The sequence below is a fragment of the Peromyscus maniculatus genome, chromosome 5 (genome assembly GCF_049852395.1).
Source record: "Peromyscus maniculatus bairdii isolate BWxNUB_F1_BW_parent chromosome 5, HU_Pman_BW_mat_3.1, whole genome shotgun sequence".
Taxonomy (NCBI): Eukaryota; Metazoa; Chordata; class Mammalia; order Rodentia; family Cricetidae; genus Peromyscus; species Peromyscus maniculatus.
This window is the reverse complement of record NC_134856.1, coordinates 142,282,206-142,354,294: the sequence shown is the minus strand read 5'-3', so window position 1 is coordinate 142,354,294 and position 72,089 is coordinate 142,282,206. Positions and strand designations below refer to the sequence as shown.

The 72,089-nt window shown below is 40.1% G+C and overlaps 2 protein-coding genes and 1 pseudogene across 5 annotated transcripts in view; 1 reads left to right on the top strand and 2 right to left on the bottom strand.

Annotated features, from left to right (window-relative positions):
- Nucleotides 1-13,648: 13,648 nt before the first annotated feature.
- Nucleotides 13,649-15,007, top strand: LOC102922583 (protein CTLA-2-beta-like; annotated as a pseudogene). The gene is made up of 4 exons (XR_013051706.1): nt 13,649-13,781; nt 14,077-14,199; nt 14,297-14,407; nt 14,710-15,007. The product of XR_013051706.1 is annotated as a protein CTLA-2-beta-like (transcript).
- A 29,301-nt stretch (nt 15,008-44,308) lies between these two features.
- On the bottom strand, nt 44,309-46,480 carry LOC102921252 (protein CTLA-2-beta-like). Of its 2 annotated transcripts, none has more exons than XM_006981710.4 (5): nt 46,322-46,479; nt 45,545-45,670; nt 45,127-45,249; nt 44,919-45,029; nt 44,309-44,537 (listed from the first exon to the last, which is right to left on the bottom strand). In XM_006981710.4, exons 1-4 carry the CDS (start codon nt 46,403-46,405, stop codon nt 44,919-44,921), a joined length of 444 nt encoding a protein of 147 aa, XP_006981772.1. In that variant the 5' UTR covers nt 46,406-46,479; the 3' UTR covers nt 44,309-44,537. The 2 variants fall into 2 exon arrangements, with proteins under 2 accessions (XP_006981772.1, XP_006981773.1); XM_006981711.4 differs by having other exon boundaries at nt 44,506-44,614; nt 46,322-46,480.
- Nucleotides 46,481-71,804: 25,324 nt separating this feature from the next.
- LOC143266730 (protein CTLA-2-beta-like) overlaps nt 71,805-72,089 on the bottom strand; it is a 2,155-nt gene continuing 1,870 nt past the window's right edge. The window contains exon 5 of one of the 2 annotated variants that reach the window (XM_006981713.4): nt 71,805-72,089. This exon is cut by the window's right edge and continues 21 nt beyond it. The gene's annotated coding sequence lies outside the window, so the exon portion shown is untranslated. The other variant, XM_042278610.2, reaches the window with a different exon arrangement.

The following is a 72,089-nucleotide window of genomic DNA, read 5'->3' as shown; positions in this document are numbered from 1 at the left end:
TTCCTCTATTGTATCCTCTATGCCAGAGATTCTCTCTTACATCTCTTACAAGAGATGTATTCTGTTGGTTATGGGTAGCACGAATCTTAACAGGTCTTATTAATAAAAACAAACCTGAAGCTAGGTATTGGGTGAGTGCTGGATGATCAGAGAAGCAGAACAAGCCACAGCTATCTCACCTCGACAGTTCCTCAGCTTAGCCTGTTTCCTCAGACTGGAAGCCTCTCAGTCTTCATCCAGAATGAATCTCAGCTGAACTGCTACTCAAAAGCCTAAAAGCTTTACCAGGCCAAAAGCTTCTAGTTTCTGGTGTTCACGCCTTATATACCTTTCTGCTTTCTGCCATCACTCCCTGGGATTAAAGGCTCACTTTCAGGGATTAAAGGCATGAGTCACCATGCTTAGCTATATCCCTGAACACACAGAGATCCAGGTAGATCTATGCCTCTGGAATGCTAGGATTAAAGGTGTGTGCTACCACTGCCTATCCTCTATGTTTAATATTGTGGCTGTTCTGTTCTCTGACCATACATAAGTTTATTAGCGTGCACAATATTTTGGGGAATACAATACCACCACAATTATGCTTGTATCTGTAGTTACTGTTTGCTTACTTAGATTTTCTATTTCCAGCATTCCCTCAGTTTGTGCCTTTTTCATTGTTTCTATTTCAATTTTCAAGTCTTGAATGGTTTTCTTCACATGTTTAATTGATTTTTATTGTTTTCTTGACTTTCTTTAAGGAATTTGTTGATTTCTTACAATTTTTTGTCTTTTCCTCCATTTCTTTAAGGGAATTTTTCATTCCCTCTTTAAAGGCTTCTATCATCTTCATAAAGTTATTTTTAAGATTACTTTCTTCTCCTTTTTCTAAGTTGTGATGTTCAGGTCTTGCTGTTGTAGAACCACTAGGTTCTGGTGATGCTATATTGCTCTTTATGTTGTTGTATGTATTTTTGCACTGGGGTCTACTCATCTCTTCCTCCAATAGGTGCAAGAGTTGTGTGTGTGTGAGCCAGCTGCTCTTGGTCCATTCTGTGCTTGCTATGTCTGTGTCTGGGGGGGGGGGCACTCTGGGCCCAATCTTAGCTCTTGGTCTATTTGGAGCTGGCTGATTCTGTGTGTCAGGGAGCTGCTCTTGGTCCTGTCAGAGCTCTTGGTCCAATGAGAGCTGGTAGATTCTGTGTCTCAGGAAGCCACTCTTGGTCCAATGAGAGCTGGTGGATTCTGTGTCTCAGGAAGCCACGGGGGTCACAGAGAAATAGGTAGGTTTGGGGTAGGTCATGGGTCTTGTAGATTTCAGGGTCCAATGGGGGTGTGGAGGAGCCTGCCCAGAGGAGTCTTCCTTGCTGGCTGGCAAATTGGGCCAGCAATGGGTGGGGGTTCCCAGAGACTGGTTGTGTCACAGGTCCTAAAGAGGCAGGACTCTCTGGGTGTGAGAAGAGTCACTCACCTGGTGGGAGTGCAAACTTGTACAGCCACTTTGGAAATGATAGCTTCTCAGAAAATTAGCAATAAATCTTCCTCAAGACCCAGCTATATCACTCTTGGGCATATACCCAAAGAATACTCAATCATACGACAAGGATACATGCTCAACTATGTTTATACCAGCACTATTGGTAATAGCCAGAACCTGGAAACAACCTAGATGCCCATCAACGGAAGAATGGATTAAGAAAATGTGGTACATATACACAATGGAGTACTACTCAGCAGAGAAAAACAATGAAAGCATGAAATTTGCAGGCAAATGGATGGAACTAGAAAAAATCATCCTGAGTGAAGTAACCCAAACCCAGAAAGACAGTTATGGTATGTACTCACTCATTGGTGGATTCTAGATATAAAATAAAGAACAATCAGACCACAACCCATAGAACCATAGAGGCTATATATATAGCATGGAGGTCCCTAGGACGACTGTGGCATATAATAAATTTCAGTTTTACTCAATTATTAAAAAAAAATAGCCAAATGAATGGAAACACATGAACTATGAACCAAAGTCTGAGGGGCCCCCAGCTGGATCAGGCCCTCTGAATAGGTGAGACAGTTGATTGGCTTGATCAGTTTGGGAGGCAACTAGGCAGTGGGACCAAGTCCTGTGCTCATGGCATGAGCTGGCTGTTTGAAACCTGGAACTTATGCAGGGACACTTGGCTCAGTCTGGGAGGAAGGGACTGGACCTCCCTGGACTGAGTCTACCAAGTTGATCACAGTCCTCGGGGGAGGACTTGTCCTGGAGGAGGTGGGAATGAAGGGTGGGCTGGGGGTAAGGGGAGAGGGTGAGAGGGGGAGAATAGGGGAACCCATGGCTGATATGTAGAACTGAATGGTATTGTAAAATAAATAAATATATATATGTATGTATATATATATATATGTATATATATATATATAAAGAAAATGTGGTACATATATAGAATGGAGTACTATTCAGCAGATAAAAAAACAGTGACATCATAAAATTTGCAAGGAAATGGATGAAACTAGAAAATATCATTCTGAGTGAGGTAACCCAGACTTAGAAGGACAAACATGATATGTACTCACTCATAAGTGGATACTAGATATAAAGCAAAGGATAACCAGAAAACAACCCACCACTTCAGAGAAGCTAGCTAGCAAGTAGGACCCAAAGAGGAATGCATGGTTCACTCTGGGAAGGGGAAATAGATGAGATCTTTATGAGTAAACTGGAGATGGGGGGGGCAGTGGGGAGTAAGTGATGGGGGATGAGATCATAAGGGAAGCTTATGGTCCAGCTGGAACATGGATGGAATGCGAGGTTAGTGAAAGTGATACCATGATAGAGGGAGACATCATGGGCATAGGGAGAAACCAGGTGCGAGGGAGTTCCCAGGAATCCACAAGGATGACCTCAGCTTAGATTACTAGCAATAGTGGAGAGGGGGGGTCTGAACTATCTTACTCCAGTAATCAGATCAGTGAATACCCTATCATCATAGAGCCTTTCTCCAATAACTGATGGAAGAAGATACAGAGATCCACAGCCAAACAAAAGGCTGAGCTCTAAAAGTCCAGTCAAAGAGAGAGAAGAGGGATTCTATGAGAAAGGGGTATCAAGATCATGATGGGGAAACTTACAGAGACAACCAAACCAAACTAATGGGTACTCATAAAATTTAGACCAAACCCTGTGGAGCCTCCACAGGACTGAACTAGGCCCTCTGCACAAGCATAAATTGTGTAGCTTGATCTGCTTAGGGGGCCCTGGCAGTAGGATCAGGATTTATCCCTGGTGCATGAGCTGGCTTTTTGGAGCCCACTACCTGTGGTGGGACACCTCACACAGCCTTGAGACAGGGGGAAGGGCTTAGACCTGCCTCTACTGAATGTACCAGCCTCTGCTGACTCCTCATGGGAGGCCTTACTTTCTTGTAGGAGGGAATGGGGTATTGTAGGGAGGAAAGGCTGGAGGGGTGAGATGAGGGAAGAGAGGTGTAGCTAGGTTTCTCTAGTTCTGCTGTTGTGCCTGTGCTGCGAGATGCCTAAGCAAGACCACCACAGAGCCAATATCCAATGCAAGTACAAAGGGGTTTATTAATAACAAGCAAGCCCGGGCTTGGTCCATGTCCAATACACTAGCTAGCCAGGTGAAGGAGGACAGCCCTGAGCTCTCAGAGTGAAGAATTTTTAAAGAGAAAAGCCGTAAGCTAGGGGATACAAGCCTTTGCATTTCAGGGTCATACTTCAGTTAACAGGAACATTTAGCCAAGAGAAGAACTACAGAAGACAGAATACATTTGGAGACTCTCCCAGTACTATTGGAGACTTTCATGGATTAATCCTTTGTTTTAGCTATTTCTTGGCCAGCAGCCTACCCACCCGGGGGAGGGGGGGTCACTTGACTTGAGTCTTAGCTGGGTATTTATGTCTCTGAAATTTGGTTCAGCTTTTATCTTAATATTGCTAGAAATGAAGTTTCCCTTAAAATGGAGTATGTCTTGCTCTCTCACTGCCCAACCCTGAGGTCCCATAGCTGTTTAGAAAATAATCACTCAGAGGATTAATATTATTTATAAACTGTATGACCTATGGTAGGCTTCTTGCTAGCTAGCTCTTATATCTCAAATTAACCCATTTCTATTAATCTATGTTTCACCATGTGGTTCATGGCTTTACTGGTCTGCTGGTATGTTGCTCCTTGTGCAGCGGGCTGGCCTCTCTCCAGACTCTGCCTTTCTCTTTCCTGTCTCTCTCCTTGGATTTCTCACCTGCTTCTAAGTTGTGTTGCCATAGGCCATAGCAGCATATTTATTAACCAATGAGAACAACATATATTTACAGTGTACAGAAAGACAGCAGACAGGGATCTGTGATTGGTATGTAAAATGAATTAAAAAAAAGTCTTAAGAAAAAAATAGAAAATAAGTTGGAAGATTAAAGCAGAAAGAATATTTGCCTGGCCAAGCAGTGGCAGCACATGCCTTTAATCCCAGCACTCGGGAGGCAGAGCCAGGCAGATCTTTTTGAGTTTGAGGCCAGCCTGGTCTACAGAGTGAGATCCAGGACAGGCACCAAAACTACACAGAGAAACCTTGTCTCAAAAAAACAAAAAACAAGCAAAAAAAAAGCCAAAAAAAAAGAAAGAAAGAAATGGTTTGCCTAACATGTGTTATAAATAAAATACATGTTTCTACATTTACAAAACAAAACACTGGGTCTGTAACTATTCCTAAAATATTGTACAGCTAAAGACCTGGGAATAGTGCATTCAATACATACTAAAGTGCTGTGCAATAAACCTGCAAATGCTTTCCTCTTTCCTGCTGCTTTGAATAAAAAAAGAGTTTCAAGTCGTTGTTAAAAAAGACAGAAAGAAAACACAAAACAAGGGAATTCTGGAAATGGAAAATCTGAGTAAATGAACAGGAACTACAGATGCCAGCATCAACAACAGAATACAAGAGATGGAAGAGAGAATCTCAGATGTTTTGAAGATATGGTGGAGGATATAGATTTATTGATCAAATAAAATGTTAAATCCAACTATTTCTTAACACAAAACATGCAGGAAATCTGGGATACCATAAAAAGACCAAACCTGAGAATAATAGGGATATAACAAGGAGAATTCCAGCTCAAAGTCACAGAAAATATATTCAAGAAAATCATAGAAGAAAACTTTCCCAACCTAAGGAAGGATATACTTATGAAGATACAAGAAGCTCACAGAACATCAAATAGACTGGGGGAAAAAAAAAAAGTCCTCTCATCACATAATAATTAAAACACTAAACATACAGTATAAATATAAGAAATTAAGAGCTGCAAAGGAAGAGGGCCAAGTACATATAAAGGCAGACCTATCAGAATTACACCTCAATTCTTGATGAGGACTATGAAAGCCAAAAGGTCCTGAAAGATGTTTTGCAGACACTGAGAAATCACAGATGCCAGCCCAGATCACTACACCCAGCAAAACTATCAATCACCATAAACAGAGAAAACAAGATATTTAATGACAAATCCAGATTTAAACAATACTTATCCACAAAATCATTGCTATGGAAAATACTAGAAGGAAACTCCAAGCCAAGAGAGTTGGCTGCACCCACGAAAACACAGGCAATAGATAATCTCACACCAGAAAATCCCAAAGAAGGCAAACATACACATAACCACAACAAACAATAAAATAAAAAATAACAGGAATTAACAATCACTGGTCATTAATATCTCTTAATATCGATGGACTCAATTCATTTATAAAGTGACACAGGCTAACAGAATGGATACAAAAACAGGATCCAGTCTTCTGCTGCATACAAGAAACATACCTTAACTTCACAGACAGACACTACCTCAGAGTCAAGGGTTGGAAAAAGATTTTCCACTGCATCATGAACTGGTGACCAGGCCCCTGGGCTGGGGCTCCCCGACAAGGACCCAGCTCTCCCCACAGCCAGACTACCCAGGCTGCCCTCCCCTAACCCGCCCTGCCTTGGGCTTTTGCTTTTACTGGATTGATTCACTGGAGCCTGCTGGGAATGTGACCTCTGATCCCTGAAGCTTTTGTGATCACGTGACCATCCTTTCTCCCAACATGTTTTCAAAACTGTGCCTGTCCCCAGCTTCTGGGGGATGGCACAGCTTCCCCTCACCAGGAACTGAGTGGGACTTGCCCCTCCCCTTTTCTCAAGAGGAGAGTGCTTGGGGCTTGGACCCCCGTACCCCATTGCTGCTGACTGAGCAGGGCCCTGTACCCCTTTATTTGCACGCCAGGGGAGCCAGCTCCCCCCTTGAATGTACCAGACTCTGGGGAGGGGGGTCACTGGGCCCTGGGTTCTGGGGGGGGTGTCACCAGCCACTCCAGGGGCAGGGACCAGGTCCTCATTTTCTGAAAGCACTTTAATGATTCCCCTCCCCCCCCCCCCAGGCCCCAGGGAATGGAGGAGGGACCCCACAGCCAAAACATTTCTCCTTTCCCACCCTCCCCCAGCCTCTCCCCTTCCCTGGAGGGAGAGAGCTCAGAGCTCCCCCTTCTACCCCCTTGCTTGCATCTGTATATAGTGTGAGCAGCAAGTAGCCCCTCTCCGTCCTGTATCCTTCCTCTATGTAGTGGCCTTGGATATCCCGTTTGTTAATAAAGACAAAAAAAAAAAAAAAAGATTTTCCAATCAAATGGACCTAAGAAACAAGCTTGTGTTGCTATCCTAATACCTAACAAAATAAACTTCAAAGTAAAATTAATCAGAAGGGATGGAGAAGGACATTACATATTCATTACAGAAAAAATCCATCAAGAAGTCTCAATTCTGAACACTTATGTCCCAAATACAAGAGCACCCACATTTGTAAAAGAATTTTACTAAAGCTTAAATCACACATCAAACCCCAAACATGATTAGTGGGAGACTGCAACACCACACTCTCACCACTGGACAGGTCTACCAGGCCTGAGATTTTTTATGACTCAAATGACCTTAACAGACATCTATAGAACATTTCACCCAAGCACAAAAGAATGTACCTTCTTCTCAGCACCACATAGAACCTTCTCTACAATGAACCACATACTCAGTCCAAAGCAAATCTCAACAGCTACAAAAAATGGAATAATCCCCTGTATCTTATCTGATCACTATGGCATAAATGAAAATGAATGCAAAACATACATGAATTTATGGGACACAAGGAAAGCAGTGCTAAGAGGAAAGTTCATAACACTAGGTGCCTACATAAAGAAGTTGGAGAAATCTCACACTAGTGACTTAACAGCACACCTGAAAACTCATAGAAGAAAAAGAAGCAAACTTACCCAGGAAGAGTAGATGGCAGGAAATAATCAAACTCAGGGTTACAATCAATAAAAATAAAAATAATAATACAAAGCACCAATGAAACAAAGAGTTGGTTCTTTGAGAAAAACAACAAGAGAGACAAACCCTAATCCAAATTAAAAAGCAGAGAGAATATCCAAATTAACAATATCACAGATGGAAATGGGGGCATAACAACAGACACTGAGGAAACCCAGAGAATCATTAGGTCATATTTGAAAACCTGTACTCCACAAAATTGGAAATTCTGAAGGAATTGGACAATTTTCTGGATAGGTACCATATACCAAAATTAAATCAAGAACAGATAAATAATTTAAATAGACTTTAAAATCCTTAGAAAATAGAAGCAGTCATTAAAAGTCCCCCAAACAAAAAAAGCCCAGGGCCATATGGTTTCAGTGCAGAATTCTACCAGAATTTCAAAGAAGAGCTAATAACATACTCCTCAAATTGTTGCACACAATAAAAACAAAAGGAACATTGTCAAACTCTTTTTATGAGGTTATAGTTACCCTGATACCCAAACCACATGAACATGCAACAAAAAAAGAGAATTACAGACCAATCTCCCTCATGAACATGGTGCAAAAATACTCTATAAAATACTGCAAACTGAATCCAAGAATACATTTTAAAAAAAAATCATCCACCATAATCAAGTAGGCTTCATTCCAGAGAAGCAGATGTGGTTCAACGTACGAAAATATGTCAATGTAATCCACCATATAAACAAACTGAAAGAAAAAATAACACATGATCATCTCATTTGATACTGGTATAGCTTTGGACAAAATCCAATACCCCTTCCTGATAAAGGTCTTAAGAGATCAGGTGAATGCATCTAAACATAATAAAGCAATATATAACAAGCCAACAGCCAACATCAAATTAAATGGAGAGACACTCAAAGTGATTCTACTAAAATCAGGAACAAGACAAGGCTGTACATTCTCTCCAAATCAATTCATCATAGTACTCAAAATTCTAGCTAGAGCAATAAGAAAACAAAAGGAGATCAAGGGGTTACAAATTGGAAAGGAAGAAGTCAAACTTTTGCTATTTGCAGATCTTATGATAGTGTATATAAGTGACCCCAAAAATTCTACCAGGGAACTCCTACAGCTGATAAATACCTTCAGTAATGTGGCAGAATACAAGATTGACCAAAAAAAAAAAAAAAAAAAACCAGTAGCCCTCCTATATACAAATGATAAACTGGCTAAGAAAAAAATCAGAGTAACAACACCTTTACAACATCCACAAAGAGTATAAAATATCTTGGGGTAACTCTAACCAAACAAGTGAAAGACTTGAATAAAAAGAACTTTAAGTCTTTGAAGAAAGAAATTGAAGAAGATATCAGAAAATGGAAGTATCTTCCATGCTCATGGATAGGTAGGATTAACATAGTTTTTAAAAATGGAAATCTTACCAAAATCAATCTACAGATTCAATGCAATCCCCGTCAAAATCCAAACACAATTCTTCACAGACCTTGAAAGAACAAGACTCAAATTCACATGGAAAAACAAAAAACATGGGATAGACAAAACAATCCTGTACAATAAAGGAACTTCTGGAGGCATCACCATCCCTGACTTCAAGTTCTATTATAGAGCTATAGTAATAAAAACAGCTTGGGGAGCTGGAGAGATGGCTCAGAGGTTAAGAGCAGTGACTGCTCTTCTGGAAGTCCTGAGTTCATTTCCCAGCAACCACATAGTGGCTCACAACCATCTGTAATGAGATCTGGTGCCCTCTTCTGGCCTGCAGTCATACATACTGTATACATAATAAATAAATAAATCTTAAAAAAAAAAAAAAAAACAGCTTGGTATTGGCATATGAATAGACACGTAGACCAAGGGAATTGAAAACAAAGTTCCTGACATAAATACAATACCTATGGGCACATGATTTTTGACAAAGAAGCTAAAACTGTACAATGGAGAAAAGAAAGCATCTTCAACAAATTGTACAGGCATAACTGGAGGTCAACATGTAGAAGAATGTGGAGGGGGCATCCCACCCACCCCCACTTTCCCCCAGAGTACTCTTAAGTAGAAGCAGCAGGAATATTCCTTAGAAGTATAGAGGGAAGATAAAAAGATAGAAAATACAGGATAGCCTCAAGAGGGCCTGGATCCTAATCCATCAGGCCAGAGCTTTATTCCAAGGGCTATTCATAGCAATGCCAAGGGGAAGGGCAAAGGACTTTCCCCTAGCCAGACTCAGCCAAGTGTAGACCCTTATAAAAACCTGATACTCAGGCCTGTGGTCCAATCAACATCTTATGCAGTCTGACTGGGTACAGTCACTAGGAAACCTAGATGGGTTCCAACAGGTTCCCCTTCTTTATATTTTAAAAGAAAAAAATTCCCCATTAAGAGCTGACAGCAATTTCCATAGCTTTCACAATTTCCAGTGAAGAAGTAGAGGATGATAATTTCCCTTTTGGAATTGGTCGAAGATGACTACAGCAGTCTTAGCTGCATCAAGACCTTTCTAAAAAAAAAAAAAAAAAAAAAACCTCTTGATGCAACCACATGAAACTTAAAGTCTCCCTTAGCTTCATCATTAGCAGGTTAACATAATTGTAACATAAATATTGCTATACATTATGGTGATATTTTATTTGTACTGAAATGTGATTTTATTTGTATGTTAATAAAGTTGCCTTGGGATAAGAGCTAATAGCAAGCCATGGCAGAAGCTGGGTGGAGGTGGTGCACGCCTTTAATCCCAGCTTGAGAGAGGCAGAGCTAGGCGGATCTAGTGTGTTCAAGGATACAGCCAGCATGGAGACACATGCCATTAATCTCAATACCAACCATAGAAGACCTGGAGGTCTGTAGAGATGGGCAGTAATGAGGAGGTCATGTGGTTGGGTTTACAACCAATGAGAAGGCAGAACAGAAGTCTATATAAAGACAAACACACAGGGAGTAGCTCTCTTGCCTTATGTCTTATTAGAAGATAATGTAACACCTCTTCTAAATGTTAAGAAAATTTTTAAAAATCTCTTCTAGGTGTTAAGATGCAAGTTTGAGAGAATTGTAGCTATGTATTGTAGAAGTAACCGTCTTATTAAATAAGAAACACAGAGCCTATGCAAAGATGAAAGCCCAAGAGGTCAGAGCTAATAGCCTTACCCTTAATTGCTGCAGTAGAAATCCGAGAGAATTTCAAAACAGCCACCTAGTGTCCTAGGTGTGAATCGAGAGAGAGAGAGAGAGAGAGAGAGAGAGAGAGAGAGAGAGAGAGAGAGAGAGACAGAGAGAGAGACAGAGAGAGACAGAGAGAGACAGAGAGAGAGACAGAGAGAGAGACAGAGAGACAGAGACAGAGAGAGACAGAGACAGAAGAGGAGAGGGAGAGGGAGAGAGAGGAGAGGGAGAGGCAGAGAGAGAGAGAGCACAAGAAGGTATAGCTACAAGTTCTGGCTAAAAGCTAAATTCAGGCACGTGTTCCCTCTTGAGCAGAGTCAAGCCTGGGCTCTGGCTTCCTTAAGCTCTGACCATGTGCCTTGGCATTACAGGTGGGGGCAGGGCAGGCCTCAGTTTGTAGCATTGGCTTTAAGCAAGTACCCTCAGCTGCAGGTAACTGCTTGGGGCTATGGTCAGTCAGGCCTGAGACCCAAGCTGACCTGGGCCCGAGCTAGGGAGCTGGGCTGCCCAGGCGGGAAACCAGACCTACCGCCAAGCCAAGCCAAGTGGTTTTTTTTTTTTTTTTTTGGTTTTTTCGAGACAGGGTTTCTTTGTGTAGCTTTGCGCCTTTCCTGGAACTCACTTGGTAGCCCAGGCTGGCCTTGAACTCACAGAGATCCTCCTGGCTCTGCCTCCCGAGTGCTGGGATTAAAGGCGTGCACCACCGCCACCTGGCTCCAAGCGGTTTTTAATGGTTTCTTGCCACGCTGGGTGCCAAATGTAGAAGTAACCGTCTTATTAAATAAGAAACACAGAGCCGATGCAAAGATGAAAGCCCAGGAGGTCATTTAGAAAATGGAAATAAAGGTAAACTGTTAGGTATCGCACTCAAAAAGGAAGAAAGAGAATGAGAAGAAAAACCTTGTCTAAGTTGGACTGGAGTTCTAAACCTGCACTAATCAGCAGGTTCCCTTGCTAGACTATTTGCCTTGAAAGCTTAATGTATTTCTAAGTGATTTCACTAACATTATAGATAGCTCTTTGCCTTCCAGCTACCATAAAAAAACACTCTACGTAGCTATTAGGCAATATAAGGCACTTTATGAAAGGAGCCTCTATCTCAGATCCTTCCCTGGTCAAAGACTGAGCAGCTCCAAGATCCAATTCTTTTTAGCTTTCCATTGGAGCTCACATTCAACAAATTCTCAGATGGTTTTCCTCCTTCTTAATCTTTTAAAATCTGTTTTTTTAGTATACTGTGAGTATTTTTTAATGATACCAATGTTTCTCTGGAATCTTAAACAGAATTCAATCTCATAAGCTTTTTTTTTTTTTTTTAATTAACCCTGTGAGGCAAGCTGTTTGCTCTCAGCTTTTTTGGAAATAAATCTAAGCTATCTAGCAATGCTTAGGAAACAAACTTCATTTCAAGCTGAAACAAACAAACAAACAAACAAACAGCTTTTCCTGGCAGTTATCAACATCTTTGGCAGAAAAACTACTTTTCCCAGAATGCATTTCTCTATACCAGCCAGCTGTTATGAGCTACCATTCAGACTCCATTTCCCATAATTCCTTTTGAGTCCGTGAGTACATTTCCTGTTCCCTTTTACTGGGTTTGATTTATTGTTGAAAATCAAGAGTAAAGGACCTTTTTCCTCACTATGGCAGATTTCTTGTCAGAAGATTTCTGTTCTCACTGAGCTCACCTTAATAGGTGTTTCTCTTTCACCCAATACTGGCCCCATATCAGAATCTCACCTACAGGTTAGCCCTCATTGAGGCAGGTATCCCTGATACTAAAATTCACTCCTTTAGTTTGAACAGCTCCAGTGCTTTTTCTAAAGCTGTGAAACACTGATGTCAGGCTGAATGACAAGTTTCTCTAACATCTCTGTTTTCCTTTTATTATTTCATCCTCTCTAAGATGCTCCTGTCTGTCACAGGCTGAGTTTCAGGCAAGGAAGTCACAGACAGAAACACCCCCCTTGATGTTTATGATGTGCTGTCTCCAGCGCCTTCACAGTTCCTAGGCTAGCATATGTTCTCCATACAGGTGTGGAATCTGAGGTAGGGCTGTGGCATGCAAAAACTATCCCCATTGAGTGCATCCTCCCACAATTCTGTTGTTTTGAAACCTCAGTTTTTCACAACAGGCCATCCCTGAGTCTTAGGATTCTCAGAAAAGCCACATTCTGTAAGACACAGCTTGGAAGTGGAGTTTTTCTCCAGAACCATGTTTCCTGCCTGGGAGCCTGACTCACTAGTCAAGCTAGCCTATGACTTTACTCTGTGGGCCAGGCTGAGGCTTCAGGGAAGAGCTAGGCACTGTTCCAGAGAGGAAAGGGTGGAGCCACAGGCTGCTCTGCTCCTGCACCACAAGCCTCCTTTGTAAATAGCCCTTAGTGGGGTCTGGACAGCACAGTTCTGGTTTCACCTTTGAGCAGAAGCTGCAGCACTCCATGAGGGAGCTGAGACAGGCAAGGTACACAGGCCCTGGATCCTTCGGAATCATGCTCCAAAAACATCCTCACAACTTTGCTCTGGCAACTTGACTTCTCTTTTTGCTCAAGGTTCTGTTTTACTTTATTTTCTTGTTTGTTTTCTTTTTTAGTTTTGTTGTTGATGTTATTGTTATTGCTTTAAGATAATAATAGAATTACATAATTGCCCCCTCCCCTCCCTGCGCATGCCCCCTCTTTCCTTTCTGACAACCTCAGAAATACCCTTCCTGACTCATTTAAAAATCTGGCCTCTTTTTTCATTGTTGCTACAATTATGAATACAAAGAAAAAGGGGGTGGTGCAGGATCTGCCCTTTCTTATTGGACAGTTCTGGCTTGGCAAGATGCAGCAGGTTGTGGGGGCTCCGGTGCAGGCCAGGGAGGAGGCCACTGGCAGTCCCAAAACTCAGAGCTGAATGGTGAAGTGGGAAGTCAGAAGTTAAGAGCTGGGACCCTTGGCAAATCCCCAGTTAGACAAGAGGAGTTACCAGGGGGAGCAGGCCCCCACTTATGCACCCACACTCTCCAAGGGTACCCTGCCTCACCCCAGCTCGGAGCTGGCTTCCCGTTGCTTCCTAGCTACCCTTTGTACCACCAGAGGGCACCCTCTCACTAATCAGTATGTATAACATTACTTCTTTGCAGGTTTTCAGGGCTGACCATTTGGTATTGAATAAGTCCTTGTTCCCTGGGTTTTTGTGACCTCATTAGTGCTTTCCTACTGCTTGAGAATGGCCTCAGCTGCTCTACCACGTGATCCCAGTTTGGATGCTGAATGGGAGGAATGGAAGATGAACTTTAAAAAAATCCTACAGCCCGGTTGGTAACATGGTCACTGTCCAGAGGGATTTCAGAAAGAATGGCCCTTGCTGTTGGGGGTCTGTAGGCATAAATGTGGCCACAGAGGCCAGCCATCACTGAAGACTTGCTTAAGACATGCACTATGAACTCAAGGTGGCCAGCTTTGCTAATCCTCTGGGTATGGAGAATGGCTGGCTGTGGTGTCCTGAGATCCCTCTCCATGGCTCCTCTTTACCTGTTGCTACACTCCATTTGGTCAGCTTGTATGTGGAGTTAATAAGAAGAAAATACTATCTATTGTGTTCATTTCCAGGATGAAGAAGGACACAGAAGAGCAGTGTGGGAAAAGAATAAGAAATTTATTGAGAATCACAATGCAAACTATGAGCAGGGAAAGACAAGTTTCACTATGGGCCTGAATGGATTTAGCGACATGGTGAGTGAGATATGGATTATTAATTCTGTGCTTGTTCAAGAAAGGTCTTTACATTTAGTCTCTTGGAGTTCAATGTTTTATTTGCTTTTCCATGAAGACACGGGAGGAATTCTTGACCATTTGCTGTGGAAGATCAAAGTCTACAAGAGATTTGCCTAAATCTAAGAATTTAGAAGAGAACAGCAATGTGGCATCTGTGATGGATTAGGTAAGACAGTGTCTCATCCCTACCCTCAGTTGCCCACAGGAAGCCAAGGAGAAAATGAAGTCCTCACTGAGGTCAGCTGTAGAACAACTGGAGTTTCACTGTTTGACTAAGTGTTCTGTTCTATGAAGTGTGGAGAGAGTTTATATTAGGCTGTTGATGACAACCCTTTCTTCTTGATTGGGGTACTGTAGTTGGGCATAAAGTATGGTGACCATGAAGGAAAAAGGCTTCAGGGAAGGTACTGTGAGAAAGCCACTGTGCTGCAATCTTTCTAATCAGTGTGATATGTGCTTTTCTTCCAGCTGGATTAGCAGGAGGGGCAGGATTGTCAACAGTAAGATAGCCTAGGAGTAAAGCAATCATTCTGTCATTGCCTCAGGAGCCTTCTGCCAAGATGGGAGCTGCATGATGCTGAAAGAATGGACTGGGGGAAGAAGGAACAGGAGTCCATCACATTGTCCAGCATGTGCTGTGTAGAATGAAACACTGAATTCATTTAATATCAACACTGTGATGTGAACTACCATGAATATTCACACTAATAGAATATTAACAATGTTTATCTCTATATCTTAAAATTAAAGCTTGATTTTAATTGTAGTATTATGCTTTCTTTCTGGTTTTGTTTCAGTAAGATTTTATTTTGTTAAAACCTTCTGCTTGAAGGTATACCTGTCTGTGGGAAGGTGTTCTAGGAGAAGGCGTGTCAGTTCTCTCATTATAGAGTCTGTTTCCCATCCTTGGTTGAGCTCTGCTTCCTGGGCTTGATCTGGAATGATCTGAAAGTAGACAAGTAATTTTCTGGGATTCCAGCTTGTTAATTCACATGGATTGACCAAGTATAAATGGTGACTGAAAATATAATTAGTAACTAGAAATCTAGTCAGGCAGAGATGGCACCCTCTCTCCCAGTGCCCTGATCCTGTACCATGGATCTCATTTTATATGATTGTATCAGTGATCTGCACTAGCTGTGCTGTGACCACATAGAAGTCATCTAAAGGATGAGGTCTGAGTGACAGGAGTGTAGTCTATGCTCAAGTGACCCTTTCATAAACCAACAGAGCCCAGTCATGCAAAAAGGTACATGGATGTCTCTTACTGCAATTACATTCAGACCAACCTCAAAAGTCATCAGTTTCAGAAGGGTTCAAATCTCCAGAAGACCTAAGGAATGTCATTACCTGTGACTACCTTTTGAAGTTAACATAACAACAGCACATTACAGACTTCCAACAGACAAATGCACAGAGTTTAAAATTCCATTCCAAAATGAATGATTGGGACATAACAAGGAATAACAAGTCCAAAACAAAAGAACCATATACTAAATTCCATGGCTGAGTGTGTCAGCCAACCACCTCAGCTATGTTTCCTGTAGGATATGTAGACTCTAAGCTCTTGGACTGGTTCTTGCCATATGTTTAGCTTTCTTTGGTGGATATCTCATGGCTCTGGTCTCACCACCTTTGGTGAACTCCCCTGCTAGTCAGTTCCATGAGGGGTCTGTCAGCGCCTGCTTGCAGATGCTCTGACCTGAAAACAAGTGCCTCTCTTCAACGTCTCTCAGAATCCATGACTCACCAAATTTAGGAATTTTCATGCTTATGGAACCAGTTGTTCACATATTACACCAAGTGGTTTTCAGACACCTTTGGGTAAAGCTTGGCACTTTGGGATGTTAAACTCATCCATTTCTCTTCACTGATTCTGGGGACTCATTTCACTGGAGAGCAATTTTCCAGAATACTTTAAAGGTTCCACAACCAATCCACCGTGACTCTCCCATTGTTACAGGCATGTTTTTAAGTCTGTATAAGAGTCTCTTTCATTTCCAGGATCTTAAGTTCCAACAATGACTTTTAAAAACACATATGGATAGTTATAAGAAAGAGCATTTATAAGATAAGAAATAGCCAGATGTTTCTAGGACCATTAGAAGGTAGTCTAAGAGTGTTCCAGTCATATCTCTTCTGCTGCCTTTCCTACATTAATCTCTGGTATCCCCATCTCACCCTGTTCCTGTTCCATATCCTGTTGCCTCATCACCAGCTAGGGGAAACCTGTGAGGTTGTGGGATGTAGTTCACATTCAAACCCCAGCAGTAGCAGCTGCACAACTGTTATAGTTCTTCTCTGTGATTGAGCATTATCAACCAGGATTGACCTCTTGAACACAGAACAGATGTTACTTATGTATTATATGTGTATAATATATAACTGAATTATATGCATAGTTGTTCATACTGACTTCCCAAAGCTGTATACAGGTCAGTCCACCCTGCTTTCCTCATGGTGCCAGTTGTATGCCAGAAAACCATGAGACAAATACATCTCCCAAAACAGAAATCAGCCCTTACACCTTTGCAGACAATATCTTGCACTATAGGCTGGACTACAGCTACTGCCCAGCTCTGTGTCCTACAGCAGGGTATTTAATAACCTATTCTCATTTTTCTATCCTTTGGTTAAATGTATTCACCATCAACAAACCCCTTTCTTGGTCTCCTAAATTTATGATGCCTTTCTTCTATTTCAGTGTCCCCCTTCTCATTTAATGACCTACCTCTGCCACTCTGCCACACACACTGAAATCCAGGTCCAACACATCACAATACCCATGCTATTTGTCTTTAATACCCTGGTTTCATTTGCTGAACATCATAATCTCCATTTCCATATGTTTTCCTACCAATTCCATGATGTAAAGAGCCCATTGGCTGAATTACTTTGTTAATTGCTCTAAGGTCTGTTACCATTCTCCATTTACCAGATTTCTTTTTAATAACAAATACAGGAGAATTCCAAGGGCTGGTTGATTCTTCAATATGCTGAGCATTTAACTGTTCTTCTACCAGCTCTTCTAAATCCTGGAGTTTTCTGTTGTTAAAGGACATTGCTCAACCCATACAGGCTTGTCTGTTAACCATTTTAAAGGTAGAGTTGTTAGTGTCTTTGGAAGATCATCAGTTGTTGTGCCCTGTTCTTATATAATATGGATGGCTGGTGACAACTCATTAGAATAATAGTTTCTAATATTTCTCTCAGAAACATGTGCTAGTTTATGATTTGTTTCTGAGATTGGAGGGATATTAATCTGAATATTTCATTGTTGCAACAGGTCTCGACCCCACAGGTTCATAGCTATGTTAGCCACATATGGTTTTAATTTTCCTCTCTGTCCTTCTGGACCGATACATTTGAGCCATCTTGCACTCTGTTTCACTTGAGATAATGTTCCAATTCCTAACAGTTGAATGTTTACCTCCTGAAGAAGCCAATTGGATGCCAAAATTCTGGTGCAATTATGGTCATGTCAGCACCTGTGTCTACCAGACCAGACAACAAAACACCATTTATTTTTATCGTTAATTTTGGTCTTTGTTCATTTATAGAAGTTTGCCAAAAAAATTTTCATGTTTTCTCCTGCATTTTTTTGTCCTCTCTGTCTCAGCTGTTTCATCACCCTATGTAGCCTGGTTTATTTGAATAGGCATTTGGTTATTTAATTGCTCTGAGTACGGGTTTCTTCTACCACTGCAGGAAAGGTCTGAACTGGATTTGTTGTGGGGGCCTGCCTGAGGCTCCTCTGAGAGTTTCCTGAAGACCAAGGCAAAGTATTACCTTGCCTGTCCCTTGTTGATCTACATTTGTTGGTCCAGTGTTTTCCCTTACCACACTTTCTGCATACTCCAGAGGGAAGGGGCATTCTGTTGCCATTGTTCCTTGAAGAAACATTGTTTCTAGGAATGCCCTGTTTACAGTCCCTTTTCAAATGTCCTTGCTTTCCACATCCAAAACATCTGACATTCCTCAAACCTCTTGAAATTGCTTCTCCTATCCACATATCATCATTACTAGTTTTAAATACTTTACATTGGATTGGATTGTTTTATATTGTACACAAATTATATATTTATATATATATATATATATTGAAATTGATATTGTTAGAAAATGCTGTATGTATATTTCTAATCTTGTTTAAGATATTGTACTTATACCATTCATTTAACAATGTAATGCAATTTGCTGATTCTACCAACTATTAGGATATACAGAAATGAAAGTTAGTAGTTAGACATTACAATAGAACTTGTAGCCATATTAGATGTGTTTTCAAGATTGAGCAGATATATTTTAGAAGACAGGTCATCTCCAAACCCTTCAGAGATCTACAGAATATGGAATTTGAAATGTTTTAATAACTTAGAAAATTTTTCTTTTTTTGTTATGACTATGAGACATGTCGTCTCCTGGCAATACCAATCTACTTCAGAGAAAATATGGGCATTGAAGAAACTACATATGGAGTTAACTTTCATTGTGGCAAAAATTAGCCACTGGACAACAAAGTATCTTTTAATCAGCTGCTGACAAACAGGACAAAATGGACAGACAGGACACGAAACAAAGGTCTGATTCTTGCCAAGACAAGTGTTGTTGTGGCTTTATCAAAAGGCATCTTCTGAGGCCAGGACAATATGGCACCATCCCTGAACTGGCCTTTGCAAGCTAGAAAAGGTACCATGCCCTTTTCTTCGAAGGTAGCTGAACAGGCAGTGGGCTGATCCTTCTGATGTGCAGTAGAACGGCAGCTGAAACAGTTATTCTTTAAGAGTAACTAAGCTCACACCTCTCAATAGTAGACTGGCATTTAATAGAGGGATATGGAGAAGAATGGGCTGCTGAGATGAAGACAGACAGACACACACACACACACACACACACACACACACACACACACACAGCCAAGAAGAATGGACAGCTGAACTCAAAAAACATGAACAATTTCCAGAATTTAAGATCCTGGATCATGGCATGACACTAGTGGAATTCAAGTGTTTCTGGTACATGGACTGCTCTCACCAATGTGAGGTCAAACTGTTGACCTTGTGTACATCCTAGTTCACATGAGTCTGTCAGATATGCTAAGCCTATAGGCTGAAGATGATGCCCCAACGCTGTGGAGAAATCTTGCATGACAATCTTGCATGACTGTCCAGGCAGCTGACTGTTTCTGTCTACTCACATTTTTTTTTTTGGAAGTTGCTTGCATGCACTTCCTGTTTTTATTTTTGCTAGGTAATATTATTTCCTTCTTGGGTCTCTGAGGGAGTTGAAGATTAGTTAGGATAGAAAGTGAAAGAAAGAACCTGGAAACAACCTAGATACCCCTCAACCAAAGAATGAATAAAGAAAATGTGGTACATTTATAAAATGTAATATTACTCAGTGGTAAAAACAAAACAAAACAAAACAAAGTAATGCCATCATGAAATTTGTAGGCAATTGGATGGAATTAGAAAAGAAAAAACATCCTGAGTGAGGTACCCCAGACCCAGAAAGACAAGCACAGTATGTACTCATAAGTGTATAGTAGATGTAAAGGAAAGGATAACCAGGCTACATTCCACGGCACTAGAAACACTAGGTAACAATGACAACACTAGGAGGGACACATGGATCACCCTGGGAAGAGGAAATGGACGAAATATCCTGGGTAAACTGGGGGTGAGGAGAGGATAGAGGGGAAGGGATGGGGAATAGGAACATGAGGGATCAGGATGGATGAGATGGGGGAGGGATGGAGAGGGAGAACAATGAAAGAAATAGCTTGATGGAGGGGTCCATTCTGGTGTTAGGAAGAAAAATGGTTGTTGTTGCTTATTATTTACTCTTTTGTGGAGCCTGTCACTCAGCTCCCAAATAAATCACACATGGAGGCTTATTCTTACTTATGAATGCCCAGCCTTAGCTTAGCTTGTTTCTTGCCAGCTTTTCTTTTTTCTTTTTCTTTCATTTTTCTTTACTAAGAAATTTTCTACTCACTCCACATACCATCCACAGATCCCCCTTCTTCCCTTCTCCCACGGCACAGCCCTCCCTGCCAAGTCACCCTGCATCCCCACATCCCCTAAATCGAGGTCTCCCATGGGGAGTCAACAGAGCCCAGTACACTGAGCCCAGGCAGGTCCAAGCCCCTTCCCACTGCACCAAGGCTGTGCAAGGTGTCACACCACAGGCACCGGACTTCAGAAGCTTGCCCATAGACCAGGTACAGATCCCGATCCCCCTGCCTGGGTGCCCCCCAAACAGTTTGAGCCAAACAACTGTCTTCCGTGTCCAGAGGGCCTAGTCCAGTCCCATGGGGGCTCCACAGCCACCAATCCACAGTCCATGGGTTTCTACTAGTGTGACCGATCATCTCTGCACATCCTCCCATCATGATCTCAACGTCCCTCACCTGCAGTATCTCTCCTCTCTCTCATCAATTGGATTCCCGGAACTCAGTCTGGTGTCTGGCCATGGATCTCCACATCTGCCTCCATCAGTCACTGGACAAAGGCTCTATAATGACAGCTAGTGTATGGGGTTTGATGTGTGATTTAAGCTTTAGCAATGTTTCTTTTATGAATGTCAGTGCCCTTGTATTTGGGGCACAGATATTCAGAATTGAGACTTCATCTTGTCGGATTTTCCCTATGATAAATACATAGGATCCTTCCCGATCTCTTTAAATTGATTTTAGTTTGAAGTCTATTTTATTAGATATTAGGATAGCTACACCAGCTTGCTTCTTAGGTCCATTTGCTTGGAAAGCCTTTTCCCAGCCCTTTACTCTGAGGTAGTGTCTGTCTTTGAAGTTAAGGTGTGTTTCTTGTATGCAGCAGAAGGATGGATCCTGTTTTCTTATCCATTCTGTTAGTCTGTGTCTTTTTATAGGTGAGTTTAGACCATTGATATTGATGGATATTAATAACCAGTGATTGTTAATTCCTGTTATTTTTTGTGGTCGTGTTGTGTTTTCCTTCTTTGGTATTTGTTGGTATGGGATTGTCTATTGCCTGAGTTTTCATGGGTGTGTTTAGCTTCTTTAGGTTGGATTTTTCCTTCTAGTGCTTTCTGTAGGGCTGGATTTGTGGATAGGTATTGTTTAAATCTGGTTTCATCATGAAATATTTTGTTTACTCTGTCTATGGTGATTGAAAGTTTTGCTGGGTATAATAGTCTGGGTTGGCATCCATGGTCTCTTAGTGTCTGCATAACATTTGTCCAGGACCTTCTGGCTTTCATAGTCTCTATTGAGAAGTCTGGTGTTATTCTGATGGGTTTGCCTTTATATGTTACTTGGTCTTTTTCCTTTGCAGCTCTTAAAAATTTTTCTTTGTTCTGTGTGTTTAGTGTTTTGATTATTATGTGGCGAGGGGACTTTTTTTTTTTTTTTTTGGATCTAGCCTATTCGGTGTTCTGTGAGGTTCTTGTATCTTTATAGGCATCTCTTTCTTCAGGTTAGGAAAGTTTTCTTCTATGATTTTGTTGAATATATTTTCTGTGCTTTTGAGTTGGTATTCTCCTTCTTCTATCCCTATTATTCTTAGGTTTGGTCTTTTCATGGTGTCTAAAATTTCTTGGACGTTTTGTGTTATAACTTTTTTGTCTTTAGTGTTTTCTTTGACTGACAAATCTATTTTCTATATTGTGTCTTCAGTGTCAGAGATTCTCTGTTCCATCTCTTGCATTTGGTTGGTTATGTTTGCTTTTGTAGTTCCTGTTTGTTTAGTCAGGATTTCTATTTCCAGCATTCCCTTGGTTTGTATTTTCTTTATTGTCTCAATTTCAATTTTCAAATCTTGAATTGTTTCCTTCATCTGTTTAATTACTTTTTCTTGGCTTTCTTTGATTTCTTCCAATTTTTTTGTTTATTTTTTCTTTCATTTCTTTAAGGGAATGTTTTATTTCCTCTTTAAGGGAGTTTTGTATTTCCTATTTAAGGGCCCCTATCATCTTCTTAAAGTCATTTTTAGGATTTATTTCTTTGGCTTCTTCTGCCTTGGCATGTTCAGGTCTTGCTGGTGTGGAATCACTAGGTTCTGATGTTGTCATATAGGTCATTATGTTGTTGCCTGTATTTTTGCACTGGCATCTACTCATCTCTTCCTCTGCTCAATGTAGGCGGTGTCTATGTCTGAAGATGCCTCTCTTGTTCTAATTGTTAGTCTTGGTCCACTAGAAATTCTTGGTTAAATTGGTGCTGTTGGGCTCTGTTTCTTCAGGAGCAGCTTAGTACCATCAGTGTTAGTGGGTTCTGTCTCAGGGAACAGTTGTTCCCAGTTGGTTCAGGGTGTGCTTATGGTTTCAGTGGTTGTTATGTTCATAGTTTTTTTTTGGGGGGGGGGTAGGAGAGCAAGGAAAGGTAGCTGTCTGGTCCCTGGGACTCTGATGGGTAGGGCCTATGGGCTAGAGACCTAATCTGCTGGTCCTGAGATCAGGGTTTACCTGTTCCCAGTCAGGGTAGTGTAGACTTATGATTCTGGTGATCTGGTTCGGTGGCTGGGCAGCACCTTCTTTTGTGTTCTCAGGTCATGTTTTGCTCATTCATCAACTCCTCAGCTGATCTTGTTTCCTCAGACTGCAGATTGTAGAATTCTGAATCCTTTCCCAAATGGATCTCAGCTGAGCAGGTTATTAAGTAGGGTAATCTCACCAACACCTCCAAGTTGTTGGCTTTCGCAGGATCAGCAGCTGGGTCATGGATTGGCCTCAGACAGAGTGTTTGGATCCATTCTGGTCACGCCCCATGGAGATGGCTCCTTCCCCGGGTGCTGGGATTAAAGGTGTCCCTGTTCCAAGCTCTTAATCTCCTTGTTTTCACTAACTCCTCAGCGTGCAATAGCTCAGTTTCTGGTCTTTATTACGACCACGTCTCTGCCACCACTCTGTCTGCCTCTGTGACCGCTCCTGAAATTCTAACTTCTTATAAGTCTGAGCTCTCTTTTTTAGCCCTGTCACCAAAAATACTCACCAGTTCCTCAGCTGATCCTGTTTCCTCAGACTAGAAGCCTCTGTGTCCTCATCCAGAATGGATCTCAGCTGAACTGTTGCTCAAAAGCCTAAAAGCTTAATCAGATATTTTATACTCTTTGTGGCTATTGTAAAGTGTGTTGTTACTCTGATATCTCTCTCAGCCATTTATCTTTTGTATATGTGAGGGGAGGGCTACTGAATTTTTGAGTTAATCTTATGTCCTGACACATTGCTGAAAGTATTTGTCAGCTGTAAAAGTTCCCTGGTAGAATTTTGGGGGTCACTTATGTATACTATCATATCATCTACAAAAAGCAAAAGTTTGACTTCTTCCTTTCCAATTTGCATCCCCTTGATCTCCTTTTTTTTTTTTATTGCTCTAGCTAGAACTTTCAATACTATATTGAATAGATATGGAGAGAGTGGACAGCCTTGTCTTGTTCTTTATTTTAGTGGAATCACTTTGAGTGTCTCTCAATTTAATTTGATCTTGGCTGTCTGCTTGTTGTATATTGCTTTTATTGTGTTTAGGTGTGTTCCTTGTACCCTTGATCTTTTCGAGACCTTTATCATGAAGGGGTATCGGATTTTGTCAAAGGCTTTTTCAGCATCTAACAAGATGATCATGGTTTTTTTTTTCTTTCAGTTTGTTTTTATGGTGGATTACATTGAAAATATTTTCATATGTTGAACCACCTCTACATCTCTGGGATAAAGCCTACTTGATCATGGTGGATGATTTGTTTCATATGTTCTTGAATTTGCTTTGCCAGAATTTATTGAGTATTTTTGCATCAATGTTCACGAGGGAGACTGGTCTGTAATTATCTTTCTTTGCTGCATCTTTGTGTGGTTTGGGTTTCAGGGTAACTATGGCCTTATAAAAAGAGTTTGACAATGTTCCTTTTGTTTTTGTTGTGTGGAACAATTTGAAGAGTGTTGATATTAGCTCTTGCTTGAAATTCTGGTAGAATTCTGCAATGAAATCATCTGGCTCTGGACTTTTTTAGGTTGGGAGACTTTTAATGACTGCTTCTATTTCCTTATGGGTTATAAGTCTATTTAAATTGTTTATCTGATCTTGATTTAATTTTTGTTGGTGGTACCTATCCTGAAAATTGTCCATTTCTTGTAAATTTTCAATTTTGTGGAGTATAGGTTTTCGAAGTATGACCTAATGAGTCTCTGGATTTCCTCAGTGTCTGTTGTTATGGCTGCCTTTTCATTTGTGATTTTGTTAATTTGGATATTCTCTCTGTGTCTTTTAGTTAGTTTGGACAACAATTTGTCTATCATGTTGATTTTCTCAAAGAACCAACTCTGTGTGTCATTGATTCTTTGTATTGTTTTCTTTGTTTCTATTCTATTGATTTCAGCCCTCAGTTTGATTATTTCCTGCTGTCTACTCCTCCTACATGTGTTTGCTTCTTTTTGTTCTAGAGTTTTCAGGTGTGCTGTTAAGTCACTAGTGTGAGATTTCCCCAAATTCTTTATGTGGGCATTTAGTGCTATGAACTTTTCTCTTAGCACTGCTTTCATAGTGTCCCTTAAGTTTCAGTACGTTTTGCATACATTTTCATTGATTTCTAGGAAGTCTTTAACTTCTTTTTTTTATTTTTTCCTTGACCCAGTGGTGATTCAGTTGAGTGTTGTTCAGTTTCCACGTGATTGTAGGCTTTCTGTAATTTGTGTTGTTGTTAAATTCTAACTTTAAACCATGGTGATCTGATAAGATACAGAGGGTTATGTGTGTATGACTGTTGAGATTTGCTTTGTGACCCAGTATGTGGACAAAATAGAGAAGGTTCCATGAGGTGGTAAGAAGAAGGTATATTCTTTTGTGTTTTAGTGAAATGTTCTATAGATGTCTGTTAATTCCATTTGAGTCATAACATCTGTTAGCTCCCCTATTTTTCTGTTAAGTTTCTGTATGACAAACCTGTCTAGTGGTGAGAGTGGGATGTTGAAGTTTCCCACTGTTAGTGTTTGGGGTTGGATGTGTGATTTAAGCTTTAGTAAGGTTCTTTTACAAATGTGTGTGCCCTTATATTTGGGGCACAAATGTTCAGAATTGAGACTTCATCTTGATGGAATTTTCCTGTGATGAATATGTAATGTCCTTCTTCATCTCTTTTGATTAATTTTACTTTGAAATTCATCTTGTTAGATATTAGGATAGCAACACAAGCTTGTTTCTTAGGTCCATTTGATTGGAAAATCTTTTTCCAACCCTTGACTCTGAGGCAGTGTCTGTCTTTGAAGTTAAGGTATGTTTCTTGTATGCAACAGAAGACTGGATCCTGTTTTTGTATCCATTCTGTTAGCCTGTGTCACTTTATAGATGGATTGAGTCCATTGATACTAAGACATATTAATGTAAAATGATTGTTAATTTCTGTTATTTTTTGGTTTTGTTGTTTGTTGTGGTTATGTGTGTATTTCCCTTCTTTGGGATTTGTTGGTGTGAGATTATCTATTGGCTGTGTTTTCATGGATGCAGCTAACTTTCTTGGATTGGAGTTTTTCTTCAAGTACTTTCCATAGGAATGGATTTGTGGATAAGTATTGTTTAAATCTGGTTTTGTCATGCTATATCTTGTTTTTTTTTTTTTTTTTCTGTCGATAGTGATTGAAAGTTTTCCTGTTTGTAGTAGTCTGGAATTGCATCTGTGATCTCTTAGTGTCTGTGAAACATCTTTTCAGGACCTTCTGGCTTTCATAGTCTCCATTGAGAAGTGAGGTGTAATTCTGATAGATCTGCCTTTATATGTTTGCTGGGGATGCTGTGAATGTGTTGCTGTGATTGATTGATAAATAAAACGCTGATTGGCCAGTAGCTGGGCAGGAAATATAGTGTAGTTGGGTTAAGGAGAGAGGAGAATTCTGGGAAGTAGATGGCTGAGTCAGTAGAAGCTGCCAGCCACCACCGCCGTGAGAAGCAAGATGTGAGGTACCAGTAAGCCACAAGCCATGTGGAAACTTATAGATTAATAGAAATGTGTTAATATAAGATATAAGAACTAGGTAGCAAGAAGCCTGAGCCAAACAGTCAAACAGTTTAAATAATATAAGCACCTGTGTATTTATTTGGGTCTGAGTGGCTACAGGTCTGAGCAAGACTGGAGAAAACTCCAACTACATATGTTACTTGGCCTTTTTCCTTTGCAGCTCTTAATATCCTACCTTTATTCTGTATGTTTTATATTTTGATTATTATGTGGTGAGGGGACTTTTTTTCTTTTTTGGTCCAGTCTATTTGGTGTTCTGTGAGCTTCTTGTATCCTCATAGGTATGTCCTTCTTTAGGTTGAGAAAGTTTTATTCTACAATATTGTTGAGTATATTTTCTGTGCCTTTGAGCTGGAATTCTCCCCCTTCTCTATCTCTATTATTCTTAGGTTTGGTTTTTTCATGGTGTACCAGACTTCCTGGATATTTTACATTAAGAATTTGTTGGATTTAACTTTTTTTTTTTTTTGGCCGATGAACCTATTTCCTCTATCATATCTTTCAAACACCTGAGATTCTCTCTTCCATCTCTTGTATTCTGTTGATTATTCTTGCATCTGTAGTTCCTCTTCATTCACTCAGATTTTCCATTTCCAGAATTCCCTCAGTCTATGTTTTCTTTATTGCCTCTATTTCAATTTTCAAGTTTTGGACTGTTTCTTTAACCTGGTTGATTATTTTTCTTGGCTTTCTTTAATGGATTTACCGATTTCCAATTTTTTGTCTGCCTTTTCCTCCATTTCTTTAAGGGAATTTTTTATTTCCTCTTTAAAGGCCTCTATCATCTTCATAACGTTATTTTTAAGGTTGTTTTCTTCTGCTTCATCTGTGTTGGAATATTCAGGTCTTGCTGTTGTAGCATCATTAGGGTCTGGTGATGCCATATTGCTCTTTATGTTGTTTGATGTATTCTTACACTGCCTTTTACCCATCTGGTTTTGGGATAATTATAGGAACAGGTGTTGATTCTTGTGGTATCTTTGTTAGGTAGGTCTTTTGTTCTTTTATTGTCTCTCTCCTTTTGCTGCAAGCTACAATAATATGAAATAGGATTTCAGCTGATTATGACAAGCTAATACCTGGAAGAAACAAAGGACCTTCCAGAGGTCAAGCTGAGGCTCAAGGCATCTGGTGATAGTAGGTCTTGAATATTAGCCATTTTCCTTCAGTGAAATTTCTTGCATGCTATTGTAGCTTTTTAATTCAATTCCTTTTCTAAGAACAGTGTGTTGATCAATTATTGGGCACCATTTCCCCTTTACTAAAGGAATATTTAGATAACCTTCTGCACTAATAGCAACACACAGCCAGAAACCCAGTTTCTAGCCTCCCTGTAATTATTGTCATTAGCTGCATCCTCCCAGAACCATTCTCCTGGATGAATGTAACTTATCTGAGACACTTCCCAGACTTCCTAACAATAGACCATCTTTCAGAGAAGGCAAAGGTTTACACTGGCAAAAAATTGCCCAGGCCTGGTGGATGTGCTAATTATGCTTAGCTTTCTCCTTTCCCAAATCTTGCCTCTAGTTCCAGATCTCCCTTTAACTATCACCAGATGCATCTAGCTGTACACAGGTTGCCTAGCAACCAAGCACACTTTCCCCCACCCTGCAGAAAAACAGCATGGATAGATAAGGAGACACAGGAAAAAGGAAGGCAGTTTTATTTTCTCCCATTGACCTAGCAACTTACAGATTCTTAACATTTTCTACTAACCATGTTTATGAATATAGTTGAGCACATAAGATCCCTCTTCTTAGATATTACCCGAATCTAGCCTTTAGTTAATTCATTTCCCCATTAGTCATTTCCCTTTTGGGTTGCAAATAGTAATTAACAATTGCTACCTGTCTTTGTGATTCTTATCACCCCTCTGTTCAACCCTGGAAGCCCGGCATTGCACAGCCAAGGGATTACTGCTTGTAAGTTTATATATACTGGGACTTCCAGGACACAGGATATTAAAGAAGAATAAAATCATTGGACTAAGATTTCAGTGTACTTAGACTCATTTCCCAAAATTAATTCTCACCATTCATAGTTTCACTTCTGAGCCCCTGGGAAGTATATTATTAAGGATGGTCCTTTTAATAATATACAAGAGTCTTTTGCCTGCATGTCCAAGGGTTCTGGAGATTGGGTGGTTGTCAGGTTGAGTAGAGTTGTCTCAGTTGAGGTTTGTGGGGGTTTGGGTACCTAGATTCAACTATTGTCCAGTACTTCTGGCTGGTGTGGGCTTTACTTGTGCCTATGGGGTCAGTTCTTCAAATTGGTGTGGCTTGTGCCTGTCCATCTAGGGTCTGTTTTTCCAAATGTTATAGGTTATGCCTGTGCCTATTTTTCCAATTGGTCTGGGTGGTGCTTGTGCCTATTGGATCTATTGATGTTGTTGGAGAGGGCTGTTCATGGTTAGGCTGCTCTTCCTCCAATTGGTGAAGGTGGTGCGTGTGCCTCTAGAGGCTATTGATTTTGCAGCAGGATATTGGTCAGGGGAAGGATGCTGGGTTCTGTTTCGGCATCTGAGTGGGTCTTTCAGGTTACAGGTTCCAATTGGTGGGGGCAGTGGTAGAGCCACTGCCCCACAGGACTCTTACCTGCTGGCTGCTGTACTGGGAATTTTTACTATGGATTATTATGAAGGTGATTTTCTCTTAAACTTTAATGATAAACTGAAGCAACAATTTTATACAACAATAATAGCAGTTTAAATACAATTTTGATGATTGAGGTTCTTTAATAAATATAGTAAAGAATTATGATAGAGTTTAGTGGAAAATTTAATATAGGTAAAAGTAGGATAAAATGATGCCTCTGCCTCTGATAAAGCAGAGGCTTCAGAAGATAAAAAAAAATGAAACAAGGAAGTGTTAGAGCTAGAACACATGAGTTTCTATTGAGGAGCTATATAGACTGTAACTTAGGTTAATGATTAAGAAAAACAATTGAGTCCTGGGAGCCAGGCTGGCTTGAATTCTTTAAATCTTAATGTTGGGAGGGAGATGTGTTCACAGGTTTCAGAGTACAACATAGCTAAAACAAAGCCTTGGAATGACCTCAGGTTAGATTAAGGCATTTTGATAATAGCTTTGAGGTTAGGGATCAAAACACAAAGCAGCCCAATTATTGGTAGCTGATGTACTTTCCTTGTATGATTGGTTGGTGATCAAAGATGATGATTAATTCATTGTACTCATTTCTGCCCCAATCTCCTGATATAAAAGAAAAACTATCAATGAGTGGGTATGGATCATAAAGATTTAAAATAGAGCTGAGTGTTTGTTTTTCATGTATAAAAGTTTAGGTTTTTGATTCCTTTAAGATTCTTTAGAAGATTACCTTTCAAGATAAGTAGTAAAGTAATTGGTCCTTTCTATGTATCTGCAAAACACAGTCTGCCAGTAAAAGAACTGGCTGAGAAAAATACCTTGCTTGCTTACACTCTGTTAATCTATAACAAATTGATTATGTATGAATGTATGTGGGTTCTTGGGACAACTTATTTTTTACCTGTAATATGTAAAATGTTGAATCATGTAAGGGATATGGAAAACATATTTTGTTTTGTTTTGTTTTACTTGTATTCATTGTAATCATTCACTTGAAAACAGAATGTAACCATACTGTAAATTTTATATTGCTTGAAATAATTTGCTGGAGTATATAAGTTGTAAGGAAAAAATAGAGAGTTAGAAGGAAAAAAATCAAGAGAGTTAGAAGGGAAACATGAAGAGAGACATAAAGAAAATTTCTGGATAGAGATAAGAAAAGATAATAGAGAACACAGAACAAAGAATACAGAAGAAGGAAACCATCAAGAGACTGTGAGTGTATTTTCCCTTACACCCCCAGATAAAAAAAAAATCATAGAATATCAACTCAGTGGATTCCCTTTTAGCCCTGTGCTGCTGGAGGCTAGCTCCCCAGGCAGCAATAGTGGATGGAAGTCTGCACAGTAAATTGAAATATACAGATAATAGGAACAAAGCTGAGATTCACGTTACAAACAAAATGAAAGAAATCTCTGAATGTTTGTAGTGTACTTGGTTGGGGTTTGGGAATGTAGTCATGGTATAATCTTTGCTTAGTGTTCTGCACTTGTGTTTAAAACATAAATGTTATTGAGAAAAGACTGGAGGGCTGCTCTCTTAGACAAACTTTGCCATAATTGCAGCATAGCTTTTGGCAGCAGGATCAAAGGGGTAAAGAGGGTCAGATCTGTCCTTTCACACCAGCAGTTGGTGAGTATTTAAGCCTAGTTAAGTTCTTCTTCTACCAGTATTGGTGAAATTATTATGGCCACTCCACGTAGTTAAAAGGATATTTATTTAATGGTGTAAATCACAAATTAAGTGATAGGTAGGTCGCAGGGTCTGGGGAAGGTGTATCGCAGTCCAGCGTTGTTCTCTGGAGCTCTGCTCAGTTCACCTCCACGACTCAGGGTCCTGGCACAGAGAGAGCGCTGACCCATCCAACTCTCGGGTCTCCAGGCGCCTCCCCTGGCCCTGCCTCATAGGCGTAAAAGTTGCCAGAGTGTCAATGGGGGTTGGAACTTCCAGACCCAATCTGGAATGGCTACCCACTACATCTCCCCCTTTTTGTCTAAATAAGAAGGTTCTAAACTAATACAAGACTATATACAAAGGAATGGTTATCAAATATTGTCCAGGATTAATGAGGGATAATGACCTAGATAAGATGTAACTACAACCAATGCAAACAATATCAAGCAAGAAACACATACTAAAATCCAGAGAAGTATACAGCATAGGTAAATGGCATGTTATAAAGATCATTCAAAGGTGTCCTATCCTAAAGAACCTGAATCTAATACTTAGTATGTTCTATCTAAGATATTATATATACTAAGTTGTAACTATAACTGCTAGTCTTCAATCCCATCAAAGACTGTGGATATGACTCTATATAAATAAAACACTGATGGCCAGTGACCAGGCAGGAAGTATAGGCAGGACAAAGAGAGAGGAGAATTGGGGAAACAGGAAGAAGGAGGGGAGACACTGCAGCCACCACCAGGACAAGCAGCATGTAAAGACACCGGTAAGCCACCAGCCATGTGGCAAGGTATAGATTTATAGAAATGGGTTAATTTAAAATATAAGAACAGTTAGCAAGAAGCCTGCCATGGCCATATAGTTTATAAGTAATATAAGTGTCTGAGTGATTATTTTATACGTGGATTGTGGGACTGCAGAGCTTGGTGGAACCTGGAGAGAAGCTCTCCAGCAACATACCAGTGCCTTCTGTAGAGCTGGATTTGTAGGTAGATAGTGTTTAAATTTGTTTTTACCATCGAATGATTTAAAGTCTAGCTGGGTAGAGTTGTCTGTGGTGACACCTGTGATCTCCTAGAGTCTGTACATCTGTTCAGGTCTTTCTGGCTTTTGAAGTTGCCATTGAGAAGTTCAGTGTTATTCCAACAGGTCTGTCTTCATGTGTTACTTGGTCTTTTTCCTTTGCATCTTTTAATATTTTCCTTTGTTCTGTATGCTTAGTGTTTTGATTATTATATTACTTGGAGGATTTATTTTCTGGTCCCATATTTTTGGCGTTCTATATGCTTCTTGTATCTTGATAGGCACCTCTTTCTTTGGGTTAGGGAATTTTTCTTCTCAGATTTTGTTGAATACTTTCTCTGTGCTTTTGACTTGGGTTTCTCCTCCTTCCACTGCTCCTATTACTCATAGATTTGCCTCTTCATAATTTCCCACATTTCCTGGGTGTTTTTGCCTGGATCTTTTTAGATTTGGTGTTTTCTTTGACTGAGGTGTTCATTTCTTCTACCTTGTCTTCACTGTCTGAGATTCTCCCCTCCATGTCTTGTGCTCTTACCTCTTACCAAGAGGTAAGTCTTGAGACTTACCTCTGAGGGTTTTGTTTGACTTCCTACAGTTTTCATTTCCAGTTTCATCTCATTTTGGGTTTTTCTTAGAGATTCTATTTCTACTTACATGTCTTACTCTTTTTTTTTAATCCTTTTAATACACTTTTTTTGTTGTTGTTGTTTTGTATGTTTTTTCATGTGTTTTCAGACGTTACTAAGAGATTTATTAATATCCTCTTTAAGGATCTTGTGCATAATTACTATTTTAAAATCCTTTGTGGTGATATATTTTTTGTTATATAAGAAATAAAGCTTGCCTGAAGATCAGAGGACAGAGCCTACCACAGAGTTAAACATAGAGGTCAGGCAGTGATGGCACACACTTTTAATCCCAGCACTCAGAAGGCAGAGAAAAAGATCTGTCTGGATCTCTGTGAGTTCTGGACTATACAACATTAATCCACTTTAAAAAAAAAAAAAAAAAAGAAAGAAAGAAAGAAACAGCTAGGCAGTGGTAGCACACACCTTTAACCCCAGAATTAGGGAATCTCATAAGCCTTTAATCCCAGCACTTGAGATCTCATGCCTTTGCTACCAGTATTTGGGAAGCACACACACCATTAATCCCAGCATTAGGAAGGTTGACATAAAAAGTGAAACACTTGGGCGAAGAAAGGCATATAAGCCATGAGGAGACAGGACCTCAAGAGCCCTTTTCGGCTGAGGACTCAGAGGCATTTAGTCAGAGGATTTGTGGAGTTGGTGAGGTGAGAAGTGGCTGTGGCTTCTTTCCTCTGATATTTCAGCATTTACCCCAATATCTGGCTCCTGGTTTTTATCATAAGATGATATATGATTCTTGCAACAACCCGTCTTTTGCTACAACTTCATTGCATTTCTTAGATAGTTGGAGACATACTGCCTCTGATGTTAATGTTTGTGTCTTTGAGCTTGTGTCTGGGCATCTGGGTTTGATGTGTTTGTAATTCTAGTTATTGATAATTAGTCTTATCTTTGTTGAGTGAGCATTCTGTTCCTTGTTTTTTTCTTGCCTTCTCTATATCTCAGTCCAGCAATAATAAACTCAGTCCAGCAAGACAATGGGTTTCTTGGTTGAGAGGCCACCTGGTTTTAGAGGCTGACACAAAGGGATGGTGCTGCAGGCCACAGGAATATATCATAAGAGCTCAGCTGGTTATGGCAAAGTCACTACCTGGAGTGATCAGGGAATTCCTCCAGAGGAAGCCAAGTTCCAAGGAGCTTTTGGTGTTATTCGGCTTGTTATATATCAGCTATCTTCTGTTATGAAAATCATGTGTGCCTTCATAGTTTTCCCAATTGACTTTTCCCTAAGAAGGGCTAACAGTGTGGACTGATCACTCTCTGGACATACACATTCCTGGTATTTGGAGAACAGCCTCAGGAAAGGCTTTCTCTGGAATCAGATATCTCCCTTGGCCACTTTCAAGGACTAGCAGTAATAACAGTCCACATGCAAGTCTCCTGATTTAAGATAAATTCCACAAGGAGATACCACCTAGGTCAGGTGGATGTTAAGTAATAGCTTTACACAATTTAGCTTGAACCCTCCTTTCTTACCACCTTACTAACTTTATAGACCTCTAGCTCCTTACCTAACCACTTCTAGGAATATTTAGATAACTTCTAGGAATATTCTGTGCTGACAGCTATGCTCAGCCTGAATCCCAGTTCAAGCCTCCCTGTAATTATCATCATTGGCACCATCTAGTCAGGTCCATCCCCAGATGGAGGAAAGTACCTTATCAGAGATACCTCTGTATTCTCTAAGAACAGACTTAAGCATCCAGGCTACCTGTTTGAGAAGGCCTGGAGGATGCGCCAATTAAGCTTAACTTCCTCCTTTCCCAAACCTTACCTCTAGTTCCAGATCTCCCTTTAACTATCACCAGAGGCATCTACCTGTACACAGGTTGCCTAGTGACTGAGCACACTTTCCCCTACCCCGCAGAAAAAAAACAGCAGATAGCTTGGACAGATAGGAGCCACAGGAAAAAAGAAGGCAGTTTTATTTTCTCCCATTAACCTAGCAACTTATAGATTAATAACATTTTCTACTAACCATATTTAAGAATATAGCCACAACCCATAGAACCATAGAGGCTATATATATAGCATGGAGGTCCCTAGGACGACTGTGGCATATAATAAATTTCAGTTTTACTCAATTATTAAAAAAAATAGCCAAATGAATGGAAACACATGAACTATGAACCAAAGGCTGAGGTGCTCCCAGCTGGATCAGGCCCTCTGAATAGGTGAGACAGTTGATTGGCTTGATCAGTTTGGGAGGCAACTAGGCAGTGGGACCAAGTCCTGTGCTCATTGCATGAGTTGGCAGTTTGAAACCTGGAACTTATGCAGGGACACTTGGCTCAGTCTGGGAGGAAGGGACTGGACCTCCCTGGACTGAGTCTACCAAGTTGATCACAGTCCTCGGGGGAGGACTTGTCCTGGAGGAGGTGGGAATGGAGGGTGGGCTGGGGGTAAGGGGAGGGCGTGGGAGGGGGGAGAATAGGGGAACCCATGGCTGATATGTAGAATTGAATGGTATTGTAAAATAAAAAAATATATATCACAAAAAAAAAGAATATAGTTGAGCACATAAGACCCCTCTTCTTAGATATTACCTAAATTTAGCCTTTAGTTAATTAATTTCCCCATTGGTCACTTCCCTTTGGGGTTGCAAATGATAATTAATTGTTATTGTCTCTATGTGATTCTTATCACCCTTCTGTTTGACCCTGGAAGCCTGGCTTTGCACTGCTAAAGGAATACTGCTTGTAAGTGTATATATACCGGGACTTCCGGGGCTCAAGGGATGGAGAAGAGAAAAGAGAATGGAAGAACTAAATGGGTAAGAACTTGAGAGGAACAAACTGAGATGGGGAAGAAAGAGATTGAAGGGCTAGAAAAGAGTACTAGAGGAACGAGATGGAACATGAGGAAGAGAGAGATGGGGAAGAACAAGATGAGGAAGAACTAGATGAGAGAGAAGGAGATGGGAGAGGAGCTGTTATGGTAAAGAACTAGATGGATGAAAACCTAGATGAAGGAATTAAGATAGAGCCTGGAGGAGACAACAGATAAATGTAAAGAGAAATTGGGCAAGAAAAGAGCTAACAATGAGAGCAGAATATAAGCTTATATAGAGAGAACTGACAGAATAATAAAGTGTATGGACTAAGGAATTTTGTGTACATAGATTCATTTCTATTCTTCAAAGATTAATTGTCAGCTGGTTGTAGATTCTTCCTGGACCCTGGGAGGGGACTATCCAGGGGCTGGACCCCCATAGTCCCCGATAGGATGTAATGAGGGAAGAAAGCTGGGTTCACTGTGAGGTTCTGTGGAGTCCCAAGGCCATGGAAATAGAGAGGGATGACAGGCTCTTTAAATTCCTCTTCTAAAATATGTCAATTAGGACACTGTGTGAAAGGTGACATCACAGATGGTTATGTCAAGAACAAGTCAAGTCAAGAACATCAAGTCAATAACATGGTCCTGAGATCATCATTGAAACTCATTGTGCTGGCCTGCACCAGAGATGTCTTTATCAATCTTTTCCCTAAAAACATAGTAAAGAACAGCTGTAAGATTGTTTTGGTTATAAGAAATTAAAACTCAAAAAAAGAAATTAAAACTTCATTTTGCTTTTAATATCCAGTGAGTTCACTAAATAACATGCACCTGAAATTTGTTTCAAAGGCTTTGAACCCTTCATTTTTCATGTGCTTCAATTTGTTGAATGCTTTGGTTGAAATAATGTTTAAAGTTACTAAAATACTTTGATAGTCTTTCTTTCTCCTCCTCCTCCTCTTCCTTCTTCTCCTTCTTATTCTTCTTTTTCTCATTCTTCTTCTTCTTCCTTGTTTGTTGTTGTTTCCTTGCTTCTTGAGACAGGGTTTCTTTATATAGTTCTGGCTATCCTAGAACTAGCTCTGTAGACTAGTTCTGGCCTTGAACTTACAGAGTTCCACTTGCCTCTACCTCCTGAGTCCTGGGATTAAAGGCATGTGCCAGGCTGGGGTCCTGAACCCCCATGCCAGTTCAGCTCTCTGAAAACTGGGCAGAAACTTCCCACCCCACCAGAAGCCAGGCCAGCATCCTGAGCTTCAAAAGACCTCTGGACAAATCAGAGGCCACATACATTGCCAGATCTCCAGCCCCCAACATGGGCAGCAACCCCCTGCTGCCCCAGTTCAAGCAGGCCATCAGAGGTCTAGCTTTTTACTCAGACAGGGAATCTCTACTCATTCACAGCCACTCCAACAAGAAGACCAGAGAAGAAACAGAAACCAAGGAAGAAAACACTGATTCAATAAAGAGAAAGCCTCAATTCAGCACCTAAACCTATAATCACTCCAAGTTCAGATGCCTAAATATCAGTATAGAAACACTATCAAAAATAGCCACTGAAATGAGCTCCTCATTAGTCTTATTAAATAAAAATGTGGAGTCAGATATTAGGGTGGAAGCTCAAAGATCAGAGAAGCAGAGCAGCAGACCCTAGAGACTTCTTACCTCTACAAATCCTCAGACTGAAAGGGCTTAAGATCCTGTCCCTACCCACCTTATATTCCTGTCTCCACCCTCCTAATGCTGTCATTAAAGAAATGCACCACCATCACCTGGCCCTGTTTCTCTTTTTGACATCTCAACTCTCCTTTAGCCCAGTTTGGCCTTGAACTCCTGATCATCCTACTTCTTCCTCTGAAGTACTGGGATTAAAGGTGTGTGCCATCACTGTCTAGCCCCTATGTTTAACTAGTGGCTACCTCCACCCTCTGATCTCCAGACAAGCCTTACATTTCAGAACAAAAACAAAATATCATACAAGAAGCCAGGGCAATATGTGACCATCAGAGCCCAGCCATTCCACTATAGTAAGCACTGGATATTCCAGCACAGCTGAAGCACAAGAAAATGACATTAAAACCAACTTGATGAAGATGATAGAGGCCCTTAAAGAGGAAATGAATAAATCTCTTAAAGAAATTGAGGAAAAGAGAATGAAAAATTGAAGGAAATCGATAAATACCTTAAAGAATGTCAAGAAAGCCAAGAAAACACAAATAAGCAAACAGTTGAAGGAAACAAATAAAACTATTCAAGACATGAAAATGGAAATAGAAGCAATAAAGAAAACAAAGACTGATGGAATTCTGGAATGGAAAGTCAACACAAGCAAACAGAAACTACAAACACAATAATCACCAACAGAATATGAGAGATGGAAAAGTGAATCTCAGGCACTCAAGATGTGATAGGATATGATAGGATAGAAGATATAGTTACATTGGTCAAAGAAAATGTTAAATCTAGAAAATTCTTGACACAAAACATTGGGCACCAGATGTAGATGTAACCAACTGTCTTATTAAAATAAGAAACACAGAACCAATGTAAAAGAGAAAGCCGAGAGGTCAGAGCTCAGAGCTCAGTGCTAAAATCTTACCTCCTGCAGTGCTCCTAGCTTCCCCGAAAGAGAGAGCTACTTCCTGTGTGTCTGTCTTTAAATAGTCTTTCTGTTCTGCCTTCTCATTGGTTGTAAACCCAAACACATGACTGCCTCATCACTGCCTGTATGTACCACCCTCCAGGTCTTAAAGGCGTATGTCTCCAATGCCGGCTGTATCTCTGAACACACAGAGCTCTACCTAGCTCTTCTACCAAATGCTGGGATTGAAGGTGTGCGCCACCGCTGCCACCGCCACCGCCGCCACCTCTGCCACCGCCGCCACCACCACACTCTTGTTATGGCTCTAATAGCTCTGACCCCCAGGCAACTTTATTTATTAACATACAATGAAAATCACATTTCAGTACAAATAAAATACCACAGTCTAAGAATAATATGAATAGAAGACAGGGATTCCCAGCTCAAATCCCAGAAAACATTTTTAACAAAATCATAGAAGATAAATTTCCTAATCTAGAGAAAGACATGCTTATAAAGGTACAAGAAGCTTACAGAACACCAAATAGATTGGACCAGAAAAGAAAGTTCCTTTGACACATAATAATCAAAACCCTAAACACACAGAACAAAGAATGAAGAGTAAAAGGTGCAAGAGGGAAAGGCCATGTAATAAATAAAGGCAAAACTCTTAGAATTACATCTGACATCTCAATTGAGACTCTAAAACCCAGAGAGCCTGTTCAGATGTGCTACAGACTCTAGAGACTAAAGATGGCAACCCAAAGTACTATACCCAATGAAACTTTCAATCACCATTATGGAGGAAACAATATATCCCATGAAAAAGTCAAATTTAAATAATATCCACTAATCCAGCCCTACAGAAAGTACTAGAAGAGAAAACCCAAGCCAAGAACGTTAACTACACCATGAAAACATAGGCAATAAATAGTATCTAACTCTGGCAAACCCAAAGTAGGGACACACACACACACTCTGCCACCACCACCTAAAACAAAATAATAGAAAGCAACAATTATTGAGCATTGATATCTCTCAATGTCATTGGACTTCATTACCCAATAAAAAGACACAGACTAACAGAATACTTTTGAAAACAAGATCCATCCTTCTGCTGCATACAAGAAACACACATCAACAACAAAGATAGACATTACCTCTGAGTAACATGTTGAAAAATGATTTTCCAAGCTAATGGACACAAGAAGGAAACTTGTATAGCCCTTCTAATATATAACAAAGTAAGACTTTGAATCAAAATAAATCAAAAGAGATGGAAAAGGACATTTCATACTCATCAAGGTAAAAATCCACCAAGATGCCCTGTTAATTCTTCATGTCTATGCCACAAATGCAAGTACATCCACATTTGTAAAAGAAACATTACTAAAGCTTAAATCACACATTGACACTCACACATTGATCATGGAAGGCTTTGATACCCCACTTTCCCCATGGACAGGTCGCCCAGTCATAAAATGAATGGAGAACTAATGGAGTTAACAGACTTTGTGAACCAAACAGACCAAACAGATATCTACAGAACATTTCACCCAAACACAAAAGAATATACCTTCTTCTCAGCACCTCACACAACTTTCTCCAAAATGAGCATATACTGGGTCACAAAGCTAGTCTCAACTGATACAAGAAAATTGAAATACACCCTTGTATCCCATTAGACCACCATGGATTAAAGCTCTATTTCAACAACAGAAACAACAGAAAGCCTACAAATTCTTGGAGACTGAACAATTTTATACTGAATGACTTCTGGGTCAAGGCAGAAATAACGAAGGAAATTAAAGACTCCTAAGAATTCAAAGATATGAATATACCACATACCCAAACTTATGGGACACAATGAAAGTGGTGCTAAGAGAAAAGTTAATAGCATCAAGTTCCTTCATAAAGAAATTGCAGAGCTTTCATAATAGTGACTTAACAGCACATCCAAAGTTCTAGAACAAAAAGAAGGAAATGCACCCAAGAGGAATATGCAGCAGAAAATAATCAATTGAATTGATTTCTTTTTTTTTTTAATTTGTTGTTTCTGTGTGTTTGTCAACTCTTGTTATTGTTCAGATTTTTAAATTATCTTTGAGATAGAATCTCATGTGTCTTAATCTGGACATAAACTTGCTATATGACTAAGAATGACCTTAAACTCCTGATGCTTCTGCCTCTGCCTCTGAAGTGCTGGGAACACAGCTGTGCTTCAATACACCTATCCCTGATCTGTGTGTGTGTGTGCATATGGGTTTGCCTCTGTGTGGGTATGTTTATGTATATGCAGATGCACATGGAGGGGGATAGGTGTACATACACATGTGTACACAGGCCTGTGGAACTTAGAGGACTACCTTAGGTTTCATTCCTCGGAGGCATCCACATTGTTTATTTTCTTTATTTCATTGACAGTTTTTTTTAATTTTATTTTACAATACCATTCAGTTCTACATAACAGCCACAGATTCCCTTGTTTTCCCCCTTCCTTCCCCCCAGCCCAACCCCCATTTCCACCTCCTCCAGGGCAAAGCCTCCCCTGAAGACTGAGATCCACCTGATAGACTCAGTCCAAGCAGGTCCAGTCCCCTCCTCCCAGATTGAGCCAAGCATCCCTGCATAAGTCCCAGGACTGCTGGCAATGGTCAAGAGACAGCCGGGACTGACCTACTCTGGTGATGGGATGGCCAAACACCCTAATAGTTGTGTCAGAAACCCCATCCAAGGACTGAAGAATCTGGATGCAGACATCCACGGCTAGGCCCTGGGTGGAGCTCCGGGAGTCTAATTAGCGAGAAAGAGGAGGGTTTATATGAGCAAGAATTAAACCAAAGTTGGATAAAGCACAGGGACAAATAGCCAAACGAATGGAAACACATGAACTATGAACCAAAGGCTGAGGGGCCCCCAACTGGATCAGGCCCTCTGAATAGGTGAGAGAGTTGATTGGCTTGATCTGTTTGGGAGGCATCTAGGCAGTGGTACCAGGTCCTGTGCTCATTGCATGAGTTAGCTGTTTGAAACCTGGGACTTATGCAGAATTGAATTTCTGAGAAATCAAAAAGACAGACAAACCCTATCCAATATAACTAGAAGGCAGAAAGAGTATCCAAATTAACAAAATCAGAAATGAAAAGGGGCATAACAACAGATACCAAAGTAATCTAAAAGGTCATTAGGTGATACTTTAAATATGTACTTCACAAAACTGTCAAGTCCAAAAGAATTAGACATTTTTTTGATGGATACCACTTAATAAAGTTAAATCAAGATCAGATAATTCAAATAGCCCCGTATCTTCTAAGGAAATAGAGGCAGTCATTAAAAGTGTCCCAATTAAAAAAAAAAAAAAAAAAAAAAAAGACAGTTTTAGTGCAGAATTCTACCAGGCTTTCAAAACAGACTAATACCAATATTCCCCCAATCATTCCACAAAATAGAAACAGAAAGACACTGCCAAATTCATTTTATGAGATCACAGTCAATCTAATACCCAATCCACAAAGACTCAAAATGAAAGAGATTATAGATATATTTCCCTTATGAACACAGATACAAAAATAATAAAATATATGCAAGCTGAATCCATGATACATCAAAGAGATCATCAACCATGATCAAGTAGATTTTGTTACAGAGATGCGAAGGTTCAAAATATGAAAATCTGTTAATGAAATCTACCACGTAAACAAACTGAAAAAAAAAACACTACATTATCCTCTCATTAGATGCTGAAAAAAACTTTGAACAATTTGAATAACGCTTCATCATAAAAGTCTAAGAGAGATCAGGGATACAAAGGACATACATACCCAAACATAATAAAGGGTATACTGGGCAAGCCTATAGCCAACTTCAAATTAAATGGCGAAAATAGCCGGGCGTTGGTGGCGCACGCCTTTAATCCCAGCACTCGGGAGGCAGAGCCAGGTGGATCTCTGTGAGTTCGAGGCCAGCCTGGGCTACCAAGTGAGCTCCAGGAAAGGCGCAAAGCTACACAGAGAAACCCTGTCTCGAAAAACCAAAAAAAAAAAAAAATGGCGAAAATAAAATAAAATGCACTAAAATCAGGAACAATTAAAAGTTATCCAATTTCTTCCTATCTATTAAATATAGTATTTGAAGTTCTATCTAGAGCAGTATGAGAACTAAGGGAAATCAAAGAGATATAAATAGGAAAGGAAGAAGTCAAAGTATTATTAATCACAGTTGATATGATAGTATTCATAAGTAACATAAAGAATTCTACCAAGAAACTTCTACTGCTATTAAACATCTTCAGGGAAATGTCTGGATACAAGAGCAATTCAAAAAAAGAATCAGAAGCTCTCCTATATTCAAACAATAACTTGGCTGAAAGATATCAGGGACACAATGTCCTTCATATTAGCCACAAATAATATAAAATATCTTGGTATAACTCTACAAAGTAAATGAAAGACCAGTTTGACAAGAACTCCAGAAACACACGCGCGCGCACACACACACACACACACACACACACACACACACACACACACACACACTGACCACACAGGTAGATGTAACAACATATAATGTTGCTAAGCCCTGAGTTACAAAAATAATAAGCCCTGAGTTACAAATAGAGGAAGGAGGGGCTAGATGGGAGTACTTGGGGGAAGGAAAGGAGAGAGAGAAATTGTATAATTATGTTATAATCTCAAAATTAAAGAAAAATAAAGCTTTAAAAACAGCCAGTGAACTGACAAGTTATCTAAGAAGTTTTGTACATAGTATAAAAAAGTTAAAGTTCAATGTCCTTAGCAAGAAGGGAAATGTAAATTCAAACTGCTCTAAGAATCTCTCTACCAGAGTCAGAGTGTCAGGAAATCAAAGCTCATGACAAGTGCAAGTCCAAGGAAGGGATCAGTCCCCACTGTTGATGGGGATGTGGACCACTGCAGACACTGGGAATTCAGTGTACAAGCTTCACAAGAAACAAAATTATAACTGTAAGACAGCTATACCACTGCTGAGTATCCATGAGATGCTAATAGACCCAAGTCATTCATACACCTGAGCTCATTGCTGCACCATTCCCAGCAGCTAAGACATGTGACCAGCCTAGACATCCACCAATTGATGAATGAATAAAGGAAACACAATGTGCTTATTCAATATACTTTCCTTCAGACATAAAGAAAATTATGTCAAGACATTTGTAGGGAACATGTGGAAATGGAGATTATTATGTTCAGCAAATGAAACCAGGGTATTAAAGACAAATAGCATGGGTACTATGATGTGTTGGACCTGGATTTCAGTGTGTGTGGCAGAGTGGCAGAGGTAGGTCATTAAATGAGAAGGGGGACACTGAAATAGAAGAAAGGCATCATATATTTAGGAGACCAAGAAAGGGATTTGTTGATGGTGAATACATTTAATCTAAGGATAGGAAAGTAAAAACAGGTTGTTAAATACCCTGCAGGTATATAGGACACAGAGCTGGGCAGTAGGTGGGGTCCAGCCTAGAGTGCAAGATTTTGTGTGCAAAGGTATAGGGGCTGATATCTATATTTGGAGATGTACTCTCTCATGGTGTTCTGGGATGCAAGTGGCACCACTAGGAAAACAGGGTGGACTGACCTGTATACAGCTTTGGGAAGTCAGCATGAACAGCTGTGCATAATATTCAGTTACATATTACACATATTTAATTTATAAGCAACATCATATATGTATTAGGTCAATCCTGGTTGATAACATTCAATCACAGAGAGGAACTATAACAATTGTGCCACTGGTACTGCTGCGGTTTGAATGTAAACATCCCACATCTCACATCTTTTCCCTAGCTGATGTTGAGGCAGAGGATATAGAACAGGAACGGGGTAGAGGTGGGGATTCCAGAGATTAATATAGGAAAGGCAGCAGGAGAGACATGACTGGACACTCCTAGTCTAAGAGTCAGGGTGGATTGATTGTGGAACCTTTAGGGTGTTCTAGAAAACTATTCCCTAGGGAACAGATTCCCATTTTCAGTGCACCAAGATGATGCATTTAACATCCCAAAGTGCCAAGCTTTACGCAAAGGTGTCTGAAAACCACGTGATGCAATTTGGGAACAGCTGGTTCTATAGGCATGAAAATTCCCAAATTTGATGACTCATGGATTCTAGAGAAACTGAGGTGAGGCACTTGTTCTCAGGTCAGAGCATCTGCAAGCAGGCGCTGACAGACCCCTCATGGAACTGTGAAGGTGAAATCTAATTTGCAGTCGAGCTTACCAAAGTTTGTAAGACAGAGCCATGGGATATCCACCAACGAAAGCTAAATATATGGTTTATGAAAGGGTCACTTGAGCATAGACTACACTCCTGTCACTCAGACCTCATCCTTTAGATGGCTTCTATGTGGTCACAGCACAGCTAGTGCAGATCACTGATATGATCATATAAAATGAGATCCATGGTACAGGATCAGGACTCTAGGACAGAGGGTGCCATCTCTCCCCTGATTAGCTTTTCAGTCACCAATTATAATTGGTCAATCCATGTGAATTAGCAAGCTGGAATCCCAGAAAGTTCCTTGTCTACTTTCAGATCATTTCTGAAAGTGGGCACCCGAAGCCCAGGAAACAGAGCTCAACCAAGGATGGGAAACAGACTCTATAATGAGAGAACCTGGCACTCCTTCTCCTAGAACACCTTCCCACAGCCAGGTATACCTTCAAGCAGAGGTTTTAACAAAAGAAAATCTTACTGAAACAAAACCAGAAAGAAAGCATAATACTACACTTAAAATCAAGCTTTAATTTTAAGACATTGTGGTAAACATTGTTAATATTCTATTAGTGTGAATATTCATGGTAGTTCACATCACAGTGTTGATATTAAACGAATTCAGTGTTTCATTCTACACAGCACATGCTGGACAATGTGATGGAGGGGACTCCTCCTGTTCCTTCTTCCCCCAGTCCATTCTTTCAGCATCATGCAGCTCACATCTTGGCAGAAGGCTCCTGAGGCAATGACAGAATGATTACTTTACTCCTAGGCTATCTTACTGTTGACAATCCTGCCCCTCCTGCTAATCCAGCTGGAAGAAAAGCACATATCACACTGATTAGAAAGATTGCAGCACAGTGGCTTTCTCACAGTACCTTCCCTGAAGCCTTTTTCCTTCATGGTCACCATACTTTATGCCCAACTACAGTACCCCAATCAAGAAGAAAAGGTTGTCATCAACAGCCTAATATAAACTCTCTCCACACTTCATAGAGCAGAACACTTAGTCAAACAGTGAAACTCCAGTTGTTCTACAGCTGACCTCAATGAGGACTTCAGTTTCTCCTTGGCTTTTCCTGTGGGCAATTGAGGGTAGGGAGGAGACACTGTCTTACCTAATCCATCACAGATGCCACATTGCTGTTCTCTTCTAAATTCTTAGATTTAGGCAAATCTCTTGTAGACTTTGATCTTCCACAGCAAATGGTCAAGAATTCCTCCCGTGTCTTCATGGAAAAGCAAATAAAACATTGAACTCCAAGAGACTAAATGTAAAGACCTTTCTTGAACAAGCACAGAATTAATAATCCATATCTCACTCACCATGTCGCTAAATCCATTCAGGCCCATAGTGAAACTTGTCTTTCCCTGCTTATAGTTTGCATTGTGATTCTCAATAAATTTCTTATTCTTTTCCCACACTGCTCTTCTGTGCCCTTCTTCATCCTGGAAATGAACACAATAGATAGTATTTTCTTCTTATTAACTCCACACACAAGCTGACCAAATGGAGTGTAGCAACAGGTAAAGAGGAGCCATGGAGAGGGATCTCAGGACACCACAGCCAGCCATTCTCCATACCCAGAGGATTAGCAAAGCTGGCCACCTTGAGTTCATAGTGCATGTCTTAAGCAAGTCTTCAGTGATGGCTGGCCTCTGTGGCCACGTTTATGCCTACAGACCCCCAACAGCAAGAGCCATTCTTTCTGAAATCCCTCTGGACAGTGACCATGTTACCAACCGGGCTGTAGGATTTTTTAAAGTTCATCTTCCATTCCTCCCATTCAGCATCCAAACTGGGATCACGTGGTGGAGCAGCTGATGTCATTCTCAAGCAGTAGGAAAGCACTAATGAGGTCACAAAAACCTAGGGAACAAGGAATTATTCAATACCAAATGGTCAGCCCTGAAAACCTACAAAGAAGTAATGTTATACATACTGATTAGTGAGAGGGCGCCCTCTGGTGGTACAAAGGGTAGCTAGGAAGCAACAGGGAGCCAGCTCCAAGCTGGGGTGAGGCAGGGTACCCTAGATGAGTGCAGGCAGCAGAGCTGGGGGCTGGACCCTGCAGGCAGCTTCCTCTTGCCTTGATCTGGACTTTGTCAAGGTGCCCAGGTCTGTACTTCAGACTTGCCACTTTGCCAATCAGCTGTGTGTTGGCCTGCCAGTGGCCTTCACTTCTGACCTTTCCCCCCCATCCCCCACACCCCTCTGAGGCAGGGCAGAGTGCCTGGTCTTGGTAGGCTAAAGTCAGCCAATCAGAAAGGCCAGATCCTGCACCACCCTTCTTCTTCTTTTTTTTTTTTTTTTAAATCATAATTGTAGTAACATTGACAAAAGAGACCAGATTTTTAAGTGAATCTGGAAGATTTTTTCTGAGGGTATGACGGAGAAAAGGGGGGCAGGGGTGGGGCTCAATGATGTAATTATGTTATATTACAATAACAACAACATTCCAAAACAAACAAACAACAAAATAAAGAAACACAAAACTTAAAGAAAGAAGTCCCAGTTTACCAGAGCAAAGTTGTGAGGATGTTTTTGGAGCATGATTCCGAAGGATCCAGGGCCTGTATACCTTGCCTGTCTCAGCTCCCTCATGGAGTGCTGCAGCTTCTGCTCAAAGGTGAAATCAGGACTGTCCAGACCTGGCTCAGGGCTTTTTACAAGGGAGGCTAGTGGCGCAAGAGCAGAGCAGCCTGTGGCTCCACCCTTTCCTCTCTGGAACAGTGCCTAGCTCTTCCCTGAAGCCTCAGCCTGGCCCACAGAGTAAAGTCATAGGCTAGCTTGACTAGTGAGTCAGGCTCCCAGGCAGGAAACATGGTTCTGGAGAAAAACCCCACTCCCAAGCTGTGTCTTACAGAATGTGGCTTTTCTGAGATCCTAAGACTCAGGGATGGCCTGTTGTGAAAAAGTGAGGTTTCAAAACAACAGAATTGTGGGAGGATGAACTCACTGGGAACAGTTGTGTGTGCCGTTGCCCTACCTCAGAATCTACGTCTGTATGGAGAACATATGCTAGCCTAGGAACTGTGAAGGCGCTGCAGACAGCACATTATAAACATCAAGGAGTTTTTATCTGTCTGTGACTTCCTTGCCTGAAACTCAGCCTGTAACAGACAGGAGCATCTTAGAGAGGATGAAATAACTAGCAGGAAACAGAGGTGCCAAAAGTACATGTCCCTCAGACCAACCATCACTGTCTCAGTCTATGACAGACAGGAGCATCTTTAGAGAGGATGAAATAATAACAAGAAAACAGAGATGTTAGAGAAACTTGTCATTCAGCCTGACATCAGTGTTTCACAGCTTTAGAAAAAGCACTGGAGCTGTTCAAACAAAAGAAGTGATGACTCATGTGTACACAAAGGTGACCTACAAGGTTTGACTGGACACATGAAAACTGCTGTGTGGACTTCACTATTACCCTGACTAGCACAGCTGGGCATTTGATCACAAAGCAGATGTAGCAAAAGTCAGAAAAGTGGATACAGGCGTGACTGAAAAATACACAGAATGTAGATTATTGCATGTGAAGAGATCTAAAGCTTATTTCTATTTTAATATATCACAGGAAAAGGTTTAAAAAAAAAAGGTAGATTCGTGCCTTTTCCTTTGAGTTTTCCTAAGTTTTACTGTGCACTTGTCAGATAATTGATATTTAAAGATGTTCCTATGTTTGTTACTGGCAGAACTGAATAGATACAGCCCTATAGAATGTGTATGCCTTCCCTCAGTCAATGTAGATTGGTGGTGGCCATGTCACGGGAGCAGCAGATGCCAATGGACTTTAGGGGACCCACCCACCAGGAAATGAAACTCTGATGGGTGAATCTCAGAAAGGTAAGGCCCCGAGAGCCTTGAACCCAGAATATCTCTTGTCACTGCTGTTTGTTTATGTATTTGTGGCTGCCATGTATCTGGCATCTGGTATCTGGGATGGTGTGAATGGATGTGAGGAGATTCCCACTGCCTGTAATGTAATGTGTTTATCTCATGAAAATATACTGTTCTACTGGGCATTATTTTTAACATATCTTTTTTCATTTATTTTACACAGCAATCAATTTCCCTTCCCTCCTCTCCTCCCTCTTTCTCTACCTACCTCCCTTCCACCCTCCACCCCCAGTTCTCAGAAAGGGTAAGACCTCCCATGGGAGTCAAAAAAGCATGGCATATCAAGTTGTGGTAGGAACAAGCCCACTTTCTTCCTCACCAGCATCAAGGCTGAGTGAGGCATCTCACCACAGGGAATTGGTTTCAAAAAGACAACTCATATGCCAAGGTCAGATCCTGGTCCCACTACTAGGGGCCCCACAAAGAGACCAAGCTATACAACTGTCTCCCACATGCAGAGGGTCTAGTTCAGTCCCATGCAGGCTACCTAGCTGTTCATATAGAGTCTGTGCACACTGATGAGCTATGGTCAGCTGTCTCTGTGGGTTTCCCAGTCATGATCTTGATCCCCCTTGATTATATAATCCTATTGGGATTAAATAGCTAATAATCCAGGGAGTCAGTTTAATGATCAAAGAATTTATTTGGGGATTAACTCACAACCACAGGAGATTTATCATAGGATCCTGGAAAGGTGAGCTATGTCCCATGCTGATCTCTTGGTCCAAGTTCTCAGTGTCCACACCACAAGGTAACCTAGAGAGAGTACATATGTGCTTCCTGGGTCTTAGGGTCTCAAGGATCTTCCAGTGATCATGTTCCAGAGGCATGTACCTCAAGGTCATAGGTAGGTATAAGAGTTACCTGCTACTTCACTAAGGGCAGTGCTTCAGGGTAGGGCTCAAACTCACTACATAATCCCTCCTCCCTCTCCTCAACTGGACTCTCGGAGCTCAGGCCAGTGCTTGGCTATGGATCTCTGCATCAGCTTCCATCAGTCACTATATGAAGGTTCTATGATGACCACTAAAGTCATCACTAATCTGATTGTAGGAGAAGGCAGTTCAGACACCCTCTCCACTATTGCTAGGAGTCTTGTGGATTCTTGGGAGTTTCCCTGGCACCAGCTGTTGTAGAGTATTATTTTGAGATGTGTTACTTTTGTTTATGTTGCATTTGTTTAACTCTGTGAAGCTGTATAAAATGCCTGAGATCCAATAAAGACCCGAAGGGCCAACAGCAAGGCAGGGGAAAGGATAGGTGGACCTGGCAGGCAGAGAGGATATATAAAAGGAACTATCTGGGAAGAAAAGGAAGTAGTCAGAGAAGAAGGAGGACCCAGGTGCCAGCCACCCAGATACACATCTAGCAACGGAGAAACAAACAAAGATATACAGAAACAGAAAAAGGTAAACGCCCAGAGGCAAAAGATAGACAGGACAATTTTAGTTAAGAAAAGCTGGCAAGAAAACGAATGGAGTAGACATGCCTGGCAGCGGAGACAAGCAGACGCAGGTAGGCCTGTGGAAGGGCCCGGCGGCGGTGGCCAACAGGGACATTCAGGCCCGGCGGCAGCCGGCAGAGACATACAGGTCCAGCAGTGGCCCACAGAGGTAGACAGGCCCAGTGGCAGTGACAAGCAGAGTTAGGTAGGCCCATGGCGGCAGCTGGCAGAGACATACAGGCCCGGCGACAGTCCACAGAGGCAGATAGACCCAGCGGCAGCTGACAGGGACATACAGGGCAGGCGGCAGACCGCAGAGGTAGACAGGCCCTGCGACGGAGACAAGCAGACTCAGCATGAAACAGGGACGCCTCTAACCCCAACACCCGGGGAAGAAGCTATCTTTGTGGGACAGAACCAGAACGAATCTGAACACTCCGTCTGAGGACAAACCAGGGCCCAGCTGCTGATCCTGCAAAACCCAACAACTTGGAGGTGTTGGTGAGACTACCCTGCTCAGCTGAAACCCATCTGAGAGAAGATTCAGATGCCTACAGTTTGAAGTCTGAAGAAACAAGATCAGCTGAGGAGTTGACGAATGAACAAATCGTGACCTGGAAACACAGAAGAAGGCGCAGCCCAGCCACCAAACCAGATCACCAGAATCATAAGTATATACTTCACCGACTGAGATCAGCTGCCCCTGAAGAAATAGCCCAATAGCACCAATTTAACCAAGAACTCCTACTAAACCAAGACTAAAAATTAGAACAAGAGAGGCACTGTCAGACACAGACACCACCTGCACCGCACAGAGGAAGAGATGAGTAGACGCCAGTGCAAAAATACAGGCAACAATATAAAGACCTATATGGCAACATCAGAACCTAGTGATTCTATACCTGCAAGACCTGAACATACCAAGACAGAAGAAACAGAAGAAATCAACCCTAAAAATGACTTTAAGAAGATAATAGAGGCCCTTAAAGAAGAAATAAAGCATTTCCTTAAAGAAGAAATAAAAACTTTCCTTAAAGAGGTAATGAAAAACTTCATTAAAGAGGAAATAAAAAACTCCCTTAAAGAAATGGAAGAAAAAACAAACAAAAAATGGGAAGAAATCAAAGAAAGCCAATTAAACAAAAAAAAATAAACAAAAAAAGCAATTAAACAGATGAAAGAAACTGTCTTTCTGCTTTTGGGTTACCTCACTCAGGATGATTTTTTTCTAGTTCCATCCATTTGCCTGCAAATTTCATGCTTTCATTGTTTTTCTCTGCTGAGTAGTACTCCATTGTGTATATGTACCACATTTTTTCCATCCATTCTTCCATTGATGGGCATCTAGGTTGTTTCCAGGTTCTGGCTATTACAAATAGTGCTGCTATGAACATAGCTGAGCATGTATCTTTATGGTATGAATCAGCATTCCTTGGGTATATGCCCAAGAGTGGGATGGCTGGGTCTTGAGGTAGTTCGATTCCTAATTTTCTGAGGAACCGCCATACTGATTTCCACAGTGGTTGTACAAGTTTACATTCCCACCAACAGTGGAGGACTGTTCCCTTTGCTCCACATCCTCTCCAACATTGACTGTCATTGGTGTTTTTGATCGAAGTCATTCTGACAGGTGTAAGGTGGTATCTCAGAGTCGTTTTGATTTGCATTTCTCTGATGATTAAGGATGTTGAGCATTTCAAATGTCTTTCAGCCATTTGTATTTCTTGTTTTGTGAATTCTCTGTTTAGCTCTTTAGCCCATCTTTTAACTGGACTGTTCAGTATTTTGACGTCTAGTTTCTTGAGTTCTTTATATACTGTGGAGATCAATCCTCTGTCAGATGTGGGGTTGGTGAAGATCTTTTCCCATTCTGTTGGCTGTCTTTTTGTCTTATTGACTGTCTTTTGCCCTGCAAAAGCTTCTCAGTTTTGAGAGGTCCCATTTATTAATTGTTATGCTCAGGGTCTGTGCTGTTGGTGTTTTATTTAGGAAATGGTCTCTGGTGCCAATACGTTCAAGAGTGCTTCCTACTTTCTTTTCTATTAAGTTTAGTGTGACTGGATTTATGTTCAGGTCTTTGATCCACTTGGACTTGAGATTTGTGCATGGTGACAGATATGGATCTATTTGTAATCTTTTACATATTGAGATTCAGTTATGCCAGCATCATTTGTTGAAGATACTTTCTTTTTTCCATTGTATAGTTTTGGCTTCTTTGTCAAAAACCAGGTGTTCATATGTGCATGGATTAATGTCAGGGTCTTCAATTTGATTCCATTGGTCCGTATGTCAGTTTTTATACCGGTACCAAGCTGTTTTTATTACTATAGCTCTATAGTAGAGTTTGAGGTCAGGGATGGTGATGCCTCTAAAGGTTGCTTTATCATATAGGATTCTCTTAGCTATCCTGGGTCTTTTGTTTTTCCATATGAAGTTGAGTATTTTTCTTTCCAAGTCTGTGAAGAATTGTGTTGGAATTTTGATGGGGATTGCATTGAATCTGTAGATTGCTTTTGGTAAGATTACCATTTTTACTATGTTAATCCTACCTATCCATGAGCATGGTAGATCCTTCCATTTTCTGATATCTTCTTCAATTTCTTTCTTTAGAGATTTAAAGTTCTTGTCAAAAAGGTCCTTCACTTGTTTAGTTAGTGTTATCCCAAGGTATTTTATATTATTTGTGGCTATTGTAAAGGGTGATGTTTCTCTGACTTCTTTCTCAGCCCTTTTATCATTTGTGTATAGGAGGGCTACTGATTTTTTTGAGTTGATCTTGTATCCTGCCACTTTACTGAAGGAGTTTATCAGCTGTAGGAGTTCCGTGGTAGAGTTTTTGAGGTCACATATGTATACTATCATATCATCTGCAAATAGTGAAAGTTTGACTTCTTCCTTTCCAATTTGTATCCCTTTGATCTCCTTTTGTTGTCTTATTGCTCTAGCTAGAACTTCAAGTACTATATTGAATAAATATGGGGAGAGTGGACAGCGCTGTCTTGTTCCTGATTTTAGTGGTATTGCTTTGAGTTTCTCTCCGTTTAATTTGATATTTGCTGTTGGCTTGCTATAAATTGCTTTTATTATGTTTAGAAATGTTCCTTGTATTCCTGATCTTTCTAAGACCTTTATCCTGAAGGGGTGTTGGATTTTGTCAAAGGCTTTTTCAGCATCTAAGGAGATGATCATGTGGTTTTTTTCTTTCAGTTTCATTATATGGTGTATTACATTGACTGATTTTCGTATGTTGAACCATCCTTGCATCCCTGGGATGAATCCTACTTGGTCTGATGGATGATTGTTTTGATGTGTTCTTGGATTCGGTTTGCCAATATTTTGTTGAGTATTTTTGCATCAATGTTCATGAGGGAGATTGGTCTGTAGTTCTCTTTCTTTGTTGTATCTTTGTGTGGTTTGGGTATCAGGGTAATTGTAGCCTCATAAAAAGAGTTTGGTAGTGTTCCTTCTGTTTCTATTGTGTGGAACACTTTGAAGAGGATTGGTATTAGTTATTCTTTGCAAGTCTGGTAGAATTCTGCACTGAAACCATCTGGTCCTGGGCTTTTTTTTTTTTTTTTTTTTTTTTTTTTTTTTTTTTTTTTTTGGTTGGGAGACTTTTGATGACTGTTTCTATTTCTTTAGGGGTTATTGGTCTATTTAAATGGTTTATCTGGTCTTGATTTAATTTTGGTATGTGGTATTTATCCAGAAAATTGTCCATTTCTTCCTGGTTTTCCATTTTTGTGGAGTACAGGTTTTTGAAGTATGATTTGATGATTCTCTGGATTTCCTCATTGTCTGTTGTTATGTCTCCCTTTTCATTTCTGATTTTGTTAATTTGGGTGCTCTCTCTTTGCCTTTTGGTTAATTTGGCTAGGGGTTTGTCTATCTTGTTGATTTTTTCAAAGAACCAACTCTTTGTTTCATTGATGTTTTGTGTTGTTCTCTTGTTTTCTATTTTGTTGATTTCAGCCTTCAGTTTGATTATTTCCTGGCGTCTATTTCTCCTGGGTGAGTTTGTTTCTTTTTGTTCTAGAGCTTTCAGTTGTGCTGTTAATTCATTGGTATGGGATTGTTCCATCTTCTTTATGTGTGCATTTAGAGCTATGAATTTTCCTCTTAGCACTGCTTTCATAGTGTCCCATAAGTTTGGGTATGTTGTACTTTCATTTTCATTGAATTCTAGGAAATCTTTAATTTCTTTCTTTATTTCTTCCTTGACCCATTGGTGTTTCAGGTGGGCATTATTCAGTTTCCATGACTTTGTGGGTTTTCTATATTTTTTGTTGTTGTTGAGGTCTACCTTTAAGGCATGGTGGTCTGATAAGATACAGGAGGTTATTCCAATTTTTTTGTATCTGTTGAGATTTGTTTTGTGTCCAAGCATGTGGTCAATTTTTGAGAAGGTTCCATGGGGTGCTGAGAAGAAGGTATATTCTTTTGTGTTAGGATGCAATGTTCTGTAGATATCTATTAGGTCCATTTGAATCATAACTTCTCTTAGGTCCTTTATTTCTTTGTTAAGTTTCAGTCTGATAGATCTGTCTTTTGGTGAGAGTGGTGTGTTAAAATCTCCCACTACTAATGTGTGGGGTTTGATGTGCGTTTTAAACTTTAGTAGTGTTTCTTTTATGAATGTGGGTGCTTTTGTATTTGGAGCATAAATGTTTAGAATCGAGACCTCATCTTGGTGGATTTTTCCCGTGATAAATATGTAATGTCCATCCTGATCTCTTTTGATTGATTTTAGTTTGAAGTCTATTTTATTAGACATTAGGATAGCTACACCAGCTTGTTTCTTAGGTCCATTTGCTTGGAAAGACTTTTCCCAGCCCTTTACTTGGAGGTAGTATCTGTCTTTGAAGTTAAGGTGTGTTTCTTGTATGCAGCAGATGGATGGGTCCTGTTTTCTTATCCATTCTGTTAGTCTGTGTCTTTTTATAGGTGAGTTGAGACCATTGATATTGATGGATATTAATGACCAGTGATTGTTAATCCCTGTTATTTTTTGTGGTTGTGTTGTGTTGTCCTTCTTTGGTGTATGTTGGTGTGGGATTATCTATTGCTTGATTTTTCATGGATGCATTTAGCTTCTTTGGGTTGGATTTTCCCTTCTAGTGCTTTCTGTAGGGCTGGGTTTGTGGACAGGTATTGATTAAATCTGGTTTTATCCTGGAATATTTTGTTTACTCCGCCTAAGGTGATTGAGAGTTTTGCTGGGTATAATAGTCTGGGTTGGCATCCATGGTCTCTTAGTGTCTGCATAAGATTTGTCCATAATCTTCTAGCTTTCATAGTCTCTATTGAGAAGTCTGGTGTTATTCTAATGGGTTTGCCTTTATATGTTACTTTGTCTTTTTCTTTTGCGGATCTTAATATTTTTTTCTTTGTTCTGTGTGTTTAGTGTTTTGATTATTATGTGGCGAGGGGATTTTTTTTTTTTTTTTTTTTTTTTTTTTTTTTTTTTTGGATCCAGCCTATTCGGTGTTCTGTAAGCTTCTTGTATCTTCATAGGTATTTCTTTCTTTAGGTTAGGAAAGTTTTCTTCTATGATTTTGTTGAATATATTTTCTGTGCCTTTGAGTTGGTATTCTTCTCCTTCTTCTATCCCTATTATTCTTAGGTTTGGTCTTTTCATGGTGTCCCAAATTTCCTGGATGTTTTGTGTTACGACTTTTTTGTCTTTAGTGTTTTCTTTGACTGACGTATCTATTTTCTCTATTGTGTCTTCAGTGTCAGAGATTCTCTGTTCCATCTCTTGCAATCGTTTGGTTATACTTGTTTCTGTAGTTCCTGTTCGTTTAGTCAGGATTTCTATTTCCAGCATTCCCTCAGCATGTGTTTTCTTTATTGTCTCAAATTCATTTTTCAGATCTTGGAATGTTTCTTTCATCTGTTTAATTGTTTTTTCTTGACTTTCTTTGATTTCTTCCCATTTTTTGTTCATTTTTTCTTCCATTTCTTTAAGGGAGTTTTTTATTTCCTCTTTAAGGGAGTTTTTCATTTCCTCTTTAAGGAAAGTTTTTATTTCCTCTTTGAGGGAATGTTTTATTTCTTCTTTAAGGGCCTCTATCATCTTCTTAAAGTCATTTTTAGGGTTGATTTCTTCTGTTTCTTCTGTCTTGGTATGTTCAGGTCTTGCAGGTATAGAATCACTAGGTTCTGATGTTGCCATATAGGTCTTTATATTGTTGCCTGTATTTTTGCACTGGCGTCTACTCATCTCTTCCTCTGTGCGGTGCAGGTGGTGTCTGTGTCTGACAGTGCCTCTCTTGTTCTAATTTTTAGTCTTGGTTTAGTAGGAGTTCTTGGTTAAATTGGTGCTATTGGGCTATTTCTTCAGGGGCAGCTGATCTCAGTCGGTGAAGTATATACTTATGATTCTGGTGATCTGGTTTGGTGGCTGGGCTGCGCCTTCTTCTGTGTTTCCAGGTCACGATTTGTTCATTCGTCAACTCCTCAGCTGATCTTGTTTCTTCAGACTTCAAACTGTAGGCATCTGAATCTTCTCTCAGATGGGTTTCAGCTGAGCAGGGTAGTCTCACCAACACCTCCAAGTTGTTGGGTTTTGCAGGATCAGCAGCTGGGCCCTGGTTTGTCCTCAGACGGAGTGTTCAGATTCGTTCTGGTTCTGTCCCACGAAGATAGCTTCTTCCCCGGGTGTTGGGGTTAGAGGCGTCCCTGTTTCATGCTGAGTCTGCTTGTCTCCGTCGCAGGGCCTGTCTACCTCTGCGGTCTGCCGCCTGCCCTGTATGTCCCTGTCAGCTGCCGCTGAGTCTGTCTACCTCTGTGGACTGCCGCCGGGCCTGTATGTCTCTGCTTGTTGCTGCTGCCGGGCTCATCTACCTCTGTGGGCCGCCGCCGGGCCTGTATGTCTTTCCCGGCTGCTACCGGGCCTGTATGACACTGTCGGCCGCAGCTGCTGGGCCCGTCTATCTCTGTGGGCCGCCGCCGCCACTGGGCGTATGTCTCAGCCGGGGCCTGTATGTCTCAGCCGGCTGCTGCCGCGGGCCTACCTGCCTCTGCTTGTCGCTGCTGCTGGGCTCATCTATAGAGGTGGAATTTTTAAGGGGCCAATTAGTATCACAAAATGCTTGCAAAATTATAGATATATCCAGTACCAGAATCCAATAATCTTTTAATCTCAATCCCATATAATTTTATTTTTAATTTTGGCTGTTTATCATAGATAACTGTTTGTCAAAACACCTTTTCTCCTGTACTTCCAAAGCCTCCAGTTCTACATATAGGCACCGTTTTGCATTTAAAATATGAAAGCAATAATAATTGAGCAATTCTATCACCAGCTTCTATTTCCATGGTCCTTTTTACATATGTCAATTATAAAAGCATTAAATACAATCTCTATAGGATTTGAAGAGTTAACTTTAGGTAATACTCTGGAGTATTTTTATTAAATCTTAAAAAGAGGATCCTTTTTTATAGATCCCAAATAACACATTAGCACAAATAGCCAATTATTAACAATGTGGACCAAACAAATTACCTGTATTTTATTTACTGGAAAAATAATTTTGTAACCTCTTTATCAGTAAGAGATTATTTATTTTGGGTTTATCTTAACAACATTATTTAATAAGCTAACAACCCAGTCCATTTCAGGTGTTATATTTCTAGAGAATTAAACCAAGAATTTCTAGAAAGCAACTTAAATTGCAGAGCCAAATTTTCAGTAATGATCAACAGACAGGAGCACGCATAATAAATAGTTCAAAATTATTAATTTTCTTCTTCTTTTAGTTTATCTACCATGAAAATCCAAACATTTATTAAGACAATCAAAAGAAGAGAACAGCCGGGTGGTGGTGGCACATGCCTTTAATCCCAGCACTGGGGAGGCAGAGGCAGGCGGATCTCTGTGAGTTCGAGGCCAGCCTGGTCTCCAAAGCGAGTTCCAGGAAAGGCGCAAAGCTACACAGAGAAACCCTGTCTCGAAAAAACCAAAAAAGAAGAAGAAGAAGAAGAAGAAGAAGAAGAAGAAGAAGAAGAAGAAGAAGAAGAAGAAGAAGAAGAAAACATCCTTTATTCAAACAGCATTGACTTAGCATCCCAAGTCCTGATCAAAACCATTTGTTACCAGAAGTTAGGCCCGGTTTAAACTTTTAATGCCTGTCCCTGGCCTCTGCTCGCCTGGCACTGAGGCTGTGCCTTAGCTTTGGCTCTGCCCAGTGCTCCGGCTCTAGTGCCAGCGCTTGTCTGGGATGTGCTCCATCCACGCTCCAGCGCAGCTCTGCCTCCCATCAGTGCGTACCTGTCCACCCGCTGCTCTGGGCTATCTCATGCATGCCTTTGTCCGCCACTGCTGGGCGTGCACACACACAAACTTGTTTCCCAAGAAGAGAGTACCTAATAACGAGTTATTCCCACCATAAGGGAAAAACAGAAAAACATTTCCGACGAAGGGATCCTAAATATTGAATTATTCCCACTCTGAGGGGAAAATAAAAAAAACATTTGAACCAAAATAAGCAAACAGACAGCCACACTTCTAACCTCTGGGCTCGCTTGCTGTTCAGCCAGCAGCAATGAGGCCTACCTGCCGATTCTTTGTAATTCACTCTGCACTGGCAGGGAGAAAGAGCTCAGAGTTCCAGCAATCCTGAAAACTCTACAATTGGAAATCCTTTTCTTCCTCCATTACTACCGGGAAGAGACTTCTCTCTTTTGGTCATCCTTCCTCTACAGGGCCCAAATCTTTAGGCCTAGTTTCAAAAAATTTTCCCCTTTTTACCGGGAAAATCCTTTTCTTTCTTGATAATTTTTTTTCTCCCTTTTCTAATGGGAAGATTTCCTTTTTTATTTAAAATCTTTAGCTGTCTTGCCCTTTCTTGACTTCGGTGCCTTCCTGCTTCAACAGTCCAATTAACTGACTGTGAGCTAGCTGCACCCGTTTCAATTCACCCTTATCTTTTCTTTTTTCTTTAAATTGCTGGCCAGCCTTACCTTTCAGGTGTCCAACAGCTTGTTCCTTCTTTCTCGGATCTCAGTAGGGACCTCCATTTGTTGCAGTAACTCCTGCGTTACCAATACCCTTTCACCATGTCTGAGCGAGGGGCTGCGGATTAGAAAATAAGAGAGGAGAGACAGCGAGTCATTTGCCAAGGGTGAATGCCAAATGCCAAATGCCGTTTATTGAAAAAGGGAGGAAACCTTAAATACAGGCTTACAGCACAATAGAGGATTCCAGGAGGGCAGAAGTTCGCTAGGGAATGTTCTACATTCTTGCATCTAAACTGTTTATACCAAATGCAGGATACAGGAACAAAGAACCTCCAGTGATCTCTCCGGTGATCATTAGGTGAGAAGGAAACCGGCAGGGAATCTGAATAGGGAGGACATCTGGTCAAGGTCGGCAAGCAAGGTGGCAGCCACTCACAGTGGGGGGCTGGGGCCCACAGATAATTAGTCTTATCTTTGTTGAATGAGTGTTCTGTTTCTTGTTTTTTTCTTGCTTTCTCTATATGTCAGTTCAGATCTGGTGTGACTGCCGATTCCCAGTCCAGCAAGACAAATGGGTTTCTTGGTTGAGAGGACAACTGGTTTTGGAGGCTGACACAAAGGGATGGCATGAGGGAAGAAGTCTGGGTCCACTGTGAGTTTTTGTGGAGTCCCGAGGCCATGGAAATAGAAAGGGATGACAGGCTCTTCAAATTCCTCTTCTAAAATATGTCAGTTAGGACACTGTGTGAAAGGTGACATCACACATGGGTATGTCAAGAAGGAGTCAAGTAAAAAACATCAAATCAATAACAGGTCCTGAGATCATCATTGAAACTCATTGTGCTGGCCTGAACCAGAGATGTCTGCATCACTCTTCTCCCTAAAAACACAGTAAAGAACTGCCCTAAGATTATTTTGTTTATAAGAAGTTAAAACTCCATTTTGTGCCATGCGGTGGTGGCGCACACCTTTAATCCCATCACTGGGGAGGTAGAGCCAGGTGGTTCTCTGTGAGTTCAAGACCAGCCTGGTCTACAGGGTGAGTTCCAAGACAGGCTCCAAAAACTACACAGAGAAACCCTGTCTCTAAAAAACAAACAAACAAACAAAAATCCCTCCATTTTGCTTTTAATATCCAATGAGTTCATTAAATAACATGCACCTGAAATTTATGTTTCATGGGCTTTGAACCCTTCATTTTTCATGTTCAGTTTTTGTTGAATATGGTGATATTTTATTTGTACTGAAATGTGATTCTATTTGTATGTTAATAAATAAAGTTGCCTGGGAGTCAGAGCTAATAGCAAGCCATAGCAGAAGCCAGGTGATGGTGGTGCACACCTTTTATCCTGATCGCATGACAGATAGATCTCTGTGTGTTCAAGGATACAGCCAGCATGGAGACACATGCCTTTAATCTCAATACCAACCATAGAAACCTGGAGGTCAGTATAGACAGGCAGTGATGAGGAGGTCATGTGGTTGGGTTTACAACCAATGAGAAGGCAGAATAGAAAGTCCATAAAAAGACAGATACACAGGAAGTAGGTTACTTTCTGAAGGGAAGGATGATAGTGGCAGTGAAGGGTAAGAAAGGTGGTTTTAAGTCTCAGCTCTCAGCTACTGCTCTGATCTCTTGGGCTTTTAACTCTGTATTTGGCTCTGTGTTTCTTATTTAATAAGATGGTTACATCTACAGTTGAGAGAATGTTTAATGCTATTAAAATACTTTGGCAGTCCTTCTATATGGAAAATCACCAATACAGCTGCAGTGAACAGTGGACTAATAATAAGAACAATAATTATATACAAATATATACAGACAATAATTACATTAACAATGTCTAGTCCATTAGCATTTGAGAAGTTCCGAGAAAATACTCCATTGTCTATCCTATCTTGCTGAGTTCAATGTGTTGTACCTAATTCACTTTCTATCCTAACTTGCATTACCAACCCAAAACTATCTTTTGATGTCTCTCAACCTTTTGTACTCTACACCTCTTTTGTGAGTGTCTTTTCTGAAATTTTTAAAAAGGAAAACTATAAGTATAAAGTCTTTAACTCCATTGGAAACCTGAGAAGGATATATTACCTGAGTAAACAGGAAGTGTAGAGCAAACAACTTCCAAAAATAAGAAATGACAGAAACATCAGGCTGCCTGGACAGTCACTCAAGGTTCCTCTGTAATGTTGGGGCATCCATCTTTAGCCTACAGGCCTAGCTTATCTGATAGACTTTTTTTGTGAAGCAGGATTTATGAAGGACTGTCCTACTTTGCCTTGGCAAAGTTCAGCAGTCACTTACTTATGTGTCCTGCTTATCCAATTTGTACAGCATCCTGTCAGCAGTCAAGGTAATGGCAGATTTTTGGCCCAGTGGCCAACTTTTAACACAAAGAAAGTAAACTCCACATGGAAGTTTCTTTAATGCTTATCATCTCTGAAGTAGGTTGGTGCTGCCAGGAGCAGATATGTCTCATTGTTTAAAAAAAAAAATAGAACCTTATGTTATTAAAACATCATAAATGCCATATTTTGTAGTGTTTAAAGACCACTGGCCTATCTATAATATATCTCTGTTTGACTTTATAACATACCTAACATGATATAAGTTTGATTGTAATAGGTGATTACCTACTAACCTGCATTTATTATCCTAAATAGTTTGTAATAATAATTTTCAAGGACTCAAAATTTACATTACATTGTTAGATGAGCTGTATAGATACAATATCTTTAACAAGAGTAGAAACTTATGTACAGTATGTTCTAACCAAAATAACCTTAAATTTGTATCAATATACATAAATCCATATCAATGTAAGATATTTAAAACTAGTGTTGCTTTCTTGGTTTAAAAGTATATTCAATAATCTACATTTTTAATCCTATCATTTCTGTAACAAAATAACTTTAAATTTGTATCAATATACAAAAATCCAAACCACTTTAAAATATTTAAAACTAGTAGTTTCTTTGTGGTTTAAAAGTAGATCCAGCCGGGCAGTGGTGGCACACACCTTTAATCCCAGCACTTGGGAGGCAGAGGCAGGCAGATCTCTGTGAGTTCAAGGCCAACCTGGGCTACAGAGTGAGTTCCAGGAAAAGTGCAAAGCTACACAGAGAAACCCTGTCTCAAAAAACCAAAAAAAAAAAAAAAAGTAGATCCAATAATCTACACTTTTATCCTTTGTGCATATCCTCTTTTTTTCTTTTTAGAATGTGATCCCTGAATCTAATCTTCTTTGTTCAGATTTTTCCTGACCATTACCAATAACAACTTGTAACCAACCACCCTAAACATTGACAAATATCCATAACCCACTGAACAACCAAAACCAACCCACACTACCTCTTGGGAATATGGGCATTGTGTTCTTAAAATTACTTCCTGCTTTCTGGGGATGATAGCATCTTTAGGGGACCCTAAAAAATGGGATAATTCTCAAGTCCTGGGAGAGCTAGCTGTATCATTTGTTTTCTAGTCTCTGTATAAAAGGAAAGCACAGAGTTTGCCTCAAGTCCTGGCTAGAGCAGTCTGTGAGGCTGGATCATTTCAGTCAGCCACCTTGAAATTGTCCTGAGCAGTTTGTAGTCCAAAGCAGATCTTTAGATGGTGTTTGTCATCACCACAATCCAGGTGGAATCATGATTGGGAGGCCCCATTATCTTTTTGGAGACTTCAGAGATCACAGTAGGTCAGATTATTCTTTTTCTAGGTAATTTTTTCAGGGTAGTTTTTCCTTCTTCTTTGGATGCTCATTTGTCTGTATGTCTTTAAATTCTTCAAGATGGTTGTTTTTATTTTCCTGGAAATACAAAAACAAAACCCTGGCCCAACCCTAACTTTGGGGCATTTCCCTTTGGCAAGTTATATCTGATCAAATGAGAAGCATTTGTTAGTCTTATAGGTTAGTTTAGATTGAATGGCCACACTGGTTGATGAACTGTCACCTTTTCTAATCAAGAGGTCTCTCTTGTTTAAATCTAATCTTTATCAATTTTGATTTATGGTTTCTCCTGAAACTTGTGTTTTATTTTCTAAAGTTGTTCTATCATCCAGAGCAGTATGGTCTTTTACAATAGGCATTAGGCCCTTAGTTGCTCTGGGAAGGAATTTCCCCCACAGTCACAGGGAATGAGTGAACCAGATTTGACATGGAGGTTTGCAAGAGGCCCCCCAAGACATTTCACAATGGCAAAGGGTTACCCTGTTTGTCCCTTTTTGATCTGCATTGATCAGTCCAGGTCCAATGTCTGCCTTTGCTACATCTTCTATATACTCCAGTAGGGATGTGCCTTCTGTTTGGATTATTCCTAGAAAACATATTGTTTCTAGGAATACCCTGTCTATGATCTCCTTTCAGCTGACCTTGTTCACCAAAATTATAACATCTCATGTTTTGATTTTTCTTCAAGCCTCAGGAAATCACCTCTTCTATCCAATGATCATCATGGTTATGAGATTCAATATTGACTGGATCCATTCCTCTGTGGTTGCTGATCTTTCCTTTAAAGGCCCAATTACCTTTTGGGTTTGTGAATTAGCAATTTAAAAATCCAAAGATTCAATTATTATTTGTCTAGCTTTTGAATTTGGTATCATTCTATTTACAGCTGAAGTCAATTTTTGTTAAAAAAAAAAAAAGTCAGAGAATGTTTCTTTTGGGCCCTTTTTATCTTTAGTAAATAACTCAGTTCTCTTTCTAACTTCTTTAATCTTTCCCAAACATTCAAAGCTACTTTGTGACACAGAGCCAGGGTGTGGTCATCATATAGAGATGTCTTTGTACATCAGCATAAGCTACCATTCCAAGAAGTTGGTCTTGGGAGATTTCCATACCTCTAGCCCTACTTTGTTGTTCAATGGTCCTAGACTCACCTGTCCACCAGGTCCTCCACTGTAATCGAGGACCAGTCTCCAAAACTGCTCTACCCAAGTCTTTCCAATCTTGTGGGACAATTCTGTTATTAGTTGATCATGAATTTGACATGTGCTTCACAAAAGGTGAATGCAGACTATATGAGATCATCACTTCTGTAAATCTCAGATGTAACATTTCCAAAGGAATCCAGTCAGCTCTTACACAGCTTTGGGGATATCTGTCATTTGGCAGTTGTTTCTTTAAGATGACTGGATAAATTAAGGTTGGTTGTTTGAAAAGCTTGGGCTGTTACTCTCCAATTTTATAATGTTATGATGAGGTTGGTTCTCCTTTAAATTCTGTCTGGGTGTGAATATCTATAATCTGTTTTAATAAGTTTTTCTAAGACCTTTATCTTGGCACTCATATGAACCAACTTTTTTATCAATAAACCAAGAATTATCAAACTGATAATGAGAAATATCAAAACCATTATTAAAATTATGTTAATCCCAGTTAAGTTGATTATCCCTTCATTTAATTGTTCTATTTTTAAACCATCCATTGTGTAATCATACAGAAACCTAACTCACTCTATTGTATTAGTGTTTCCCATTTTTTAACATGGGAAAAAGCTCTTTCTTTTAACGAATTCCTCCCTTTAAGAATTTCCAAATGTCTCACCAAATCTGCTGAGGATGCCGATGAACATGATGGTGAAGTGTGAGGCTGACTGCTGCTGTGTAGAACAGTAGAAGCCCAATTGAGTGTCAAGGCAGTTACCTAGTGTAGCAGCAGCCTGAGAGGTGGATCCAGGGAAAACCCACAACCCACCAGGAGAGAAAAGCCAAAGAGCCAGCTGTCTGCATAGGGGAACATGTGAAAGTTCCTAACTCCTACAGTGTTTGGAGCTCAAGCATCTGTGGAGTTGTTGCAGAGAGGCTGCAACAGAAAAATCATAAACTTGATCAGAGGCTTGGGGGAAAAAAAAGAAAAACCTAGCCATTGAGGAGGTAAATTTATCAGGAGCCACCTTCCCGCAGCTTTGGCCTGTGCCTGTGGCTGTAAAGTTGCAGGCAAGCAGCTTTCTCATGAATTCATGCCCCAAAAGTTGGATGTGAGATGAAGCACAATCCTAGTTAGTCTTATTAAATAAAAACCCAGAGTCAGATATAAGGGTGGAAGCTGAAAGATCAGAAAAGTAAGCAGCAGCCAGTACAGATTTGACTCTAGAAATTCCCAGACTAAAAGGGCCCAAGATCCTGTCACCACCCACCTTATAGTCCTGTCTCCATTCCCCACAATCCCAGTGCTGATACTGAAGACATGCACCACCACTGCCAGGCTCTGTTTTTCTTTTAGACTGGTTCAACTCTCCTGTAGCCTAAGGTGGCCTTGAACTCCTGATCTTCCTGCTTCTTCCTCCCAAATGCTGGGATTAAGGGTGTGTGCCACCACTATCTAGCTTCTATGGTTAACTAGTGGCTAGTTCCACCCTCTGATCTCCAGACAAGCCTTATATTTCAGAACATGAACAAAAAGCATACAACAAGCTAGGACAATATGTGACCATCAGAGCCCAGCCATTCCACTATAGGAAACCCTGAATATTGTAACACAGCTGAAGCATAAGAAAATAATGTTAAAAACAACTGGATGAAGATAATAGGTCTCCTTAAAGAGGAAATGAATAAATCCCTTAAAGAAATTGAGGAAAAGAGAACAAAAAATTGGAGAAAATCAATAAATACCTTAAAGAATGTCAAGAAAACCAGACAAACATTTGAAGAAAAAAGATAAAACTGTTCAAGATATGAAAATGGAAATAGAAGCAATAAAGAAAACACAAACTGAGGGAATTCTGGAATGGAAAGTCAATACAAGCAAACAGGAACTACAGACACATGCATCACCAACAGAATATAAGAGATGGAAAAGCAAATCTCAGGCACTGAAGATATGATAGGATAGAAGAAATAGATACATTGGTTAAAAAAAAAGTTAAAACTAGAAAATTCCTGACACAAAACATTCAGGATCTGGGACACTATGAAAAGGTCAAATCTAAGAAAAATATAAATAGAAAAAGGAGATGATTCCCAGCACAAAAGTCCAGAAAATATTTTTAGCAAATTAATAGAAGAAAATTTCCTAATCTAGAGAAAGACATGCCTATAAAGAAGCTTACAGGACACCAAATAGATTGGACCAGAAAAGAAAGTTCCCTTGACACATAATAATCAAAAACGCTAAACACACAGAACAGAGAATGAATAGTAAAAGCTGCAAGAGGGAAAGGCCATGTAACAAATAAAGGCAAAGCTCTTAGAATTACATCTGACATCTCAATGGAGACTCTAAAGGCCAGAGGGCCTGGATGGATGTGCTACAGACTCTAGAGACCTCTAGAGACCCAAAGTACTATACCCAGTGAAACTTTCAATCACCATAGATAGAGGAAACAAGATATCCCACAATAAAATCTAATTTAAATAATATCCACAAATGTAGCCCTATAGAAGGTACCTTTAACAGGAAAAACTAATTCAAGAAGGTTAACTGCACCATGAAAACACAGGCAATAAATAATCCTTACCTGCAGGAAACCCAAAGAAGGGACACACACACACACACACACACACACACACACACACACACACACTACCACCATAACCTACAGCAAAATAACAGAAACTAACAATCATTGGTCATTTATATCTCTCAATATTAATGGACTCCATTTCCCAATTTAAAAAAAAAAAAACACAGACTAACAGAATGCTTTTGAAAACAAGATCCATCCTTCTGCTGCATATAAGAAATACCTCAACATCAAAGATAGACATTACCTTAGAGTAACATGTTGGAAAAAGCTTTTCCAAGCAAATGGACCCAAGAAGGAAATTTGTATTGCTATCCTAATATATAATAAAAATATACATCGAACCAAATTTAATCAAAAGAGGTGGAGAATGACATTTCATGCTCATCAAAGGAAAAATCCAACACGAAGCCATCTCAATTCTCAACATCTATGCCCCAAATGCAAGGACACCCACATTTGTAAAAGAAACATTACTAAAGCTTAAATCACACATCAACCCTCACACATTGATCATGGAAGACTTTGATACCCTAATTTCACCAATGAACAGGCCACCCAGTCAAAAACTGAACAGAGAACTAATGGAGTTAACAGACTTTGTGAACCAAATGGACCAAACAGATATCTACAGAACATTTCACCGAAACACAAAAGATTATACCTTCTTCTCAGCACCTCACACAACTTTCTCCAAAATGAGCATATACTGGGTCACAAAGCAAGTCTCTATGAATATAAGTAAATTGAAATAAGCCCTTGTTTCCCATCAGACCACAGTGGATTAAAGCTGGATTACACTAACAACAGAAACAACAGAAAGCCTACAAACTCTTGGAAACTGAACAATTTTATACTGAATGACTTCTGGGTCAAGGCAGAAATAAAGATGGAAAATAAAGACACCTAAGAATTCAATGAAATGAATACACCACATACCCAAATTTATGGGACACAATGAAAGTGGTGCTAAGAGAAAAGTTAATAGCACCAAATTCCTTCATAAAGAAACCACAGAGCTTTCATTATAGTGACTTAACAGCACACCCAAAGCTCTAGAACAAAAAGAAAAAATGCACCCAAGAGGAGTATGCAGCAGAAAATGATCAAACTAAGGGCTGGAATCAATACAATAGAAACAAAGAGAACAATATAAAAAAAATCAATGAAACAAAAAATGGGTTCTTTAAGAAAATAAAAAATACAGACACACCCTTATCCAATATAACTAGAAGGCAGACAGAGTATTGAAATTAACAAAATCAGAAATAAAAGGGGGCATAACAACAGATACCAAGGTAATCTAAAGAAATATTAGGTCATATTTCAAAAAATGCACTTCACAAAATTGTAAAGTTTAAAAGAACTGGCTAAAATTCTTGATAGTTTCCACTTACCAAAGTTAAATCAAGATCATCTAAACAATTTAAATAGACCTATATCTTCTAAGGGAATAGAGTCACTCTTTAAAATCTCCCAATCCAAAAAAAAAAAAAAAAAGCCCAGGCTCAGACAGTTTTAGTGCAGAATTCTACCACACTTTCAAAACACACCCAATACCAATATTCCCCAAATTATTCTGCAAAATCGAAACAGAAAGACACTGCCAAATTCATGTTCTGAGGTCACAGTCAACCTGATACCCAAAACACAAAGACTCAAAAAAGAAAGAGTTTATAGAGCAATTTTCGTTATGAACATAGATAAAAATAATAATATATTTACAACCCAAATCCAAGACACATCAAGAGATCATCAACCATGATCAAGTAGACTTTACTTCAAAGATGCTAGGATGGTTCAAAATATGAAAATTTGTCAATGCAATCTATCACAAAATCAAACTCAAAGAAAGAAACACCATATGATCTTTTCATTAGGTGCAGAAAAAGCCTTTGACCAAATCAAACACCCCTTCATCATAAATGTCTTAGGGAGATCAGGATATAAGGGACATACCTAAACATAATAAAGGTGATATTGAGTAAGCTTATAGCCAACTTCAAATTAAATGGAAAGAAACACAAATCAATTACACCAAAATCAGGAACAGGTCAAGGTTATCCAATCTCCCCATATCTATTAAATGTAGTACTTGAAGTTTTTGCTAGAGTAGTATGAGAACTAAGGGAAATCAAGGAGATATAAATAGGAAAGGAAAAAGTCAAAGTATCATTATTCACAGTTGATATGATAGTATACATAAGTAATGTAAAGAATTATACCAAGGAACTCCTACAGCTGATAAACATCTTAGGAAAATGTCTGGATACAAGAGCAATTCAAAAAAAGAATTAGTAGCCCTCCTATATTCAAACACTAACTGGGCTGAAAGAGAGCAGGAAAACAATAGCCTTCATCACAGCCACAAATGATATAAAATGTCTTGGTATAACTCTACCAAGCAAATGAAATACCAGTTTGACAAGAACTTCACAAACACACACAGTCATACACATACACACACAGACACACGCAGGCAGATGTAACAACATACAATGAAAAAAAAAAATAAGCCCTAAATTACAAATAGAGGAAGGAGGGTCTAGATTGGAGTACTTGGAGGAAGGAAAGGAGAAAGGGAAGTGGTATAATTACGTTGTAATCTCAAAATTAAAGAAAAATAAAGCTTTAACAATAGCTAATAAACTGACAAGTTATCTAAGAAGTTTTGTACATTGTTAAAAAAAAAAAAGCTAAAGTTCAATGTCCTTAGCAAGAAGGGAAATGTAAATTCAAACTGCAGACTGTCAGGGATTCAAAGCTCATGACAAGTGAAAGTCCAAGGAAAGAGTCAGAGTCCACTGTGGACGAGGATGTGGACCACTGCAGACACTGGGAATTAAGTGTGCAGGCTTCTCAAGAAACTAAATTATTGGTGAAATTATTAAGGCCACTCCACATAGTTAAAAGGGGGGCTTATTTTGTGGGGTAACTTACAAGTGAAGGGATAGGTTGCACAGTCTGGGAAAGATGTAGAGCAGTCCGGTGGTGTTCTCTGGAGAACTCTGCTCGGTCTACCTACAGCATCCTGGGTCCAGGAACCAAGAGAGCTGGCGCATCCAGATCATGGGTCTCCAGGTCCTCTCTCAGCCCCACCTTGTAGGCATGACAGTTACCAAAGCCTCAATGGGAGTTGGAACTTCCAGATCAAAGTTAAAATGGCTACCCACTACATCTCCCCCTTTTATCTAAATAAGAAGGTTCTAACCTAATACCAGACTGTATACAAAGGAATGGTTATCAAATATTGTCCAGGAATAATGAGGGATAATGACCTAGATAAGAGGGAACTACAACCAATGCGAACAATATCAAGCAAGAAACACATACTAAAAATTAGAGAAGTCTAGGTAAATGTATGTTACAAAGATCATTCCAAAAGGTGTCCTATCCTAAAGAACCTGAATCTAATACTTAATATGTATTAACTTATTAACCCATTAATAGAAATTGGTTGGTTTAAGATATAAGAACAGTTAACAAGAAGCCTGCCACAGCCATACAGCTTATAAGTAATATAAGTCTCTGTATGTTTACTTGGTTGTGTCTGAGCAGCTGCGGGACTGGTGGGTGAGAGAGATTTGTCCTGACCATGGGCCAGGCAGGACCAGAAATTCCAGCTACTCAAAATTATAACTGAAACACAGATATACCACTGCTGAGTATCCATGAGATGCTAAGTCAACATACCTGAGTCATTCATACACCTGGGCTCACTGCTGCACCATTCTCAACAGCTAAGACATGTGACTAACCGAGACATCCACCAAATGATGAATGAATAAAGAAAACACAATGTGCTCATTCAATATACTTTCTTTCAGACATAAAGAAAATTATGTCAAGACATTTGTAGGAAACATGTGGAAATGAAGATTATTATGTTCAGGAAATGAAACCAGGATATTAAAGATAAATAGCATGGGTATTATGATGTTTTGGACCTGGATTTCAGTGTGTGTGGCAAGGTGGCAGAGGTAGGTCATTAAATGAGAAGGGGGACACTGAAATGGAAGAAAGGCATCATAAATTTAGGAGACCAAGAAAGGGATTTGTTGATGGTGAATACATTTAACCAAAGGATAGAAAAATGAGAATAGGTTATTAAATACCCTGCTGTAGGACACAGAGCTGGGCAATAGCTGGAGTCCAGCCTATAGTGCAAGATATTGTCTGCAAAGGTGTAAGGGCTGATTTCTGTTTTGGGAGATGTATTTGTCTCATGGTTTTCTGGCATGCAACTGGCACCATGAGGAAAGCAGGGTGGACTGACCTGTATACAGCTTTGGGAAGTCAGTATGAACAACTATACATATAATTCAGTTATATATTATACACATATAATACATAAGCAACATCTGTTCTGTGTTCAAGAGGTCAATCCTGGTTGATAATGTTCAATCACAGAGAAGAACTATAACAGTTGTGCAGCTGCTACTGCTGGGGTTTGAATGTGAACTACATCCCACAGCCTCACAGGTTCCCCTAGCTTGTGATGAGGCAGCAGGATATAGAACAGGAACAGGGTGAGATGGGGATACCAGAGATTAATGTAGGAAAGGCAGCAGGAGAGATATGACTGGAACACTCTTAGACTACCTTCTAATGGTCCTAGAAACATCTGGCTATTTCTTATCTTATAAATGCTCTTTCTTATAACTATCCATATGTGTTTTTAAAAGTCATTGTTGGAACTTAAGATCCTGGAAATGAAAGAGACTCTCATACAGACTTAAAAACATGCCTGTAACAATGGGAGAGTCACGGTGGATTGGTTGTGGAACCTTTAAAGTATTCTGGAAAATTGCTCTCCAGTGAAATGAGTCCCCAGAATCAGTGAAGAGAAATGGATGAGTTTAATATCCAAAAGTGCCCTGCTTTACCCAAAGGTGTCTGAAAACCACGTGGTGTAATATGTGAACAACTGGTTCCATAGGCATGAAAATTCCTAAATTTGGTGAGTCATGGATTCTGAGAGACATTGAGGAGAGGCACTTGTTTTCAGGTCAGAGCATCTGCAAGCAGGCGCTGACAGACCCCTCATGGAACTGACTAGCAGTGGAGTTCACCAAAGGTGGTGAGACCAGAGCCATGAGATATCCACCAAAGAAAGCTAAACATATGGCAAGAACCAGCCCAAGAGCTTAGAGTCTACATATCTTACAGGAAACATAGCTGAGGTGGTTGGCTGACACAGTCAGCCATGGAATTTAGTATATGGTTCTTTTGTTTTGTGCCGTGCCTGCACGGCAATTGGGCCCAAAACCTGGCGAGGAAGTCGGGATGAACACAGCACACACCAGTCAAGTTGCAAGCATCAGGACTCTCTTTATTCTTTCTTCCCCATCTTATATACCCTTTCAGGAGGAACAAACAGAATTGTTTACCAAGCACCCAGGGTCAAGGAATGGTCAGCATGCCCCAGGAAGCCACAGCTGCCAAACCACGAGATATACCAAACAGCAAAACATCTGCAGAACAGCCTGACCTCAGCGCACTCAGACAGGGGAGGTGGGGGCAATCTTAGAGGGTCAGAGCCATTCTGATCCCAACACTTTTGGACTTTTTATTCCTTGTTATGTCCCTATAATTCATTTTGGATTGGAAGTCTGTAATGTGCTGTTGTTATGTTAACTTCAAAAGGTAGTCACAGGTAATGACATTCCTTAGGTCTTTTGGAGACCTGAACCCTTCTGAAACTGATGACTTTTGAGGTTGGTCTGAATGTAATTGCAGGAAGAGACATCCATGTACCTTTTTGCATGACTGGGCTCTGTTGGTTTATGAAAGGGTCACTTGAGCATAGACTACACTCCTGTCACTCAGACCTCATCCTTTAGATGGCTTCTATGTGGTCACAGCACAGCTAGTGCAGATGACTGATATGATCATATAAAATGAGATCCATGGTACAGGATCAGGACACTGGGACAGAGGGTGCCATCTCTGCCTGACTAGATTTCTAGTCACTAATTATATTTGATTAACTCATGCAAATTAACAAGCTGGAATCCCAGAAAATTCCTTGTCTACTTTCAGATCGTTCCTGAAAGTGGGCACCCGGAGCCCAGGAAACAGAGCTCAACCAAGGATGGGAAACAGACTCTATAATGAGAGAACCTGGCACTACTTCGCCTAGAACACCTTCCCACAGCCAGGTATACCTTCAAGCAGAAGGTTTTAACAAAATCTTACTGAAACAAAACCAGAAAGAAAGCATAATACTACATTTAAAATTAAGCTTTAATTTTAAGATATAGAGATAAACATTGTTAATATTTTATTAGTGTGAATATTCATGGTAGTTCACATCACAGTGTTAATATTAAATGAATTCAGTGTTTCATTCTACACAGCACATGCTGGACAATGTGATGGAGAGGACTCCTCCTGTTCCTTCTTCCCCCAGTCCATTCTTTCAGCATCATGCAGCTCACATCTTGGCAGAAGGCTCCTGAGGCAATGACAGAGTAATTGCTTTACTCCTAGGCTATCTTACTGTTGACAATC

Bases quoted from the DNA above. Each gene is read 5' to 3' on its own strand.
- LOC102921252 (XM_006981711.4), bottom strand. From the start codon at position 46,405: ATGAGGGAGCTGAGACAGGCAAGGTATACAGGCCCTGGATCCTTCGGA. The intron at 45,250-45,544 runs GTTGGTAACATG...GTTCATTTCCAG, and splicing joins TTAAAAAATCCTACAGCCCG to GATGAAGAAGGGCACAGAAG. The intron at 45,030-45,126 runs GTGAGTGAGATA...TTTTCCATGAAG, and splicing joins TGAATGGATTTAGCGACATG to ACACGGGAGGAATTCTTGAC.